The following is a 67229-nucleotide window of genomic DNA, read 5'->3' as shown; positions in this document are numbered from 1 at the left end:
AAAAAAAAAAAAAAAAAAAAAAAAAAAAAAAAAAGAGGATGCTGGAAGACATTCAATAACAAGATCGGAGAATTAAAGAGTGAAAAAAAAAAAAAAAAAAAGAAGAGACGAGAGATGGTTAACAGAATAACAAGTCAACGGTTAAAAGGAAGAATTGACGCACAAACAAGCTAGATCAATAGGTGCGGTGGCTGAAGGCGTAGACGACGAATATGACGACGAGCACGGATCGGAAGGGATAGACTGAGTTACGGTGTGGATATGACGCCGACGCCGTTCCGGGGTAGAAATGATGAGCACTACGTTTAATTTGTTATGGAACTTTGAGCATATATAAGAGAGTATGAAAGAGAAACTTCATATGAAGAGTCCTTGAAATTCAAGGGAAATTGTCCTTGAAATTCAAGGGAAATTGCGTGAAGTTTTCCCAACTTAAAAAATAAAAAAGGGAAAATTTGTTAAATAGGCTCTAAACTTTATATTATATATATATATATATATATATATATATATATATATATGTTTGTGAATATGTTCGCGAATATTATTTAAACGAACACTTAACGAGTTTGTTCGTGAATATTACTAAACGAGTTTGTTCGCGAATATTACTAAACAAACACAAACGAGTCTGTTCACGATCTCTTAGCAAACGAGCTTCCCGTTCAAGTTCTGTTTGTTCATTAACCGAACTCAAAATTTTGTTTGTTAATGTTCAATTCGCTTACATTAATAAACGAGATTTTGTTTGTTAATGTTCGTTTACTTTAATAAACAAACGCTTACCGAACACAAACGCGAGTAATAATTTGTCGAAAAGTTCTGTTCGCTATCACCCTTTGTATATATCCATACGCCCAAAGCATGGAAATAAAAGTATGGGAATGTGTGATATCCACTATAGTTAAAGCAAAGTGTGGTAGTGGCCACTATATTTAGTATGCTTTTTTTTTTTTTTTTAAACATTTAGTATGTTCTTCATACTAAGACAAACAGGAATGTTTGCAGTAATAATAGTAATAACCTGATGTATCATTTCCAATATTGAAGAAGCAACCAGCTCCAGTCTTGAGGAAAGAGGGCAGCAGAGAAAATGGTATGCCCTTCAAGTTTTGACAAGTATGGCAGAAATAATAGAACAATGTCTGTGCTATTAGGAAATTACCTGGAATCCAGATCCAAATGAATTGACAACAAAAATATCAAGCATCGTTCCCTGTATTGATTGCATGATTTTTGAGAAACTCACATTAAGATTAGTATAGCAAAAATCATGAAAGTAGAAACAGGCCTTTCCATAAATATCAACTTCACAAGGTGGTTTTTTTGTAGAGCATCCTTATGAGTTGGAGTTTGTTCTTCGGTTTTGTGTGGGCTTCAGCATCCATATCATCGGGCTTCAGCATCCATATCATCATTTACTATCTCATTCAATTACAATTTTAGAATATTAATTTTCAAAAAAAAAAAATTAAAAATATTATATTTACAATTTTAGAACTTTATATTAACAATTTTATATCTCAATATATATACAAAATTATATTACTCAATATTCACAAATTTTTAACTCTATATTCACACTTATGTTATATAAATTCAAAAATTTTATTATACTATTGAATATAGAGTTATGAAATTGTGAACATATAACTCTGAAATTATGAACATAGACTTTTAAAATTGTGAACATAGAGTTCAAAAATAACGAATATGAGGTTCAAAAATTGTGAACATAGAATTTTACAATTATGTACATAGAGTTCTAAAATTGTGAACATGGACTGAGATCAACCTTGCAAGGTGGACCCGTGTCTATGGCATAACAACCGTTTGATTTTTGGGTTGGCCAAAAAATTGTCTAGAATTGTACTGTTGGTGGACAGTGTAGCACGATTTAAAATATCAGCTGCTGCAATTTACTTGGAGTGTGACAGGCTGGACGAGAGACTTGGGCCTTCCTCGAATTTGGTCTTGCATGTGACTGATCCATGTGTAGCAAGAACATCATTGTAGATTTGATGATGGGCCGAATTGGACTCTTCTTGGGCTTGCGCAGTTAGACTTGAATTATTGGATCATTTTTGTGCTTAGCTGAAAATTCAAGACTTCTTTATATATACACACGCGCGTAGAGTATTACATATTATGTTAAAAATAATTAAAATTTTAAGGTAAAAACTTGTGTGAGACCGTCTCACCATGAGACATGTCGGGTCGGATCGGATCGGGTCAAGATACAAATGTAACACTTATATACACAAATGTCATACTTATATACTCAAATGTAATACTAATCAGAAATAAAATTTTTGTTACTTATAAGGGTAAATGTAATACTTTTAAGGGAAAATACAATACTTTTACATTTTGATTTAAAAGTATTACTTTTTTCCTCAAAAGTATTATATTTGCCCTTATTATGAAAAATGTATTACTTTTTCTCTTATAAGTAACAAAAATTGTATTCTCAATTAGTGTTATATTTGAGCATATAAGTATGACATTTGCATGGTGCTTTGACCCGACCCGACCCGTCTCACAAATAAGGATCCGTAAGACGGTCTCACACAAGTGTGACCCAAATTTTAAATATAAGTATAAATGTAAATTTGTAATCTACATTAAATAAATTTACTGTGAGATAAATACTGTTATTTTTTTAAGTGCTATGAAAATATTAAATACAATCTTAATTATTTCACACAATTGAACTATAAATTTAACAATATTTATCCCGTGCATTGCACAGGTACTATACTAGTTCAAAGGAAATCAAACGCATGCAAGGCCCAATTAATATGAGTGATAAGTACTTCTTCTTCTTCTTCTTCTTCTTCTTCTTCTTCTTCTTCTTCTTCTTCTTCTTGGAGAACCCAATTATTTTTCCAAATTCAAAGGAAATCAAACGCATGCAACTATGCAAGGCCCAATTAAGATGAGTGATAAACTTCAGGCATCGGCAATTTATTGTGAATTATTTTTTTACTGAATGTACATTATTTATACATTTTTAATATATTAAAAGTGTATTATTTTTGTGAACCATGAATGCAATATACATTTTTAATATATTAAAAGTGTTTTATTTTTGTACTGAATGTACATTATTTGGTGATATATTAAAAAAAATATGTATACACATAATGGACATTTAGTATATTAAAAATGTATTTTATATAACGATTGTCACACATCCAATCGCGGCAAATAATTGTGTGTGGACCATGGTCCACATAGTGCTGTGTATACCATAACAAAACGTGCATTTTTAATATACTAAATGTACATTATTTGTGTATTGAATGTACATTATACAATATAATGTACATTCAGTACACAAATAATATACATCATTTGAGTACAATGTACATTTTTAATATATTAAAGTGTATTATTTTTATACTAAATATATATTATTTGATAGATCACTAGACAACTGTGTGTACCATGATCCACACAATAATGATTCACCCAAAACAATTTAAGCCTTATTGCTCGAAACCACATTTTGAACCCAATGATAAATATTCGTCAAATTATTGTATGGACTATAATAAAATGTACATTTTTAATGTACTAAATTTACATTATTTTTGTACTGAATGTACATTATTTTTATAGTATAAAAATAATGTACATTCAGTACAAAAATAATGTATATTCCCTGAATACAATGTACATTATTTTTATATTGAATCTACATTATTTAATAGTATGGTCCACACAGTTGTGTGGACCATGGTCGACACAATAATGATTGTAAATATTCCAAAAGAACTTCCGCTAAGCCTCCTAGAATAAACCAAAGAAATGGCCCACACTACTAAGCCCAAATATCGAATGGCCAAAAAATTATGCCATGAACCCAAGTTCATGTTCACAATGTTAGTACTATTCACAATTTATACAATTTTCTTTTTCGTTTTAAAGGATATGTCGGAAGTAGAGATGAAAACAAACCCATTAGAGACCGATCACGAAGATAGAATTGATCATGATTAGGGAACTAATGTTATTGTTCGCAATTTGTAAATTTTGTAGAATAATATTGTTGTTTACGATTTGTAGAGAAGTATATATACTAACTACACGTATATTATTGATCAGTATAAATTGTATTATAATATTAAAATGCAGGGCGTATATATACTCTATTATTAGGATTAATAATTTTATTACGAATAAGAAAGTAAAAAAAGAATATATTACTTTAGCAATTGTATTATTATATTTGAATGTATAAATTAGTTTATATATATCGGTGACATTGCTCAGGGTGTGTTTGGAAAGTAGTAAAATGATTTCTGGAAAATGTTTTCTGGAAAATGAGTCATTTTTCAGAAATTATTTTCATTTCTTGTGTTTGGCCGCAGAGCAGAAAACTATATTTGTGTGTTTGGTTCATTTTCCAGAAAATAGGTTGGACACCAGATGTACTTAATTTATTTAAATACAACATTTATATTACAAATCATTCATTTATAACAAAAAAATCATAATATCTCAAAAAAAAATAATAAAAAATACATTAAAAAAAAAAAAAAAAAAAACAAATTTGGGGAAACCAGGTTTGCGAAACCAGTCTGTGGACTGGTTTCAAACCAGTCCGTGACTGGTTTCGTAAACCAGTCCGCCGGAGAGACTGGTTTTAAAAACCAGTCCGGTGGACTGGTTTCGCAAACCAGTCCGTAGGATTGGTTTTCGAAACCACGGAAATCTGTTTTTTCAATCATTGCAAATCAGTCTATTTTGTTCAAGAAGAAGAGGAAGAAACATAACTTAGGTTGATGATGACAATGGCCAGAGAAAGAAGAAAATGAGTGTTGGAAGCCAAAGGCAAGAGAAGAGGCGGAGAGGAGAGAAATGGGCAGCAACTGAGAGGAGAGCAACAGAGGACTTGGAAAATGACTTCCAAAAAGAAAGGAAGTAATGACCCTCATTTTTCATTAACTATTGGTTGTTTTCTTTGACCATATTTTCCTTGGCCTTCCCAAACACCTAAAACTTCTTCCGCTACAGTCCTACAGATAACTCATCCGACCTAAAACTTCTTCTGCTACAGTCCTACAGATAACTCATCCGAACCACTGCGTTGCAAGCGCCAATCCATATCTAAAGCATCTCCAATGTCAAATCAAAAATCTATATCTCTCTCGTTCTTCTTCTAAAGCCAAGTGTTGTGGATCATTTAATCAACTATTACAAATAAAAAGAAATAAAGTTGTGTATAATACTACTGATTATAACTTTTGATGTAGTAGCATGTTGTGCAGTTGAGGCGTTGATCATGACTATTATATATGCAAGTATAATAAAATAAAGTTCTGCGTATTTACTCGCGTACTGGTAATAAGCTTTTGATCTGACATGCACAAAAGAATCTATATATACTAATTATACTTCAGCTGGAGAGGATTCTGATCTGTATGCATCTCCACTAAGATTATCTGGTGTTGAATATTTAAAATCCATTAGCAATAGCATGCAACAAAATTTCAACAATAGATCGCAACATGCACAAAGTGACAAACAAATTATCACTTTATCACTATATATATATGTTATAACGGTGATGAGGTTTAACCGGAGAATTGAAGCTAAGATTCAAATCAATTCATTGCCACCTCTTCAGTTTATTATTCCTAAGAAGAATTTCGAAGTGTAGTCACAATGGGATGGGATGATTCAATGCACTCCATTTTCATGCGTGCCGCTAATGATCGAGGGGGCATTACGAGTTAGATTTTTTTTTCTTTTCTTTTATTATTATTGTCTACTAATTTTATTAAAAGAATTACATATTAATACATTTTTTTTTAAATATATATATACACACGCTTCAAATGAAATTTGGATGCTCATGGTCCGGTATGAACCGGGATTAATATCAACATTAACGCGGGCACAAGTTGCTAGCCATTTGCAGGTAATTAATTCGATCTCTTTTAGGATCTATTTGGAAATTCAAATAATGACTTGAGAAAGTCAATTTTAAAATTTTTCAGTGTTTAATTTGGGTATTAACCTAAAAATATTCATTATTGTCAAAAAAAAAATATCTTCAAAATTTTTTAGTCCTAAGACATTTAAATTCTATATTTTTCATCTTTCTCTTCATTCTCTGCTTTTTAAGTTAATTTTCAGATGATTATTATTATTACCATCACCACTGAACTGCCACAATCATATCGCCACACCACAACAAAATTAAACCACCACACCACCACTAAACCTAATTAGAACTCTTACCTGCATTTTCATTAGTTGGATATGATTAGCAAACTTGTAAGTAAAATATTTATTTAAATTTTGATTTGAAAATGTACAGAAAATTCGAAATTACATGACAGAAAAACCTACGACAAACAGGAAACGCAGGATGAACAAAAAGGCCATACTTCATCTACGGTACCTACTGGAACCCAGTTTAAGGCATACCAGCGACAAAATCGTTGATGACTGGAGCATTTTCTTAGGGGAATTTAATAACTCGTACCTGTCCCCGCGTCAGGCAATGGCATGGCCCTGCATCTCTTAACCTTTAATTTCATTTTTTTAAAGATGAAATTTAGGTTAATGCACTAGCTCTAATTATTATTACTATTACTATCAGTAAATTAACCGGGCTTTTGTTGCCTTTTACTTTTACTATATATGCCGAATTCTAACAAAATTTCAACTCAACTCTCTTTAACCCTTCCAATCTTTTGCTAAGAATTTAATGAAAATTTACAGGTTGATGATCACCATAATCATCTTCTTCCCAGGGAGAATCCTAATAGTTCATCATTCAGTCCATATTCTTCAACACAATTTGAACCAATTGTGGAATTACAGACATTATCGGACAACAACAATATTGAGAGGACCACTCAGGTAATATTAACCTTATCAATTTTTATTAGTAGTAGTAATTAGTATGGAGTAATAAATTTGCCGACTTTTTAATTAAGATGAAGCACATGCATGTTTCAATGCTATCACATTCCATCTCAATCCATTACGTACTTGAATCATCATTATCAGGAACCCATAATTTTATTATTATTATTATTATTATTATTATTATTATTATTTAACGTGCAGCTTATGGGCAACCAATACGAACAGAATTATAACTCTGTGCTGTGGTACGGGTATCCGCCGGAGATATCTCAAGCAAATAACAACCATCAATACTTATACCAACCGCAGGCATGCCCCGGTCTTTAAACTTTTCATTTTTAGACCAAACTTAGGTTAAACATCGTACTCAAATTTCATAATAACAACACTATATTATCTTGGTTTTGATTTTGTTGTAGGGTGATGCCTCTGCGAATTCTTTTTATGGAGCACAGCCTTATGGAGGACCTACTGGAAATGGTGAAGGCAAGTGAAATATTGTCCTCCATTATATATAGCAATAGTTCATAATTACCAGATGCCGAACATGAATTAAGGAAAGGGTGTTGCTATTTGTACCACCTTGAAATTCTATAAAGGTTACAATTTTCAATAATTTCATAGTGGTGTAAATAGCAATTAGCTAGCTGTTGTAGCTGTTGTAAGTGCAGTGCCAACAATATATTCCGCACAGGCACAGCCGGCGTTTGACTGTACGTAGTATAGTGAGACGTTTTAATTTTCGTTACATTAGCTAGCTGGATGGATTAAATCCTTACATTAACGTTGTGGCATGCAACAGACCAAAAAATGGCTTGTTTTAGTGAGAGTTATGTGGGACCAGCGACGCCAACAATAAGTGCACCACAGGCCGCGACGTTTGATGTTATGAATCCATGTTACTTTGATCAGGTACAGAGTTGCGTGTGTGTGTATATATATATATATTAATATTAATACGTACTTTAATTAAAGCCTTCGTATTATATATATATATATATATATATATATATATATATATATATATATATATATATATTTATATATATATATAGCAACAAGGACATGGAGAAAGATTCGAAGCGGGACAACCCGAAACATTTCAGTATTCATCTATCCTTTATGATGCCAGCACAGACCCCCAAGCAATTTTCAATGACGGTGAGATCTCACATTCTCACAGCCTCTTCAGATTGTTTTCCGTCGTTTTTGTTTTGTTTTTTTTTTTTTTTAATAATATTGATTCTATTAGTAGTATCTGTTCATGCATACTTTTGCTCCTACTGGAGATCGAATCTGTGACCTCTCACTTGGGAAGGCCACAGCTATGGCGCTTGACCACAAGATCTTTAGCTCTTACAATAATTTATTCCTTCTCTGTTTGGTGCTGATTTGATTAAATCTTTTATATACGGAGTATATATTTGTAGACAGAAATTTTGAAACGTTAACGTTGCTTCAGGGAACGAAGACGCGCAAGTTCCGGGTGAAGGGAGTTCCCCAATGAATGACCCCAAGGATTATGAAGCTCTCTTGAGGAACTTCCATGGGGTAACCGTGGACGACAATTCAGGCACCAACCAAATCGAAAATCTCTCAAACGATTCCCGCAATCAAGTGAACACTAATCAGACATCCATTCCCAATCAGGTATTATTTGTTGAGCATATATAATATATAAAAATAAGTATACAATCCAACTATTAACTCTTTAATTAAGATGAAGCACGTGAATGTTTCAATGCTATCACATTCCATTTCAATCCATTATTTGAATCATCATTATTAGGAACCCATAATTTTATTATTATTATTATTATTATTATTATTATTTAACGTGCAGCTTATGGGCAACCAATACGAACAGAATTATGACTACCGGCAGTACGGCTATAATCCAGAGCATCAGCCGGAGATATCTCAAGCAAATTGCAACTATCAATACTCATACCAACCGCAGGCATGCCCCGGTCTTTAAACTTTTCATTTTTAGACCAAACTTAGGTTAAACATCGTACTCAAATTTCATAATAACAAGACTATATTATCTTGGTTTTGATTTTGTTGTAGGGTGATGCCCTTGCGAATTCTTTTTATGGACCAAAGCCTTATGGTGGACCTACTGGAAATGGTGAAGGCATGTGAAATATCCTCCATTATATACAGCAATAGTTCATAATTACCTGATGGGGAACATGAATTAAGCAAAGGGTGTTGCTATTTATATCACCTCGAGTTTAAATAACCTTAGAATTTTAAAAAGGTTACAATTTCAATAATTTCATAGGTGGTGTAAATAGCAATTAGGGTGTAAATATGACTATTTACACCACCATAGTAAAATATTATTTAATTACAAAAAAAGTAGGTATTAGAATTAGAGTTTTCTAAAAAATAAAAAGGTATTTGAATTATAAATATTATTTTAATAAAATTAAATTAAATAATTATTTAAAATTTTAAAAAGAAAAAGAAAAAGAAAAACAACCCCTCGCCCTTCCGTTTTTGGGATTTTTTTCAATATTTAAATTTTTAAATAGTTATTTAATTTAACTCTAATTATTTAACAGGTGATAGACATTTTTTACATCCATATATTCACCAACTTCCGGTTATATTCCACCCTTTCATCACGCAAGTGCAAGATGTGGAACATGACGGAAATTGTGGATTTCGAGCGGTAGCTACTTGTCTTGGTTTTCCGAAGAACCAATGGTTGACAATTCGATATAATTTAATGGAAGAACTAAAGTCTCACGAGATGGAATATACCAAGATGTTTGGATCTCAAGAATGGTATAATAAGGTCTATAACTCGTTGAATTTTTTTAAATCAGATAGTGCACCAGTTGAGCACTGGATGACTATGCCGGAGATGGGTTTTCTAATTGCTTCTAGATACAATGTGATACTACATGTTTTGAGTATGACCGGCAGTACGACATATTTACCGCTCCGATCAAGCCCACCACCTTGGCACGAGCATGTAGCAATTGCGCTTGGTTACGTTAATAATAATCATTATGTTAAGGTAACATTGACAAGAGGGTACCCAATACCTACTGTTGCTCCACAATGGAATTATTTTAGATATGATTGTGCATATGCATGGATTACTCCATATGAGCATAGGATCAATAGTTACAATGAGTATGTAGACTCTAATTGTACTCGTGAGCATGTTATATTGGAGTGAAATGGAATGAAATTTTCTTTTTTATATTTTATTGAGATGTTAATGTGTTTTTACCGTTTTGTAGCATTTGAAAATTAATTTATTATATTATTATAATAATGTAAAATAATGCATACAAAAATTTTGAGTTATAAAGAATATTAGAATAACAAAAAAAAATTAATTTTATCATTAAAATATATTAAAAATTTAAATACTACAGAAAATAATTAAAAATTATTATAGACAAAATTATTATACTATCACAATTTAAGATAATAATAAATAATACATATTTTAAATAAATAATTAAAAATATTATAGACAAAATTATTATACTATCACAATTTGAAATAAAAATAAATAATGAAGGTGTTTGAAATAAAAATACATAATAAATAATAAAAAAAAACATAATGTTTGACTAACTTTAATGAAGGTGGTGCAAATAGCAAGTTCTATTTACACCACCTACAAAGCTATCAAACCTATTAAAGAGTGGTGTAAATAGAATTTAGGGTGGTAAAAATAGAATTATCCTTAATAGAACAATGGCCACATGCATGCATGAAGTCTAAGAGACATGGACTTTTTTTTTTTTTTTTTGTTGAGTACTACTGACTCTGTTACAATGTAATATCTGTTCATACCTACTTTGGCGAGCTGTCGTAGGCTCCCAAATTAGAACCTTAAACACGTAGTAGTGAGAGTAAGGGTCGATCCCACGAGGAGTAACTAGTTTAACTTATGTGTTAAGCAACGAGGGGGTTTGGAATGAAATTGACGTTCAAAATAAATAAATAAATAAATAAGAATAAAAAAACAAGAATCAAGTAGAAGTTTACTAATGAAATCAAATGAAGTTTCAACACTTGGTCTAAGAAAATATTCACCACCGGATCTTATTACTGTTCATCGACTCAAGACAAATTCACCTGCATTCGAGCATTCATTGTGAAATTTATTCCTGTTTTTTCCTTAGTCATAGGTAATCAAACACAAGCGGTATTAACTACCCCTAACTATCAAATAACACAAGACAAGCGCTTATATTTAACTTGACAGCAGCATTAGAACTAGAAAAAACCAACGAAACTAAACAACATAAACACAAGCGGTTATGTTTAATTTAGATTAATATTCTTCCTATGATTAAATTAACACTAAGCCGTGATAGAATTAATCATAGTTGCTACTTAGAAAAGAAAAATTAATTATAAGAATCACTTTCTAATCTAGCGATGAATTGAATCAGATAATTAACTAGCAGGCCTCCTAATCATTAAATGAGACAACCAATTAAGAAAATAATGCAGAAGAATATTAAATACTCATTGCAGATAAATTAACTCAATAAAACAGAACTTTGTCTCTCAGTACAGAGAACCGGGGTTCACATAATCTTGACCAAGTTTAAGAATTAGCCTCGCAGGGCCATGAACCAAAAACTTAACAAGAAAAGAAAAAAAAAATTGTATGAAAATATAAAATAAAACAGATAGTCTGATTCCCTCAACTACAGAAAATCACTACTATTTATACACTCCTAATCCCAACAAAAACTCTTAAATTAAGGAAAATAATTAATCTAAAAATTAATATGGACCTCTCAAAAATAGACCAAAATGGTAGAAATTATCTTTGCCGTTCAATTCCCTACCGTTGCTGCTGTTGGCCGAGTCTTCTACGGAGCTCCTTCAAATTTGGCCGTCGAAATCTTTGATGCGGTTTCTGGAGTCAACAAAGTCCTCTCGTACGTACGTGCTGCGCAGGGAACAAAGAAAACTAACATTTGAATTTTCTTATTTCTTTTGTTTTGTTTATTTAGTAATTAGGTTATATAGTTTGGGTCAATTTTATTAAATAAATAAAGAAATGGGCTATGATGTTATGGGCTTATCAACCCACACTAATAAAAATATAACACTTAATTGGGCCTAAAACTAAAACTAAAATCTAAACTTTAATCATATCCAATAATTATTATAAAATATTTATTCTAACTAATTAACTCTAGAATTCTAAAAATATTAAAATAAAGTAAAATAAAAATTAATAAATATAAATATACTATAAAAACATACTTAAATTAAAGTGCAAAAATATTCTTGTCAGTGGTATAAATAGAATTATCCTTAATAGAACAATGGCCACATGCATGCATGAAGTCCAAGAGACATGGATTTTTTTTTTTTGAGTACTACTGACTCTGTTACAATGTAATATCTGTTCATACCTACTTTCTCAACCTACTGAAGCACAAAGAGTCCATAGTTGCCTCCACTAACCCACTCGTATCATCCATGTGAGAGTGTAAACCGGACACCGGATGTTACTAGACCACATGGTCTTTGGCCTAAGAGACATGGACTTTGGTGGCTACTTTTCATGGAAAATTTGAATTAGCTTTAAATGATGTTAGTATTTTCAATTATCAGTATGTTTATTTTATAGTTCCCATGCATGTTTTTAATATTTGCAAGTCTTCAATTTTTCTTACTTGTCTATTAAGACAAACTTTTGTATTGAGAAGTTCAAGTTTGAATATTATTGAAAGTCTTTGAGTTTGAGTTATATTGTTTGTGTTCTTCTTATTCCCCTTGTAGTCCTACATAAGTTGGTATCAGAACCTCAAGTTCCTAGGCGAGAACTGAGATAGCAGCATAGCCTCTCTACTTGTCACGATGTAAGATCAAATTATGCTATAGATCTGGATCCACCTTGCAAGGTGAATCCATGCCTATGTTCACAAATTTAAAACTCTATGTTCACAATTTTAGAAGTGTATGTTCTTAATTTTGGAACTCTATATCACAATTTTAGATCTCAACACAAAATTACATTACTTAATAATCACAAATTTTGAATTCTATATTCATAATTTTGTTATATAGATTCAAAAATTGTGTTATACTATTGAATATATAATTATGAAATTGTGAATATAGAGTTATGAAATTGTGAACATAGAGCTTTGAAATTGTAAACATAGAGTTCAAAAATTATAGACACTGACCTGGGTCTCGAGTCTATGACAAAACAACCGATTAAAATCTCCAAAGACCAACCGTATGTAGCCCAAAAAGGAGATTGAAATACATTCTTCAATTATTCTCAATAAAAAAAATACATTCTTCAATTATTCTTCAAAAACAAATACATTCTTCAATGTGCAATTCAATAATTCCCTCTAATTCAAATCTACAGCCCATCAAGTTCACTAATCAGTTACTCCTTATATCGTGGACCGCGGTACACGATGCATTGTGGACCGTGGTACCAAAACAATGTCGTTTTAATAAGTGGGAGTCGGAGCTCGTAGTTGACACTACTACAGTTCATCTCAAAAGATACTGCCTTACATTTGTTTTGAAATTATCGAATGAAACTGTAGTTATATCGAAATGTAACTGTAGTTGTGTTGAAATGTAATTGCAGTGTATATGAACTGATACTGAATAACAGTTTCACATTTGTGTTTTATATTATCAAATGAAACTGTAGTTATATCAAAATGTAACTGTAGTTGTGTTGAAATGTAACTGCAGTGTATATGAACTGATATTGAATAACAGTTTCACTTTTGTGTTTTTATATTATCGAATGAAGCTGTAGATATATCAAAATGTTATTGTAGTTGTGTTAAAATGTAACTGCAGTTGTGTTGAAATGTAACTGCAGTGTATATGAACTGAAAGTGAGTGGCGCGAATTCATCTGTCTGTTTTCATTAATCAAAATGACGTCGTTTTGATGCGCGGTCCACGATATAATTTGCGCTAATCAGTAGCCTGATAAGCCCATGCTCAAAATTTAACAACCAAAAATTCTTTTAAATCGAAAGGGTCCAAATTCCCAACTCCCCCAACAATGCAGCCCAAATCCACGTTGAATGCCCTCAATTATTGACCACTACTATGCATCTAATACATACACGTTGTATATTCAACTATTCTTGGGGATGCATGCTACTTTTGTGAGTTTTTGTCATATATAAATATGACTAGCTAGTTTTTTTTTTTTATGCGCGATACGCAAAAATTATTATTATTTTATATTAATATTTTAAATTTATTTAAATTATTTTTCTTTTTGGAAAACAAATTTATTTAAATTCTAGATATTTAAATTATTGTAAATAATAATAATAATGTAAAATATTTTTATAAATTTTATATTTATATTTTAGAAAATAACTAACCTATAACTCCAATATATAATGTGTATATTATTTTTTGAAAACCAAACTCGTAACGGGCATATATATTAAAATAGCTCAGAAATAGAAACTGGAGGGACAACGTCCCAATACAAAGTATGAGCCTGAGATAATGTACATTATGTACTAGAAATAATGAAACTTTTGAGTTAAAATAATGTTTATTATATATTAAAATAATGTATTTTATTGGTTAAAATAATGTACATTATAATATAATAAGATAATCTACATTATGAGTTATAAAAATATATATTGCACCGGACAGCATAAATAAAATTATGCGAATCGATGTTAGACTCTTATCCACACAATAACTATGGGCTATAGCCTGGGTTAGCATGCCTGAATATCCAGTAGCTTTTGCAGAAGGTACTGTATAAGCATTTACTTTTTTTTTTTGTCTGAGCAGTCGTACACGCACTATTCTTGACTTTAGCTCCCATTCCACCCAATATGAATGCCAAAATTGCAATGAAAACTAAAATGTAGAAATTAAATTAAATAACACAACTTACCATCTCAACCCGTTATATTTTATGTGTCTAATTTAATTAATAAAACTAAACAAGAATTATTTTTAATTCAATTTTCTCAAAATATTAAATTTAGTATATTAATAAATTTATATATTTAGAAAATATACTAAAATTACTATTAAACACAAAAAATTAAATTTAAAATAAGTAAAAAAAAAAAAAAGCAAAGAAGAAATGGTTATTTTAACCAATAAATAGTAAGTAGAACTGTAAGACAAATAAAATAGTGGCACCCGATTGCACCTCCACATGGAGGGTGTGGGTTTGAACCTTAGTGGAAACGATATTGGTTTTTTGTGCTTCATTTTGTTGACAAAGTAGCTATGAACAGATACTACATTGTAACAGCGTCAATAGTATTTAAAAAATGTAGATTATATAATAAACAAAAATTTATAAACTATTAAAAAAACTAAATTGACAATATTTAAAACAATTGATGGACTGAATAAAATCGATAATAAGGAACAAAATTATAAAATTGCCACACAATCGAAAGGCCAAAAAGTGTGATATGAGCATACATAGTAGAAGTTATTTGTGAGTTATTGGCAAAGAAAAAATTACTCCAAACTGAAAAGTACTGATGTAGCCTACAGCTTCTTTAAAAATATTACTTTTGCAAAAGACTAGTTTTTGTTAGAATCACTGTTTAGCTTTTAATTTTTGTTAATCTTTGGCCGTTGCTTCTACAGCAACGGCCAGTAAATTTTTAATTTAAAATTTTTTTTTTAAATTTTGTTGTTAAGTTGTTTTAGATTATAATTTTTTAATTATTTTTTATGATTTTGTTGTTAAATTTTTTTAAAATTTGAACAAAAATTTATGCAATATAAATGTAGTATATAATTTTTATTTTTATTTTGACATGTTTAATTTAAATATAATAAAAATATTAATTGTAATTATAATTTTTATAATGATATTTGATAGAAATTAAATAATTAAAATATTATAGGTAAAATGGTAGGTCCACAAAAAACTAAGAAAAAAAACTTAAAACTGATGGGGGAAAGTTTTTGTGATTGAGTGAGATAGTGGATGATGATGTGGATGATAGGTCCACAAAAAATTCAAGAAAAAACTCAAACTGATAAGGATGCTCTAAAGATATGCAAACAGTGGACTAAGAAGGAAGAAGCTAGAGCGAGCTTACCTTAAATATATGCTATTATTGTTCTTTATCCTGCTAACAGCACTTCAATTTTTGCCTGTTTCCCTGCTTCAAAACAAAATCTATCAATCAACACAAAAATCATGCAGGATGACATTCAACGGCATAATCGGAAAACTAAATTAAAAAAGAAAGAAAGAAAAAAAAAAGATGAGAGATGGTTAAAAGAGTAAAAAGTTAAACGTTTAAAATGAAATGAAGAAGTTCCGCAGAGGCTAGAAGGCGTAGACGACGATATGATATGATGGAGGAGATAGAAGAGGTGAGCGCGGTGGTGTATATGGCGCGCGCCGACGTCGACGCCATTCAAGTGGGTAGAAATAGTTTTTTTTTTTTTTTTTTTTTTTGGGACATGGCTTATATATAAACTACATATAACTGAAAGTCTGAAACGACAGTATGAAAAGAGAAAGTTCACGTGACGTGAAGAGTACGCGGGTGAAATTCAAAGCAAATTTCATTATCAACTTTCCAAGGAAAAATAAAACCTTTTTTTCAAATTAACCTTGTGATTTTCTGCTGTAAAAATCATGTCATTGTAAATTATTATTTATATTGCAGGTAGATCACTAATAAATATTTATTTTTAATATATTGAAAGTTAATTTTTAATGTACTAAATATATAGAGTTAATTTCATTTTTGGTCCTATTTATATGTGAAAATTCACTTTTAGTCCTTTTTATTAGAACATCCTCATTTGGTCCTAATATTATTGTGGCATGACCAATTTTAGTCCAACAACAAAATCATTGAAGTATCGTTAAATATAAAGACATTTCAGTCTTTTTTTAAATACAAAGTATGTTGAACCGCTATATTTTATGTTTTTTTTTTTTTTGAAAACATTCATAATTGAAGACCGAAATGTCCTTGTATTTTTAACGATATTTAAACTGATTTGTTGATAAAGGACAAAAAATAGTCATGCCATAATAATACTAGTACCAAAAGTGAATGTTCTAATAGAAAAGGACTAAAGGTGGATTGTCACCTATAAATCTAGGATAAAAAATGAAATTAACTCAAATATTTATTTAAAAATGAACATTTAATGTACTAAAAATAAATTTTATATTAGTGGTCAATGGTATAATGATTGATGCTCCACTATTTAGTCATAAGGACATCCTAATCGAGTTGGTTGGACTGATAATTCAATAATCACAAAGTTATAATTTAAAGTTGGACTCCATGTGACTAAAAAAGAAAGAAGGTAGAGCTTACCTTGAATATTTGCTAGATCCAGGTAACAGCAGTTGAATTATTGCCTGCTTTCCTGCTTCATCACATCTTCATTCACCATTCATACAAATCAATAAAACAACATCTATGAATCGATGGCGAGCGAGCAGTGAGGAGAGAGAAGTGGAGGCCAGAATGCGAGCTGAGGTACGGTGGTGGATAGGACGCCGACGCCGGCGCCGTTCCGGTGGGTAGAAATGATAGAGTTCTAACTGGATTTACGATTAGTTTGTTTTGGAACTCTGCGCATATATATATATACACAACTGCAACAAGAGTATGGAAAGATCAGAGGAACTTCAACTCACATGAATACAAACTTTTTCCAACTGGATTTTTAACCTTTTCCAACTTTCCAGGCAAGTGGCCACTCCCAACAACCGACAATAAAAAAGCAAACCCATATAATGATAGAGTTCTAGTATATGCATTTTCATTTTCTACTCTATCACTTTTATTTCGTGACATGAAAAAATATGATAGGTTATTTTCATCGAGTGAGTCTCGAAAAAAGTGTCAACATCAATCTTTTTGTGTGAAGGAATAAGAGTAGGGAGTATAACATGCATGAGAGTCAAGTAGTATTTTCCATAATGAAATACAAATAGGCTCACAACGTACGCAACAATATATTAACACATTACAATTCAAACAATATATCTATATGAGCCTAAAATGAAGACTAAAGCAAATTCACAGGTACTAATAAGGATTTAGACCAAAATGTCAACAACATTAATGTCAATTTGTGACAAATTAAAGTTTTGATAATCATAGTAAGGCTGGCAAACAATACTCCAAAAAACACTTTTAACCTAAGTTATTTTTGACATATAACGCTGATTATTTGGCGACGTAGTTGTAGGTGTCGTTGTAAATACAACTTCGACATCAATTTTATTAAATAATCGTCGTTATTTTTTTTTTAAATTGAGAAACAATGTCATTTTTTTAAAAAAATTGACGTTGTCGTCATTTTCTCTATAATGTCATTTAAGGATGAAGTATATTAGATTATAAATAAATAATATATAGGCCCTGCTTGATAAAATAGTTAGCTTATCAGTCAATTTTGACTTATTAATTGATTGTTTAACTTGGTTAAAAAATTAATATAAATATTGGGTTAATCAAAGTATGCTCAAAGCAATTTTTTCAATTAACTTTTTGAGGAAAAAAAAAAAAAAAAAGAAGACCAAATAGCTATCAACTAATTTACCAAATATTTTTCTACAATTCGTTAATGTTATCAACTAGTTATACCCTCTAATCTAATCAATAACAGTCATTTATCAAATAGGGTCATAATCTATTCTAAGAATATGATGTTCTTTTGGTAGTAATACTTCTGCTTTGTATGTATTATTACATCTTCATTGATTATGATTATATATGTTTTTTTTTTATTTTACTTTATAGCATATGGAAAAACTATTATCTTCAACACATTATTTTGGAGTGAAAACTTAAAAGTATTGATAGAATAAATAATTCAAAACAAAAACTAATAGGTAAAACATCTGATCTATTCAATATTTGCTATGAAAATTTACAGAAATGTCGAGAAAACAAGGAAAATGGATGGCAACGACGGAGAAACAAACTTGTCAGACATAATGAGCAGTATGAGAAACTTATCCAACAAAGTTATCAACTAGATGCTTCATCATCCTATAGTATCAACGATGGTGTATTCTCGAATAAACTTGAATAAACTTTCTCTTTTTACTTTGTTTCTATCTTATCATCTTTCTAATTTCTAACAACTATTTAAAATATATACTTTTCCAATTCACTTAGAGTGTGTTTGAAAAATGATTTATGGAAATCATATACCGAGTTTTCAGTATTTGGATGTGCTTGGAAAATGTAGTCAATGAAAAATGTGTTTCCCATTCCAGTATTATAACATGCGCACATTTAGTCTCAATTGTTACCAACCTGAAAATTTTGTGTTAAAAACTTTAAACAAAAATACATAAAATTTTAAATTGATACACATTTTTTTTTTTTTGCGGGAACAAATAGGGTTTAATTTTCAGTTTATGGGTTATGAATTTAGTTCATTGCTATGGTTGACCACTGCACCTAATGTTGTTCTAACATTCTTATCATTATACCCGACCTTCTTTTTAAAGGATGCATGCATTAGAATGGTCAAATTAAGTTTGGTCCATCAGTATGATCCAACCCACTTAGGGCATTCTCATTATACAAGTTTTTAGGTTGCAGAACAGGAGATATGAGAGGAAAAAGTAAGTAATTAAAAAGAAAAAGATAAAAAAGGTCTGAAACAAAAAAAAAAAAATTGTATTTACGTGCCCACGCACTTGGGTAGGCACTAATTGTGCGCCTCATGCGAAAACTCTAGCTAATGAAAAGAAATGGTATACGTCTGCGTAGTCCGCGCCGTTAAGAGTAAAGTAGCTCTACATTAGTGTAACATGTTTAATTTTATTTTATATACACTGCAGTTTTCTTTCAACACAATTATAATTTCTTTTCGATATAACTACAGTTTCATTCAACATTATACACTCAAATATGTGAAATCATTATTCAGTTTCATTTTATATACACTATAGTTTTATTACAACCCAACTACAGAATCATTTCGATATAACTACTCGACATTATATACTCAAATATGTGAATCTGTTATTCAGTTTCATTTTATATACACTACAGTTTCCTTTCAATATACCAACAGTTTCATTTCGATATAATTACAATTTCATTCAAAATTATACACTCAAATATGTGAAACTGTTACTTAGTTTCATTTTATATATAGTATATCACAAAACAATGCCCATGGGCTCTAATTATTTCTAGACCTAACTAATTACCTCTGGGTTTCCCTCCAATTGCCCAATTGATATTGGGCCTAAGTCCACTGCGGACAATCAAAACTCCATTTCTCTCTCCTTCTTCTGAACCCCAATATTCAAGGAATCTATATTACAGATTCCACAGCTCCAAAAGCAGCTAGCACTGTGTACTGTTGAAGTTTTGTCCCATTTCTGCATCCCTAACTAATATAATAATATAATAAGATGATCGATCTGCAGTTGAATGTTGTTAATCCATTGGCACCAAAAGTCAATTCAAGAATATATCCACAACATAATATATATGCATGCACAAAACAGCACTATATATAGATGCTTAGCTTGCAATATAATGCCTGAGCTTTAACCCACCGGATCGAAGAATTGAAGTAGCTAATTAAGCTTACCATCAATTCATCATCGTCAATCACCTCTCTAAGCTAAGCGCATTTAGTTTGTAACTGTATGTGATTATTATTCCATGTCTTCTTCCGTTAATCAGAAGCAGAAGGCTAATGCTGATAAGACCAAATTGAAATGGACATATATACTTCACTACACATTCATGGATGCCGTTAAGGATCTAGGCGGCGACATTATGAGTACGTTTCAGTTAAATTCTTTTTTTTTTTTTCTTTTTTTTCTTTTTTTCTTTTTATCGTTATTGTCTACTAATTTTATTAAAAGAGATACAAAGTTTTTTTTTTTTTTTAAATATATATTTCAAAATTTCTTACGCAGGTGTTACGGCATCTGAAATTCGGAGCCGCATGAATATGCCGGGATTAACAGAGGAAAATGTTCGTAGCCATTTGCAGGTACGTAATTGGCTTCTAATGGTGAGGTTTATTATTATAGCTAACAATTTAAAACTCTTTTTGGTTTTGTTAATAGCTATAGAGTTTTTAAAGTAGTTGGAAAATCATCATTTTTATCCCTCAATTGTTTGTAGTTCATATTTTTCAATTTCAACTAATTATCAAATTGTTTAAAATTTCATTAATTAAACCCTTTCGAGGGACCAAAATAGTTATTTTCTTATTTTTAAAATTTCTTCAATTTGATCCTCGAATGGTTTAATTGACGAAATTTTAAACAATTCAAAAATCAAATTAGTTAAAATTGAAACTATAAACTACACTGACAGTTGAAAAATTATTGATTGACCAAAATTTTAAATAGTTATTAATTATATTAGTAAAACATATGTATCACTTTCTTATTACTTATTAGATAATTGATATTACTATTAATTAAAAGTTAGAACTAGTTAACAACAATTTTTTGTAATTAATAATGAAAATAATATTTTTATCGTTTCCCATTATTGATTTAATGATGTAAATATCATTCTCTATTGTTTATCTATTCCAAAGCTGTTATCGGTTAATTAATAATGAAAATAATAATACTCCAATTCTACTTTGTATTATTACATTTTCATTAATATTGTGATTACCATAAAATATCCATTTAACAGTTTAATTTGAAAATTTACAGAAAATTCGAAATTTCTATAATAAAAAAGTACCAGGCAGGATGAACACAAAAGCCAAAATTCATCTAATATACCTGCTAGCCACCCCAGGAGGGGCCAGTGCCAGAACAAACTGGAGTTGTTTCTTGAGTGCCTGTAAGAAGTGGTTGATGAGCCCAGAAGACATTAAAATTCTTGTTCTTGATGTAACCGAAGACTTTCTCATGTCTGATAATGACAACATTATTGGACAAGTTAATCTGGATGAAGAGAAACTGAACATGATAATAGCTGAATTCGCATCTCTAATTTAATTTTATATATTATATAATATAGTATGGTCCTATACTTGAGCATTAGAGTTTTTTTGCATCAATTCTTTGGATTGTTTTGGCTATTTTATATCTGGGTGTATCTTAAAGACTTTAACAACTTTTGTATTAAACGATCAAGCTTTGTTGTTTCTTTAATTTCTTGAATATGGCTTTATTGTTTGTTACTATATATTTAAAGCTTTTTAATTTCAGATCCACCTCGATCATATTTCTTATGTATTGTTGCTAATTTCATGAAACAAAATCCATCTTTTCTGATGAGGTTTTGTATGTAGTATATATATACAACAATAATACCTAAAATATACAAGACTATTAAAATGGCACAACTACAATACGTACTGCATGCATGTGTGCATTGCGATTATACCGAAAATTAAATACATATATACATAAATTAATAATAGGTCTTGAGTTCGAGCAGCTACTTTAAAATTCATTAGGGAGTGTTTTGACACCCTTTAAAGTCATACTCAATATGAATAGAAATAGTCTTATTGTGCGAAATTTTAGTGGACCCTAATGAGAAAATTAAACTTGTGGTTAGAAAATAAATAAATAAAATTATAAAGTTACAAATCTCTAAAGCACCTTTAGTTTCCAATCAAAATCCATTTCGTGATATATAGCATGTATCCTTTCTCTCTCGCTCTCCCCTCATTCTGAAGACAACAATCTATAATGACCAGAAACAGATACACAACATCTGCAGCATTATAGAAAATTTTGTTCCATTTTTTTTAACTAAAGAAAAAGATCGATTTGACTTAAATTAATACATACCTTAGAGCAAGCTCATTAGTTTAATTTTTGGATAATTTTTGCAGGGACATATATGAGAGAGAAGGGAAATAGAAGAAGAAAATAAAGGGAAAAATCTTAAAACAAAATTATGTAAAAAAAAAAAAACAACAACAACAAAACAAAAGAATTGTTAGTCCTTCCACGCACACTATACGCCCCAATTCACAATCTCAGTGGAGCCCTACAAAAAATTGGTCATTGCAGAAAAAAATTCATTTAAAAAATTCCTCATTTCTTTAAAAATCATGTTATCAGTTTTTTAACCTGCAAAAATCCAAAAAAAAAAACAACAAATGGAGTTGCTCTTATATGCATACTACACACATGTATTTTAATTCTTCAAGTTGACAGCAACATTGAAATATGACTTTAAGGGCATATATTAAAGCTACTCTAATATAACTTAATGCAATTGAACCAATGTGGTTGGTGTGGTGGTTCAACACCTCGTCCCTTAAACATGAGGTTGGGATTCAATCCCCACCCATGCGAATGGAGCAACCCATTTGCTAGAGGGATAACTTTGAGCAACAAAAAAAAAAACTTAATGCAACACGCACATTTTGTAATTAACTTAATTTTTAATGAATGTAGTAATGTAATAATTTTCATCATGTAAACAAATCAAGTTGTTTATGAATTTTAATGAATTAGTATAAAATCCAAATTGAACTTACTCCAAACTACCAACTTTATAAGCTTTTTTTTTTTTTGAGAAAAAAATTGAGTAATTTTTATTACAGGTGGAAAATTAATAGATTGGCCTAAATATGAGGTCAAAAGCTCTTCTAGGTTGTCTTTTATATATATATATATATATATATATATATATATATATATATATATATATATATATATATATATATATATATATAAAAGGTTTGCAAAAAAAAAAAAAAAAAAGGATTGAGGGACCAAATATGGGCAATTGGGCAGCCCATATTATGGTCTCAACCCTATAAATGTTGGGTCCAATTACTCCCAAAAACTGTGTGTTTTGGGTGGGTATTGACATTGAGTATTATAATAATTATTGTGACTATACTATTAAATAATATATATTCAGTATAAATAATGTACTTTAATATATTAAAAATTTATATATATATATATATATATATATATATATATATATATATATATATATATATATATATATATATATATATATATATATATATATATATATATATATATATATATATAAAAGGTTTGCAAAAAAAAAAAAAAAAAGGATTGAGGGACCAAATATGGGCAATTGGGCAGCCCATATTATGGTCTCAACCCTATAAATGTTGGGTCCAATTACTCCCAAAAACTGTGTGTTTTGGGTGGGTATTGACATTGAGTATTTATAATAATTATTGTGGACTATACTATTAAATAATATATATTCAGTATAAAATAATGTACTTTTAATATATTAAAAATTTACATTGTATTGACACATTTTTATTACTCATATATTTTTATTATATGTATTGACACATTTTTATTATATTTCATTGACTATATAAATAAAATCAACACATTAAAAAAGTTCAAGCAATATTTAAAAAAAAAAAAAGATTAAAAGTAATAATTTTTTTTTTTTTGGTAATTTCACGGGCTACTCAGCCAAAGTGGGCCGACCCAATCCATGAGCCTAAAGTGATGACATGTACAATGTACTGATTTATAGTATAGATCAAACTAGTCCTAATCTAAATTCTTATAGAACAATTAGTCCGAGCTGGACAGAGTTTGAAAAAATATTCGAATTAGTCCACCTATTTGACACCTCAGCAGCTGAGGTGTTATTTTGAAATACAATTAATGGTGAAGAATGAAAAGGAGCATTATATTAGTTGGGAGGGAGTAGTGGAATGGCGGCCCGGCCAGCTATTCGTGAATACGATGGATGCCGTACGAGTAGTCTCGTCTGGGCGTTATAAATGTCCAAAATTGAATTGAAGGCTTTGGAGGCATTAGCTGTGTTAGGTTTGTCTTCAATGCTTGAAGTCGATGTATAGTTGACATATATACCACCAAGCCACCAATGTGCTGTATGTGTAGCACCCATTATACCACATATTAGCCACTCTCATTTTACATTAATTATATATTCATATCATGATATTATTACAATAATGGTCAGTGCTAAATATAATGTGTCGGTAGAGATCGCAATTTCAAGTCGTTGTCAATCCTCTTGTAGATGTCTTACTTGAATCCACTTCACACAGATCAGATTTATTTTGATGATAGTGGGTGATGGATTGTCAAGGACGGTCTTTTAAAAAAATGCATCAAACTGAATGCGAAGTTTATAGTAAGGCATTCAAATTTCAATAGGAGACTACAAGGTGTACTGAGTAGGTCTAACAATAGGAGACATCTATAAGTCCGTACGATATTCAATTAATTATCGTTCACATCGGGGACTGGGAGGCCCAATTAAGGGGCAAACTGGTCATATTAATTTTTTCATTTTGAACTTCCGACCTCTCTTAAAGGATGAGAGTACACGGTCACTCACGCTAACTAAACTGATTTCAATTGCATATATTATTACTAAACAGAGTAATATTAATATTTTAACCTTGAAAACTGATATAAGGTAATTAATTAGCAAATTTAACAGTGAATTTTGAAAGGATGGGGAGGACGTGCGGTAGAATGGAGCATGTGATAACATGCATGGATTTCCTATGATCATGTGCTTGTCAACTTTCTCTAATTATATCTTAATCATCTCCGTAATTTCTAATTATATACTGTAACATAAAGCAAGAAAGGAGATCGTAATTTTAATTTTTCTTTTAGGGATTCCCCATGCATAATCATGGCCTAATTATATCATTTTTCTTTAGTGGACTCTTTGATCTGATCTTCAGTTTTTTACTGGAAGGTAATTAGATGCACGTGGCAAATGGGACTTTATTAATTATAGTAAACTTTTTGTAGGGTATTTTGGTTTTTAACAACCCTAAACCCACCTAGTCTACGCTCCCATTATTGCAGAATTATATGTTTGTTAGTTACTTTGTTCCTACATATTTAGAAATATAATAACAAACTTTTCCGTAACTCCAACTTAGGTTACGTTGTCCAGGATTGATTGGTCCAAATCAATCATTTAAATTTTTATTATGTCATTATCAAGTCAATAATCTAATCAATTTGGTTAGATAGGAAAAAAAAAGAAAAGAAAGAAATACGTACACTTTGAACCTTGGAGTATTAATTAATTTACTAAGAGTGAGTTTGAAATAATGGTGTTATATATGGAAGTAGGCTATTCGTTCCAATCACATATTACTTACTAGACCTTTTACCTAACACTTTGATCAAATGAAATTATATAATTAAAGCAACCCAATTACTATAATATATTGATTGGACCTATTGATTATAGTGAGATTAGCTTGATTTGTGACACTTATTCTTATATATCTAACAAATATTTCTCGATGATTTAATATCAGCAAGGTAATGAAAGTATATATATTATAAAATAAAAATACAAAAGAGAAAAATTATTCTGATCCTCGTCACCTCGTTAGAGTTAAAGAAGCTTCAACTAACCTGCCTAAATTGTAGAAGCAGATCGAAATTCTTAGCTTGCAATTTGTTTGGCCATCTGATCCATCCATCATTTTCAATATATATTCTGGGAGGTGGCAATTCTTTTTCACTACACTTGTTAATTTTGAAGAGAATTCCCTTTTTATATTTTTATAATAAAGCACTATACTCTTGGTTGCTTTCACTTGTCTTTAAGTTCAAGCCAATTAAGGCCCAGCATCACGTTGAGTATTGGCTACAATGTCCCATTAAGTTTTCTTTATGGTAACCATTGGTGCAAACGAGGGATAATTGTAACAAAACTTTATAGTAACATACTAACCTCGTGTACTTCACATTTGAATTAAAGCTACAAAAGTATCAAATCATCAACATATAATTTGACGATATTTCAATTATTTTCATAATAAAAACAAAATGTGTTCACCAATAATTGAGATTTATACATATAATAAACTAGAAATATGAATTTGAGCTTTAAATATATTATTTTAGTGGATTAGCTAAGAAAATTATGATCAAACCAAAAAAACATTATAAAATTTATTACAATATTTTGTTTATTTGTTTCATAATAAAAACAAAATGTGTTCACAATAATTGAGATTTATACAATATAATAACCTATAAAATGTGATAATTAGCAAAAATAATTGGTCAAACCGTGGACAAGATAATAAAACAGAGCACCTAACGGCCGGCGATTTGTTTATTACATTAAACGCACCAGAATCAGAATTAGGTTGCACAGTCGCCGTCAGTCTATGCATGCACAGAAACCAACCCGACAGCCACGTGGGATTCTGATCGACGGCTCAGGACCTCCGGTTGCCAGAGCTGTGATTCATCGTGCGCTCCAAAGTTGTCGGTGGGAATTGCATGGCTTTCGGCGAGGGAAAAGTCAAAGAGAGGCGTGATGTAAGCACCTCTGTTTTGTATGGTTGGTACGGTGAGAATTCTCAAAACTGACGTCTAAATACTTTTTTTTTTTTTCTCTCTCTAGCAAAGTGTGTGTTTTCACGAATTTTGTATACGCAAATGGAATTAAACAATTTCATTTTCAAATAGAGACCAAGATGTATTAGGCATACCTTACTTATTTTATTTACTTCGATTAATATGTTTTTTTTATAATAACACATGGCCCCATGAATCGATTCAAAGCCCATACAAATGTAATTGAGCTAATCTAACTCCGAAATTCAACACCAAACTCTATACTTGTGCATGCATACTTAATGGCAGAAATCAAATTTTCATCTAGCTAAAAGAATTGTTACAATGTAGCTTTTATTGAGACTTGAACCCATGACATCTCAATATTGGCAGGGATGAGGGCAGCCTAATATGTTGTTAGTAAAGCGACAAAAAGTACAACATCAATGATAGTTTAGATCAACCTGTTTAGTAGGAGATTTTTTCTCTTTTTTGTTAGTACAGCTAAGAAAGAGAAAATAGAGGAGAGAGGCAAAAAAGAAAGAGAGAGAAAAAAAAAGCAAAAACAATTTAAAAAACGAAAAAGAAAACACACATATTAATTTTCCAGGCCGGGCGTGTGCACTACGCGCCTAGCTAGCCACAAGATGTGCGCCAAACGCGAGAGAACTGTTGTAGCTTTTCCTTTCTTTCTCTCTTCTCTGGGGCCCACAAAAAACTATACTTTGTTTTGTTTTTTTTTTTAATAATAAAAAACTATACTTTGTAAGAGATAAAACCTCTTAAAAGCCACTTCCCTTAAAAAAAATAAAAAATAAAAATAAAAACACACACCCTGCTGGGTACGAGATGGGCGCTAAACGCGAGAACACTATCCTAGCTTTGCCTTCCTTTCTTTCGTAAAATGCTATATTTACACTCATTTTAACTCTCAATTTTACTTCACACACAAAATCCTGATATACACACATTAAGGAGTAAAATTTAGGGACTAAAATTTGAGGAGTCTATGTAGTAGAACTCCTTTCTTTCTCCTTTAGGGCTCACAAAAAATTATACGAATTACTTTGTAGGAGAAAAAATCTCTTAAAAACCCCTTCCCATTTTTTTTTTTTAAAAAAAAAGAAGAAGAAAAGCAATCCCAAGTTTTTATCTCTACAAAAAATCATCCAAAACCCTAATGAGATTGCTAAAAGTGAACGTGACAAATAATTAATGACGAATCTTATAATTATTATATAATTCAGAGACAAAAGTGTAAATTTTTCGAAATTAATATTGATTTTACCTGTTGCCACCTTCTGCAAGTTGCAAAAGCAGTGATATGACCGGAAGAGAGAAAGGTGCCCCTCACCAGCTTTTTCTTTTTCCTTTTTCTTTTCTTTAATAATGGACTAATACACCACAAATGCATCTATCTTTCTATTTACTAAGATGTCATTTTGATTAGCTCCATAATCACCATCACAACAATGATTACCAACCCAATTACAAGTACCACAAAGCCCTCATCTTCTTCAAATCCAATACTTTACTTTCCCTCCCTTCTCTCTCACTTTAATGTAATTTCACCTTTAGGACATTAATATTCAATTTTTTGCCACATATATTATTAACTTTTAACTGTGAATATAATAACACAAGTTTCTTTTAATTTATTTCAATTTAACAAGTGTTGGGTCTTTACCATAGAATGCAACTACTTTGTTGATTTGTGGTCACTTAAAACTATTATGAAATACTTAGAAATATACACAAACTCTATATAGCTGTTGAGTGATGAGGGAAATATACTGTAACTATCCGATAATGTGTAATTGTGTATTGAGTAAACCTCGCATTGTGACTGATAGGGAATATACCATGGGCCTACCGACCCGAGCACATGATCAGATCTGACTTCATGCATAAAGAGGGCCATTTTCCAATTGCGTCCAACTTTCCAAGATTATGCACCTGACCCAACCTGAAGGCAAAACTTATTGTTAGCTTAATAAGTCGTTGCTCCAAGACCTTTAGGCTCGGCCTTGACGCGCCTACACGTGTAGTACATGCTGACTTTTCTGCGTGTGTCCCCTCCAAACTCCTATAAATATCACATTAAATGCTTGTAGGTGGAATTTTTTGACCATTATATCTCTATAGATACTTATACGCTTGAGAACTTCCGACACTCGGTCCTATATCTACCTGGGCTACTATATTATAATTTCTACTTGTATCCGTATACCCCAGTGTATTTACACTATCAATGACCCTAGCAGAAAGAATATCACAAAGAAATAAATCAGCCTAGGTTGTTTCAATTCAAACCAAGAAAGCCAATAGACCACTCCCACATGAAGTCAACTTGAAACCTTGTGGTTATCAAATCAATAGTCCAACCAACTTATTATATTTAGTTTTTTTTTTCTCATAAATATATTATATGATGTTAATATGACATGGTTATTAGTAAATACTACGTAGTAATCATGAATGGACTGATTTTACCTTGAGTTAAATTTAAAAGAAATTTATTTAGTAATCAAATATGAATAAAAAGCCAATTAAATAGTGCCATTGGAGGCTAAGCCGAGTTCTAAGCTTTATAAAACACAAGCCATTGGAGGCTTTCTTCACTCCATTTTTCATATATAAATATCTTGCCGGTTACCACATCAATAATTAAATTTCTTATTTTTTGTTAACGAAAAAATAAATACATTTTTAGTTCTTAATAATTCTTTGTCGTGTATTTTCTCTCTCTTTATTCTTCTCTTTCTCCCCTTCTACGCCTTTGCAACCAAACACGATACAGATTTTTTAAAATAAAGATTTCCTTTCTCAGCATTCCTTCCATAATTGTTTCATCATTAGCGTTGAATTCGCCGGAAAATTTTGCTCCGGCGACAGTATCAGTAGTTTCGCGGCAACTACTATAGGATCTGAAATTTTGTTCACAGTATTCTTTGCCGGAGTTTTTGGGCACCGACACTTCCCCGCCGGCGATTCAAGATTCGGTTACTTTTACCATTTCGGGGTTTACGTTGACGTACCGCTACTGTTAGAGTCGTGCCAAGAAACAGGAAAAAGATAGAATCTTTCTCTGTTTGGACTGGTGTATTGGTCAAGTTCAAGCATTAAAGCAACTGGGTCGCGAGATATGGATGTTTTCTTCAGCTCTGTAGATCGCGTCGGCGAGAAGTCAATGCTCTGATCTGAGCTTCTCCACTCTCAAAAACTCACACCTCCGCTTATTGCATTTTCCGGCGCCGAGCAAAATCAAGATGATGCGAATGAAGACAGGAACCGTGGCTCAACCGGCGAACCACAGTTCTCCTGCCGGCGACGGCGCCGGCAGAGAAAAGGAGTGGGAGATGCGGCCGGGTGGAATGCTGGTTCAGAAACGGAGCCCAGATTCCGATAACCTCCCGCCGCCACCGACCATCCGGGTCCGGGTCAAATACGGGTCGGTCTACCATGAAATCAATATCAGCTCCCAAGCCACTTTTGGTAACAACCCATTTACTGTTTTACCATTTTTCATTCTTATCAAGACTGTAAAATTGTAAATGTAATTGCAAGTAAGTAAAGTAATGATTTTTTCTTATCAGGGGAGTTGAAAAAGATGTTGACAGGGCCGACAGGATTGCACCACCAAGATCAGAAGTTGTTGTTTAAGGATAAGGAGAGAAACTCCAATGCGTTTCTTGATGTCTCCGGCGTGAAGGACAAGTCTAAGATGGTGTTAGTTGAGGACCCAATTAGCCAGGAGAAGAGATATGTTGAGATGAGAAAGAATGCTAAGATGGAGAGGGCTGCAAAGACTATATCTGAGATCAGCTTGGAGGTTGATAGGCTAGCTGGACAGGTAATTATACTCAATTTGGTTTGGAAATTATCAAAGATTGTACCTTTCTAAATAAAAAGATTGAATTTTTGGATTTGGGGATTCCCAGTTTGGAGATTTTAATGTTAGTGAAGCATGACTATTGACTAATTGGTTTGTTGGGAATGAATAGGTATCTGCACTTGAATCTGTTATTTCGAAAGGTGGGAAAGTTGCAGAAAAGACTGTTGTGAACTTGATTGAGTTGTTGATGAACCAACTGCTTAAATTGGATGGTATTAATGGTGAAGGTGATGTTAAATTGCAGAGAAAAATGCAGGTATATATAGTTAGAAGAAATTCGTAGTTAGTACGGGGTAAATCTGCCTTGTGACCCTAGTCGGCAAGGGTCACTGGACCACAAGGAGGTGAACTCACCTTGTGACCCTAGCCGGTAAAGGGTCCTGTGGCCATAAGAAGCTAAACCAGCCTAAGTTGTCTATAGCTGACCGGTTCAAACCAAAAAGGCCAATAGGCCGCTCCCAGTAGGAGAAAGTTTGTAATTTTATAGTTACCAAGTCTAATAGCCCGGCCAACTTAGCTGGGGTTGCCCCAGTAAGTCAGAGTTTTGTATGGATACAATCTTGTTATAGAAGCAGACTATAATTTGGTTATGGTGGCATCTGTTGTAGGTAAAAAGAGTGCAAAAGTGTGTTGAGACACTAGATATGTTAAAGATCAAGAACTCATTGCCAGATAGCAGCAGTGATAAGGTTAATAGTCCATTGCCTGCAAGCAATGGGAATCACATTCAGAAACACCAATCACCCTCTCCAGCTAAACAGCATCATCATCATAAACACCGGTATTCACACGATTTGATTTCGTTGCCAGTGCTCCATGAGGAGGAGCAGACAGGGCATTCATTTACAAATTCACCAGGAAAAACTCCACAACAGCAGCAGCCATCGAGGCGCTCGGCCTCAGGATCTGTGGTGATTACCACACAATGGGAGACGTTCGATTCTGCTCCAGTGCCCTTGCTGGATCACTTTTCGACGCCCACAACCACCACCCCGAGTTCGATCAATCATAGGCCTAATTGGGACTTGCTTTGAGGATGCAAAGCTGCAGAGTGAAGAAGCTGTGTGGATGTGTGTGTTGCATGTTAGTTGTGCTGGTTTGCTGCTATCCATTCCCCATTCTTTCTCTTGTATTTATAGGGTTTTTGGTCCGACTTATATATGTCACACTAAAGAAATAATTGGGGGCTACTTCAGTATATGTTGAAACAATATTATTTTTTTGTCTCATCTTTCCTCACTTTCCCCTCCATTTGCTTGTAATGTTTCTGGTCTTGAAAGAAAAGGTATATTGATACATTTTGTTTAGTGATTGGTACATTAATAAATAGGGTTAATTCCCAATTTAGGTGGCCTTTTTCATTTTTTTTACCACTAATGTTATCTTATTTTGTCTTTAACATTAGTGACGGTAATTGATTTCTTTTATTATCAACTCCTTAATCTTTCAGCACAGTTGTAATGATGAGCGTTGTGCTTGAATATGATTCTTACATAGAAAATTAGTGATTAACAAATATTAACTTTGACAATTTTATCATTTCCAAGCTAATAATTTATATTTTAGTAATCAAATTTAAGGAAATGAAATTAGGCTGTGTTTGGAAAAAAAAAAACTTAGATTACATAAATCATGGTCATACCACTCCCAAACAATTAGCAGCTAAAAGTGATTGTATTCCTTTTGGTGGCTCCTCAAATACTTGCAAACTTATAATAACATTATCCCTGAAATTTTATCACTTTCAAGATGACATCGAAATTTGTGTGTTTTTTTTATAATTATTTTTCTTTTGTTTTATTAGCCATGTGACTTGCAAGCTTGCAACCGCAATTTCAAAGTACAGAGGATGCCCCATGTGGCAGCTGCGACAATCTTTTTGTACTTTATTTGTTTTGTTTGTTAGATAATTGTTTTCGTAGAATGTGATTTTAAAAAGTGTAAGAGTATTACAGTAATATAAAAAAAAATAGTGAAATAATCACAAATTTAATGATATAGAAATATGACTCACTTTTAAAAGTAAAAGAATATTACACGGATAAAAATACCCTTAGCTATAGAAATTCAATTGTTGTATCTATCTAATTCACATGGAAATTAGCTTCCTTGTGGGCATGTTACAACATCGTGCAATACTAAATCCATTTCACTTAACTCCTATATTACACGTATGATATGAAAATAGGGCAATTGTTATAACATGAAACATGGTCCATCTTGCATTGTGGATTCTGATTCAAAAATTATATGCTTGCAGTTGATATATTACGTTCCTACTGCTAACTGTTTATGCATCTATAGTTACTATTTTATATGTCTGTGGTTAACACGTCATGTACCTTCAATTTATTTACAGACACATAAACAGTTAACTGTAAGTATATATAATATGTCAACTGCAGACACATAATAGAAATTGTTATTTTAGATCATAGTCCATAATGCAAGATAGACCCTAATCCATGATATAATTTGTCAAAATCGAATCTCTCTTGAATTTATTTATTTTTTTAGGCTGTGTGGCTGTAAATCGCATAGGTATAGTTTTTTAGGCCGGACCAAAATGGGTTGAAAGATAAGTTAAACATTTTCTTTATAGGTTAGAAGTTGAAACCAAACTTTCATCTTTTCTAAAAAGCTGAGAATGGATCATTTCCAAAGCTCCATACTTCCATTACAAATTCTTCATTTCGGCTTTGTATAGCTTTTATGGGCCTGCAATGGGCTATATTTCAAGATGGGCCATTAATTCTCCCGTCAACCAAAACTTTTACACAGAGCCCATTATACATAAAAGGGCCGTCAAGCCTTCCCGCTTGGGCCCAAGTCACATCTTGAATATAATGCAGGTTCTATATATATACAACAATAAATACACATATAGTTGGACCTACAAATAATTCATGCAATATAACATGATATGGAAAATCTATAGGGATGGCGGTTCGGAACTTTGAACTGAACACGCGTTTTTTTAAATAGTAAATATCAATAAGATATATATATATTATTTGATCACAAATTTCACACTAGACTTTAAAGGTTCCGAGTTCAACTTTCAATAGGAAATATTTATTGATCATTTTAATTTAAGTGAGTTATCTATGAATAACCTAAACTGGTTTATTTCATTTTAATCTTTTATCAGCTAGGACTTCAATGCGAGATTAGAAAGTCTTTTGTCCGTTAGAGTTACAAGCTAAGGAAGCATTTACTCATGCAAATATTCATATAATAGCTGCGAGTTTCTCTTGTTACTCAAAAAAAGACTTCAAGGGGTGGCAAAGCACACTCATATATGCTCCATTGTGGGTTTTAATATAATTGCATTACTTTGATATCTTAAATGAGAGAAAGACTCGTGTCATCACATCTACATTGTATAGGTAAATAGCGATAAATTACATTGTAATCAACTTTAACGAATTCCCAAGAAGATTTCGGTGGAATACTTGAATCGAAAGAATGGACAAAGCGGTTGTTGTCACGATGATCATGTCCGTAATTCAGCAAGCAATTAAGGAAGAAAAAAAGCAGTCGGTAACATAAACTATACCACAACTTGGAACGACTAATTAAATTATAAATGTAATCTATCTAGTATAGTTTAAAAACAAGATAAACTTAATTATCCAGTCCTAGGCCAGTAGGACCAGATTTAATTTGAGTTTACTAATAATGCAAGCTAGCCAAGACAAAGAGAATTCCGGACCCAAAAAAAAAAAAGTAACAAGAAAAGCTTCACAGATCACACACAACTGGCTTCGCTGGCGGTGTGTGATTGTCATTATCATATAATTAAAGATAGAGAAGATTATTTGAAGAAGTAGGCCTAGGTCGACGTCGTAGGTTGCCCGTTTCACAAGTTTTAGGAGATCGATGTTTCTCATAGTCTTTCACTACATCATTATTTGCACTATTCTTAAACATATGTAAAGGATTCTTGCACTTTCGACTTCTTCATCATCATATATTGTTGTGGTTTAATCAATTTTTGTCACATTAAACCTCTCGTGTAAATGTTGGTGCGTGACAGAAAAGGATTATGCAATGAGAGCTGTGAGTGAAAGTTAACTTTTTTAAGGTAAGTGTGATATAATCACACATCGATTCAGAATTTTATATTTGACGGTGTAAGATATTATAAAATATGTGAATTTTGTTTTTATTGTAGTTGTTAATGTTGTTGCTATTACGTTAGGCGGAGGACGCGGTTTCAAAGAAGCTAGCGGTGCAGATAGAGCCAAGAATTAGGCATAATTTTCCGGTCATTCTCCTATACATATACTTATTAGGCCCTAGTTCCTGAACTTGAGAAGCTACCTCTTCAAACTTGCATGTGCATAATAATATTGTGCTTGTTTCTAAGCCACTAGAGAAGAATTGATTTGTATCGAGACTAATTCTGATGTGTATTTTAGTTTTTCTGTACCAAGAATTTTTAATTTTAATTTGTTTAGTGTCGTGCTTTCGGTGATTATTAATTGTTATTCACTAATGTGTTAATATACTCTAATACATTGTATGCGCGCTTATCATATTTACAAATCGAGTTTTACTCTTACTCAAAGGAAGACATGATTCAGAATTGAACTCTTTTACATGACATATGCACACAAGACTACAAAGTTAATCATCAAACCTTATAGTTGCATTATCAATTCACTTTCCAATTGTCACGAACTGTTTTTAATAGAAAACATTTTAATTGTAATGCTCATCTATCAAACTTTGTGTGCAATAAGCTTTTATGTTCATTAATCATTCAAAAATTGATTGGCTTCAAAAAAAAAAAAAAAAAAATTGAAACAACACTATCCAAAAACAACTATAATTGGGGAAACTAGCAACTCCAGCCAAATTAGTTAAATTGTTGACTTGATTAATTACAAGGTTACAAGTTCAATAATTCACAACAAGAACAACCTATTGACCTTCTTGGTTTGAGCTGGTAAGCTACATATGAGCAACTTAGGCTTATCCGGTGTACATTATCAAGAAGTGGCAGTAGACAAACAGCTATCATAGTGACTCTCTTATGAGACATTCACACAGATCCTTATTCGTAAGACAAGTCGACTCAAGATAGGAGTGTAATACTAAACATGAATATGTTTGTTACTTATAAGGAAAATTGTAACATTTTTCAAATTATTTTCTTCAAAATATTATACTTTTCCAATTTCCAATAACAACTAACAAACACTTTATTCCTAGTTAGTAGTGCATTTTTTTTCAATATAAGTATTACACTTTCGTCTTGACTTGACTCGTATTACAAATAAAAATTCGTGAAACAGTCCAACACATATGTTTGCCATAATTAACCAATTAATCTAATGACGTATAGTAGGAAGTATATATGTGAGACTTTAACGAACCATCCACAAGTTGGATATGATATAAGTTGAAAGCAGTCAGCATCCAATAGCCCAGAGCCATCAGTTGGGTATGGTGGTGGATAGCAAGCCAAAGATGAAAAGGTTGCCATTTGCGCCGTCATGTCTACATAGGAGGAAGCTACCACCTTCTTTGTTCCTAATCTTCCCGTAGCATATACCTCAATCGCCACCTATCAATCAATCCAAAATTCTATTATTCTAAACCCCATTATATATATATATTCTACCCAATATAGAATATAATAAAGATAAATACAAAAGAAATTGCACTAATCTCCATTTTTGACCATTCTTTTTTGGCAAGAATCTTTGTCTACGACTCTACAACACCGGCAAGTGGCTTGCCAATCGCTACGTCCTCAAATTCATTATATTATACAATTTGATAGGTAGTGATTATCCTCACCAAAAGAGAGGTGAAAGTGATGAAGAAAACGACTGCATGCTTCAATACCTTTCTTTTCTTTTCTTTTTTTTCAAGTTAATTAAATATCTATCTCCCAATCACTGAATTATGTGGTGCTTATTCCCCTAAGCATTACTTTCTTTACAAATAAATTATAATATATATTACAGATGTCGCCAGACACGTTTGATAGTTGTTCTGAATTGAAAGACAACTCTAATATTAATTTTTTATTATTTGTGAATTGACATGATGTGATCAAACTAGGTGATAGGATTGATGCTGCAAATCTTAGGGTTTTTTTTTTTTAATTTGTAAAAAAAAAAAAATTGGGTACGAAAATATGTAGACGATACAAAGTGAGAATTGGAACAAATCAATCACAAAATTAATTTTGAGCCAAAAAATAAAAGGAAGAAAAAAGACCTCTGACACTACCTTTAATGGAATCCTTTTCCTTCTACTGTATGTATGTTAATCATATCAACAGCAATAGACCAATAATAGAATGCTACATCACATGTGGTGATCTGCAGTGACACGCACAACGTTGTTACTTCTTGGTTGGAAAAAGAGTTCAATGATGCTTGCCACGCCATAATGTATTTATTATACGCATGATATTTTATTAATATTTTGCATTTATTAAAACTATATAGTATTTTTTATATATTAAGAGTAAATAAAAATAAAAATTTTGACACTATTACATCAATAATGCGATCTGTCAACATATAAGATTAAATGTCTATATATATCATATGTTGCCAACCGTACTGCATAGAAATTAGCATATGATCGATGAATATGACTAATTCAGCAAACTAGTCCCTACCAATGAGCACACGAATCACAAAGATTAAATGATCAATGTAACCCCACACGTAGCCTACTATTTCTACCAATTTTAACAATCAATAGTCACATTCGAGTCGCTCTCGCTTATCACTTTCCTGTAGCCCCTAGCCTAACTCAATGATAGTGCCTGAAAAATTGCCCACAATTCTGTTATCAAAACAGCATATATATTTTCATTTTTGCTTCTTAAATTGTAAAATTAGCTAAATAATATAAAATGGATTGAAGATAAAGTGACATTCTAGAAATGAAAAAACCTAATTTAAGTCTGACGTGGTGCAAATGTTTGTCTTTAATTTATGAGTAGGCATCGATCCATGCATATATGGACACGCTTGCAAGTTATAAAAGCAATATTATTGGATAAACTATCTATTTCTATAACACAAAAGAGAAAAGAAATTCGATCTGCATGTATATCTACATTGGATTTTGAGCTTAGGCAGCTGGAATCGTCGCCAACTTCTACTGTGCAGACCAATAATAGTCAATATAATGATCTAAAAGCATATGCAATGAAGTCCATATATATCCAGAATAATCTTTCTGACATCCAATATATAACATGCCTTTATCGGCGGCTCCTCTATCCCCAACATTCATTGTGAGGTAAATTTTTTATTATTTTAAATTTTGCAACGGTTCATCTTTTAACTAAATACGTCTTTTGTTAGATTTAAGAAGATCTAAAGTTGATTTCTTTTTCTTTTTTGAGATTGTAAAAACTTTTTATTTGATTACTAATTATCTTTAGATTGTACCTAAACCCACCACGATTATGTAATTTTGAAAAAAAAAAACTTTATTGTCATACGTGCATGAAAAATATTAGACATATGGGTAGGTGTGATCTTTAATTCAAAAGATGATTACGACTTGATAAGTGGTAATCTTCAAAATCCTTCTAATGATAACGATCTCGCTTTGTTCAGTAAAAAAAAAAAAGGTAATAATATTTCAACTTGAGAGGTTTTACTGTTTATTAGAATGGTTCTTCTTGTGGACTTGGGTATTTGTAATTGGTGTTTTAGTTGAAAAGAATGTGTAATAAGAAAAGACTACAATTTATCGTTCACAAGTGTTTGGTGCCGCTGTAATACACGACAACCTAAAAAAAGGTTAATTCGTGCTTGATAGTTGATAAAGTCGAGAGAGACATGAATAGACTAGAATGTGAGTCACCTAGTGAACATATCTTAAAAGGATAGTGGGTTGTGATACGATTCAACATTGTCTCTGCTCAATATTATAATGTGTTACTACTTAAACTTGAAAAGGTTACATATTCCACAACTTATTAGACCGAACTTTTAAAGTGAACTCACTCTTTAAATTTAACTAACTATAATAAATAAATTAATAATAATAATAATAATAAATAAATAAATAAATAAATTTTCAAAAATAAATAAATAAATAAACTAATCAATTATTGTAATCTCAATTGAGGTTTATCATTATCCTTCCATACAAATTATATTACTCGATAAATTATTAATGTTGTACATTTATTACCTCATTTTGTGCATGGGTAGTTGCTTTCGTGGGCGCTTATGCATGGAGAGAGTATGCGATTTGCGTCAACAATATGTTAATCATGGGCGGTCCACCTACGTTGAATATAAATATATGTCGACTATATATATATATATATATGGTTCAAGTGCAGTTAAAGATTCCTGTACGGTTGTGTGGTTATCAATGCCATTTAAAAAAAATTCTAAATTGATTGCATTTTAAATTTCTAATCTACACACTTAAGTTGGATTAATATAAATATAACTTTGTAGAGAAAATCTTATTAAGAATATTGGTTGTGTTTTGGAACTGCAAACAAAAAAAAGTCTTTCCTAAAGCTTTAGACTCACGCACCTTAAGAAGGGAAACAACGTACCTTAAGAAGGTAAACAATGCACTTGAAGCCTTAGACCAGTGCACCTTAAGCACACAAACCACGAATATTAAGAAGAAAAACACATGCACCTTAAAGTTTTATGTTGACCCACCTTAAGTTTCAATAACTACTCACCTTTAGCAAAACAATCGCACCTTTAAGTTTCAAGAACTACTCACCTTATGCACACAATCCACGCATCTTAAGCACAAAAACCCACCCACCTTAAGTAAACAAACCACACACCTTAGTCACAAAAATACGCACCTTAAGAATGAAAAAAAAAACACCTTAAGTTTTGATCTAAGTGCAGAAATTATCAAATTATCACTGCGTTTTTTTTATATATAAATTTTAATAGTCCTGGACGTTGATTTAAGCAAGATCAATGGATTATATTTCACCGCACAACCGCACGAAACTAAATTATATATATATATATATATATATATATATATATATATATATATATATGCATGCAATTATATGAATATTGGTGGGGCTGATGACTTCAAAATTTCCAGTCGTTAATTTGCACCCGTGTATAAAGTTGACATTAATGATGAATATTATATTATCTTAGCCTCTTGGGTTTCAGAATAAATTACTTGAAATAGTCAGGTTTCATACATTATATTCCCCCCTATGCCTGCTTGACACATGTCGCTTTTATATGGATCGAGTAATTATTAGTATTATTATACTAATTAATACAACGTTGAACGGCTGCCATGATCGATCAAATTCATGTTTTCTTTCTATTAATTGCTACATTTGAATTCAGCAGCCACAACCGCAGCCAAAATCATGCATGTTCATATTTCTTTCAATTTATTTAATTTATTTATTAATTACTATTCAAATTTCGGATGCTCATATAGTACGTGTGCAGCAGCAGCCCGCTGCAGTATGTCTTGGGAGTTGAATTTTGTGTTTGTTTTATTTTACGTTGTGGCACGTACAAATGTTGTTGCCCAAATACATCTCATTTTGACTGTGGAATTGAAATTAAGGTTTGTATCCATTCGTGGGATTTCAGAGATTTGCAGCTGCTTTCAAACCACGACGTTATATCACTTTGAATTCTCAAGTATATAATTTTTTTAAAAATTTTTAATTTGACCCACTTGGTCTTCTGTTTTTGTAACTTGATCATATTTTATTCAGAATAAAATTTGAAATGTTCCAAGTTTCACCAAAGTTCACAATTTCGATCTTTTTTTATGTGCAAGTAAGCTAGTTGAATGTGCGTTCTAGATGAAGCATGTCTTGTGGCCATAGCAGACAACAATCACAATGAAGGAAATCAGTCTAAGTTGTTCATAGCTGACCAACCCAAATCAAAAAGCCCAATAAATAACTCCAACGATGAGTACAGTTGAACTTAAAATCTTATGGTTACTAAATAAACTGTCCAACCAACATGATTGGGGGTTGCTCCCATATATATATATATATATATATATATATATATATATATATATATATATATATATATATGAAGTCATGAAGGTATGGTGTTTCGATCGAATTTAGTTAATTTGAAAAAGTTGATAAATGAAAAGTGACTAAATTCCTATACAGTCAAGAAAGTACTAAAAGTATAAGTGCCCTAATTCTATGTACTTTGAGTGACAAAAGTGGTATTAACTCTTCAAACCCCTAAAAATATATAGGTTCGCACTTGCGTAAGATCCTCTCACAAATCTTTATTTGTGAAAGGTTCAAGTCAATATAAAAATATAATACTTATACTGAAAAATGTAATACTAATTAGGAATAAAGTATTTGTTATTTATAAATAAAATTGTAATATTTTTTAAGACAAATGTAATATTTTTACATTTTAATGTAAAAGTATTACATTTTTTCTTATAAGTAATATTGACAATTGTTTGTTACTTATAAGAGAAAATATAATACTTTTAAAAGAAATATAATACTTTTGGATATAAAAGTATTACATTTTGTAAATAATAAAATATACTAGAATATAAACGATTTAAATTGTGGACTTTTTTTTTGAAAGGAAATTGTGGACTTTATTAAAGCATACATACGTGTGCGAATGTGACAAAATAAGGTTTTTATATATTATAATACTGCTTTTTCGCCGTTGCTGAAAGAAAGAAAAAACATAATTATAAAATTTAAAGGAAAAAAAAAAAGAGAAAAAGAAAAGGATTGTTAGATGATCTGCCACGTTAACATTTTGGTAAATAATGTTATGTGTCACGTCATGTTATGGATACAAAGAATCTATGCGGTAGTTATATGGAAAATGAAGTCAGAAAGCAAGAAGAGAATGAGATTCTTATATATATTTATATTCAATTATTAACAAATATAATCAAAATCGAAACGCATGGTCGATATGATGAAAAGTGCTTTTATACTACTACTTTCTGGCCGACACCTAGCTAGGAGTTCAATCCTAGCTAGTTTTTGCAATTATGGGTTTTTTTTTTTTTTTTGAAGTAGAAGATAAAGGTTGAGGTGTCCAAGTTTAGCATCTTATCACTGAGTGTGAATGTGAAATGTAGTGATCTAAAGAAATATTGGACAACGGTTTGGAGGGTCAAGTTCAACATCTTATCATCGAAACATATATAATGTTAATTGTTATGAAGTATAAAGAAATAAAGTTGTGTCTTCGTTATTAGATATAAATTTTGATCTATGTGCTAAGCAATTCATTATGACAAATGGTATTATGAGTTCAAACTTATTGAAAGCATGTTGTGCTGGCCTGGAAGTTCCTTGATCCTGGCAAGAAATCACTATTATGATTACTACAATGTTAGGTCGAGCCTAGCACGAGCCAGTCCAAAATTAAAGGGTGCCAAATCAGCCCTTGAAGCCTTGAACCATTAAACTATTCATGTCAGTGTGATAGACTAAGTCATTGTATTAAAATTTAAATTATGGTATACGTGCTAAATTTTTTTATAGTAAAATATGTACCATTTGGTATGGATTTTTCCTACTTATTCCATATAGGTTGGCCAATTTACGAATGGATAATGAGTACAATAGTATAACATGTAACACAAAAAATTAGTTGAAATCACATTTTCATTAACATTATACTAAGCCATATATTATGGATGGTGCAACAGAAAAGAATATATAGTAGATGTATGGCATGCTAATTAAGCTAGTCCATGCCTTTTCATGTTATCCAAAAGCCCATACTTTTTGACATTTAATTTGCGGCCGTTGCAACTCATCCAACCGAAAGATCGATTCTCTTTCAGAAAAATTTATGGTCTGTGCATGTTTATCCAAATTCATACATACATATATATATATATATATATATATATATATATATACACACACACACACACTGTAATTGTGTTTATCAGAATATATTTTGGATTTACATTGCCGCCCACAACACAGCTGCACTGTAATTTATTTGCATATCAGATACGACAAGATAGACAAGTGTCACCCAATATTAAAATTTGAAAAAAAAAAAAAAAACAATGAGAAATAAGGTGGGCAATCCGTCAAATTAGTCAGGTTGTTGAATTAATAACTATAGGCCTACAATTTTCTAGTTCTTCGACTTTCAGCAGAATTTCTTAGTTTGAGCTGGTCTGAACAATCTAGACTGATTTACTTTATTGTGATTCGATCCTTTACTGATTAAGGTCACAACTAATCGTGCGGATCGAAATTTACTCTGTGGACACCCTCGGAGAATTACGGATTAATGATAAAGTTTAATGATGTTGTAATTGTGCAATTTAGGTTGTCTCCTGGAAAGGGTTTTTGTTCCCCAGCTGGGTTCATCCTAAAAGTGGGGCCAAGCAAGTTGACATTTGCGATCCAGACTGCGTCGATCTGATCAGCTTTCATGTCAAATTTTGCTTTTAGTAAAGTGGTGGGGAGGAGATATATATGATGAGATGTCATGGAAAAAGTTAAAGCTATGCTTAAAAAAACACAGTAGGTAGAAGAGTAGTACAGTCAACAATTTTAACGTTAATCGTCTGCGTGAATTTTGGCATCTTATTCTCTGAATCTGTTGCTTGGAGCCGTAGGGGTGGCATCATACTTGCTATCGCCCACCCCATTTTCATGCTTTTTCCTTGCCCAAATAGTCATATGCCATGCTTTTTATTCTTTCCCCTGGTTTTGGTATCTATCCTTTTACTATTTAATGTAAGTTGCATGTAGCATGTATATCGCTGCTGCTGTCTTGTCGTTAATTTTGGCTTGGGTTGTAGGGACCATTATATAATTTCGCGTTTTTTTCTTCAAAAAGTTGTGAAATAATACTCATGACTAAAAATTTAAACGGATAGTTGAATTGGGCATTTATGTTTATATATTATATGTTCAATATTAATCCACTTCAATTTATCCGGGCTGGTGTTTGTTGGGCTAGACAAGTCCTGATTTTCTACAGCTAGCTTTCTAGATAGTGTGGTTCGTATTCCTTTTCATATTTGTTTGCGTCCCAAAAAAACTCATCATTGGTGCTCTCTTCTAAGACAATACGTGGCAAGAAAAGACGTCCCGTACAAGCATAGCGTTCATAGTGAATGTTATCTAGAGTAAAAGTCGTATGCTCGCCTAGTGCCATCACATTGGAAGGTTGACCCAAGAAAGGACTATTTAAAGGTGATGGATAAGGTCTAGAACACGAGTAATTATAAATTGAACAGGTTATACACTTTTTTTCACAATAAATTATAGAGTGATAAATTTTTTTTTTTTTTGAAAATAAATATAGAGTGATATTTAAACGGACTAGTTTTTGAACTTTTTCATTGGATTTGACTAATCAATTATAGTAACCGAATTTTAAATTTATTCACTGTATAAAATTTGGAAGAGTTCAATGGTCGGACGCACGGACCTATAAGGACAAAGGAACCAATTAAAAATTCAAATTTCAAAAATAATAATTAAAATTAAAATTCAAGGAAAATTTTGAATTTGTTACATATTTTGATTATTCAAATTAACAAATTGGTATTTCGTACAAATTTTTTAATTGGGGTTGAATATACGCGGCGTGTATCCACCTGTACCGAGAGTGAACTCAAATCAAATTGGTAAACCATTAGCATTGTCGCTAATCAAGTGCGTAACCTTTACGTAATCATGTTCAATTATTCTATTAATCATTAATCTCTCCAATAATCTAATTTAAAACCCACACAGTCACACAAGATTTTCGAAACAAAACATCATTAAATTAAACTAAATACAAAGTCGAAGAAATAAACGATTGACTTATGGCTTTCCGGGCATAGAAGGGTCAAAGACCTATACTATGTATTATGTAACCCCTACGAATTTTTATAATTTTTCTTTTTATAAAAATGGCCTTGACCGTACCCATCCAGATCCAGCTACACACACTGGATACAGCCTAGTTCATCTGTATGATTAATTAATTTTGGGAATATAATTTTAATCATCACTACCCTCTTGTTAATGTAGTTAATTAAGGTGGATAATCCTATATTAATTAAAATAATATTCACATGCATGCCTTTTCAAGATAACTAACAATTGTTTAGTAGATTGAATAGCTTAATATTAGTATCAACTTGTTTTGTTACGTTAATCTTAATTAATCTACTACTTGTCTACTTGTAGCATTGTCCTTCCTAGGAAGCCAATCTATCATGGTTAGTAACATGCTTAAATCTAATTGTCCAATTACTTGAATTGGATTCAATTAATCCTTAATTAAGCGTGTGTATATATATAGTCACACTTTGTTCTTGTTGAATCTTGCTCAACAAAACAACCTAGGATTAGAGTCTCTGAGTGTATGTCTCAACGGTGAAATAGAGAAGCTCATAGTATGTACAAACATTAGTGTTACAACGCGAACTTCTCAAATTTGATATCAAAGTCGTATGCTTGATCTATGTAGAAAAATTACATACACGTACTTTTCTATTTCATTTTCAGCAGGTCCACTGCGAGAAATCATCGTTTTTCTGACCTCATTTCAGAGACTATATCTCATCCTTCTAGTCTTTCACCGGCCACTTTGTTTTCAGCATGCCGCAGGTGGTTTTATTATATAAATTTTTTTTGTCTGATCTTGAATACATTAATTTGGGTTTAGAGATGTGTATACTATGCTTTGCATTGATTAAATTAAATTCTGTTCATTTTATTTTTTATATGGTCTTGACAGGAGGAGCCGATCGATGATGCATGGCAGATATGTCGTGATACATGGCTGAGTTTAAGAATCTTGTCTACATCATTTAATGGGATGCTGCTGATCGAGCTGAGGTGCACAATAATTTTAAGGATTATTATTATTATTTTTTTTGTATGCATTTGGTTTCAGCTTACATTAGACAAATCATATGTCGGCAGAACTTGTGTCCAAAATTGCTAAAGGAGGTAAATCACAAGTCCCCATCAGTCCCTAGCTAGATTCTCATATAACTTTGAGTTTTTCTTCTTCTTTTATTCAAAATTAAATGCAATTATTTAAAGTTGACTAATATAAAAGTAATAAGGAAAATTATTTTTGATGGAAGGCGAAACCTACATTTATAGATAAATTTTAAAAAAATAGTAACAACAAATTTGACTAAAATTTTATTGCTCGAGGCGATTAGGTTCCGTTGTTCATCTAAATGCTGCGTCATTCACATGTAGTCCGCAAGCTAATGATAATAATTTGGAGATTTTGATAATTATATATTGTTGGCTTTCAGAATTCAACTCTTTAGGTTGTGATTATTTGTTAATTAAATAAATATAATTAAGGCCACTGATCTCTAGCAAAGGCTGGTGTACGAAGAATCCTATCAAGGGACATAATTATTAAAAGATAACGTTGTTATTTAAGAAAATAATTGAATCTATTCAAGCACGATATATCATGAATGTGTGATTTAATTTGCTTTTAATTAATTAATTAACAACCGTTTCAAATATATAAATACAACTACTTTATTTTTTAGAACAATTTTCATACGGAGTATGTAATAAGCTAGCAAAATACGATGTAGTAATTTATTAATTATATACGTTGACTTATCCTGTCGGCTTCTCAACGCCGCATATATATATTTAGAATTGGCCGGCAATATATCTTCATTTGACTCTAAACTCTCTCTCTCTCTCTCTCTCTCTATAGATTAATTCCTATACAATTAACACAACTTGCTTGTTTAGTTTAATTAATTAGTGAATTAATAAAATCATGTTGGCTTAGTTGGTTATAAGTATTAGCTATTATACTTATATATATGTGGATATTAGATGAGAAACGCCCTATCATAGTAATTTTGTGAGTTAGAAAATGTTTTTACTGTTTTGATTCTCGTAAAAGTAAATACTGTCAGTTTTTTATTATTTTCTCGATGGACAATATATTTTTTATAACCTAAGGTGTAGTAATCATGCATGCAGCAGGTACAATAATGCATGCGCAGGCCTAGGGATGTAAATGATTTTATTTTATTTTTAATTTTTATTTATTTATTTATTTATTTATTTTTAATACTTAGGTGATTCTAGTTTTGCCGGGCTAGCTAATTCTAAGTCTACATAACACCACATTTACAGCTACTACAGAGATAAATCACAAGTCACACAATCAGTCCATCGGTCAGACCCTAGTCTTCATGCGCGCGCAAGGTTGCCACCTTGAATCATGACATCAAGTCTGGCGACGAACCACTATGGTAAACCCCTATATATGTGCAAGTGATTGCATTGATATATGGTTTATTGATGATCAACATTTGCATGTCAGCATGCATGTCCAAATTGACAATAATGCTAATTGTTAAACACATCAGAATCTTTAATTACACGTTAAGCCACTCATTTTCATGAGATTACTTTAAAAATGGAGAACTAATAACGTAAGACTGACTAGATTCAGATTCCTATTGGGTGCCAAGGTGATACATGAATTATTTTTCCAGTTCATCATCGTAGCTGGAATGCTGATTCTTGATTCTTTGGAACGTTTAAAGGGATCTCAGCTTTTGGGAAAACCTAGGGCTAAATATTCCTCGGAGAAATATATTGTCAGTGCACATTTTACGTGTGTGTATATACGTATACACATTGGTACGATATATATATATCAGCGTATATATGAATATGTTAATGGAGGTTCTATGGGATTGGCTTTGAATCTCTTTGTACGTTGAAAAGAAGATACCAATCTCTTAATAATGGTTATTAATGGGATTTTGATCATCGTATGTTGTAACGCAAACCTTTTAATATTCATGCATGAAGTCTGCAGGCAGACATTGACCCACCAAAACGATTTTTTGGCCTACTTAATAGTTGTCTAGCTGCATTAAAATAAATACGGAGTAATTAATTAGCACATTTATTATCATCTATATATTAACATTATTGTCCTGTTTTAATTGTATCTTATACAGGTTACAAAGGCCAAACTTTACTTAAGTAAGGCCAAACTTTACTTAAGTTGGTAAGCCAACTGACATGGCAACTATAAGGTTTCAAATTCGACGAAATATATATATATATATACTTTCTTGTATAGCATACTTATGCTTTGAACAAATAGTAATATTTTTTTAAAAATAATACAATAATTATATCGTCTCTACTGAGACTCAAACCCACCCCTTCTATATGGGAGTGCAACGGTGCCACTAGACCACAAAGTCTTGGCAACTATTTGTTGTTGTTATTGGTGCTAAGGGCCCTTTGTATGACGTACGCAACAAAACCAAACATCTTGTTTTAGGAAAATACATAAATTCCCTGATAATGAATTGAAGTCAAATGATAAGAATATGAATTAATTACACCTTAAATCGGTAGAAGCTAGGAAGTCATCTCTGGCGTATTTTATTATTCTTTTGGGTTTGTGACTTTGTGTCGGTATTTTTTAATTTACAGAATCTTTGGCTTTCAGTGTAAATATGCCAACGAAGTTACTGTAGCAATTTTTGCTTTTCTTTCTGAGGACTTTATGTACTAACATATGTATTGTTTTGTTTTGGTGAGAACATATGTATTGTATACACAATTGATATTGACAATTGACAACTACCTTTACCAATGTATAATTTTTAATGAGATTCGAACATTTGATTAAGAGTTTTGACACTAAGATGTTGCCATTTGGACAAGGAAACGGTGATGTTTGCATTGTGTGGAGTAATTTGAACTTGACACATAAATAAATTGCTTGGTTACATAACTAAATAGAAAGTACTTTTAATAATATAATATGTAACCACATCAAATTAGAGTACAAAAACATACAAATAAATAGTAGAACAAACCCCGCGCTTCAAAAGGGTGATCAAGTTGGTAGAACATGATTCTCTTACCAGAAGGTCAGGTTACATATTCTACTTTTGTCAACACCTTATATGTTGAACCTGTCGTACAAAGTCTTTCTAGTATAACTTACCTCTCTTGTATGCCTTGTAGGCTATTACACAAGAGCAAGATTTACTTAATACACACCCTCAGGTATTATGGTTGTGGTTTGCTAGTTGTTATGTTGTTAACATAGTTAACATAAGATCTATATATTGATTAGGCACTCAGGTCAGTCATGACACGTGTAGGCTATTGATGTGATGGCTGGTAAAGTGATAGCAAAGTTGACATTCTCTAGTCGTGATAGTTGGGAAATTCACTAATATCTAGGTCAGAAAGTCAATTGATATCGAAGACACAAGGAACCACAAATATACGATATATCCAGTTATCGAGCAAGTAGGGTTGCCCTATAACCCTATCACTAGCTAGTCACTCACTTCCTATGGTGCAAGAATTGTCAAGCATAAGAAAGTACACAATGAAAATCATCTTAAACCTGAAAATACTGAGACTAGGAAGAAACCACAAATTTGACCAGTATCCAAATTATAGATACATATAGTAGGGTTGGCTTATAACTCCGATTGCAATGTTACTAATTAATCTAAATTAAAACTCTACTTGTACGACACCAAATACTCCATTTTAAAAACTATATTACACATTTATAATTTATACTCGGTACAATATAAGAATAAAATTGACAACTTTAAGTAAAAGTAAGTTCACTTGAATTCCTTAGTCTAAAAGTTATTCATCACTGTATAGCAGCAAATTGTTTTAGAACATTGGATTGTAATGTTTTGGATCATTAATGGTTTTAGACATTCCGAGCCATGTGGGCTATGATGCGATGGTACAATTTACACCACCCAATAGAGGATGGCAGTCATATTTTATGGTTGACTGCTACACCAATCATGCTTAATCATAAAATACATCCAATCACACGTCAACACGTGCCTTAATTATCTTACTAATTATAAATCAAGCAATTAGCTATTTCTTTTTGCATGTGATCCTCAACTGGCAAATTATGCCAAGGACCAGAGTCTATCTTGTATTGTAAACTCTAGTACAAAAATAACCTTAAGATTCTGTATCTATAATTGACACATTCTGTACATACATTTGACAATTTTTATACATATAGTTATTAGTGTCTAGCAATTATTAAATTATTTGTTTACATGTACATAAATGATTAATGGTAGGTACATAATGTGTTAACTGAAAGTACAGAATTTTTGTATTTGAATTTACAATGCAATATGAATTCTGTGACATGTATAACAATTGTCCTCAACTTCATCCTCTTAAAAGTAACACAAGTTCTTGGGCTTCCAGATTTAACAAAAATGAATCTTTTAAAAACAGAACATTTTAAGGTTGCATGCATTTTCTGGGAATTTTTAATGCGTTGACTTTCAGTAGAATATATAAAGGAATAGATTGGAGATAGCCCTTATTTTTTAGTGGGCACTGACCTAAAGATGTCCCCTCAGGTACGGTGGACTTTCAATTAGTGGGAATCTCTTTTAAGTTTTAGCTTTCCAAATTAAATAATTAATATTTATATAATTATGTTTTATTTTTGGAGTAAATATATAATTATGTATTAGGAGAATGATTTGATTAAGGTATTTAAGAATATATCTTTTGAGGTTAAATTAAATTAAAATGGAAGAAGAATCATATTCGAAAACTGTGCCACCAGTGTTAACTCCACTAGATTCTATCCATATGATTCTGATTTTTTTATAATTAAAAAAAAAAAATAGTAATTGGGGGCACCGCAGCCGGCCCTCTGCATTTGGGGGCTCGTCGTGTTGGAAGGGACATAACAACCTTGTACCCTGCATCTTTGCTCTCCGTTTTTGATTGATCCGATGACAAATCTCGCCGTCGTGCCATTAAACCTGGGGCTACATAGCTTATATTATCAACGTTTTTCAAAGCGGTTTACTTTTATGGCATTATTTATTAGTATTTGAATTTTGAAAAAGTAATTACCTTAAAACTCATAAGATAATTAAAGTACTTATGGACGACTTACAAATATAAAAATATTATACTAGAATAAGACTCTGGCTCTGTTTGGCAGAGCTTATTTAGGAGCTTATAGCTTATTTTAAGCTACTAATAAGCTATAAGCGCTGTTTGGTAATGTTCCTAAAATAAGCTAGTAGTTTAAAATAGGAGCTTATTTTTGAACGCTACCTAAGGTAGCGTTTCAAAATAAGCTAGTAGCTTCCTAACTTTTTTTCCATCTTTAACCTTATTATTTTAAAGAAATGACATCATTTACCCTTCCCAATTAAAACTCTTTTCTATTCTTGTTTATTCGCAATTTTCAAGCTAATCACTTCATCTTCATTCACTCTCCACAGAAGCATCGCCCATCAGCCACCTCGCTCCGCAGTCTGCAACCGGCCAATCGCAATATCACCGGTCTGTAGGTATGTATATATTTATTTTGTTGTATTACTTGTATATATTTTTTTCTATTGCATCTCGTATATCCGTAAGCTTGTATATGATATATATTTCATTGTATTACTTGTATTACTTGAATGGTTGGACTGCGTGTATATGATATATATTTCATGTATTCCTTCATTTTATTTATATATATATATATATATATATTAATGAAATCTGCAGTGTTTTTTATATAATGTAATTTGAAGAATTAAAGTAAGTTTCTGCAGTATATATATATTAATGAAATCTGCAGTGTTTTTGATATAATGTAATTTGAAGAATTAAAGAAAGTTTCTGCAGTGTTTGTAATCTGTAGGATTCTACCCAAGTTTTATCATCTCATTTTTATTTTGTAGTAAATAATTTGTTTGCTNAAAATCTGCAGTGTTTTTTATATAATGTAATTTGAAGAATTAAAGTATGTTTCTGCAGTATATATATATTAATGAAATCTGCAGTGTTTTTGATATAATGTAATTTGAAGAATTAAAGAAAGTTTCTGCAGTGTTTGTAATCTGTAGGATTCTACCCAAGTTTTATCATCTCATTTTTATTTTGTAGTAAATAATTTGTTTGCTGGCAGTAAAGTATGTGAGGCATGCACAACAGGGTAAATATGGATGGAGATATGAAATAGTTTGTTTGCACGCAATTTTGTATTACCCAACCACTGTGTCCTTCATATATATATATATATATATATATATAACAGATATGATGAAATGGTTTTCAAGTATTCAACACCATTGTTTCCTTTTGTTTTTGTTTTTTTTTTTATTTTTGATATGTATATTAAAGATATGAAATAATTTTCAAGTATTCAATCACGGTTTCCTGTTGTTTTTTTTTTTTTTAATATTTCTATTCAAGTATTCAACTACTAATGCTTGTTTAAATTGGATTATTATTATATTATTGTTGTTGTTATTTCTAAATTAGCAATATGGCTTCAACAAATGATAATATGGATGGAGAGAATTTTAAGTGGACCAATGAGTACGTGGTGGTGTTTTGTGAGATTTGTATCAAATATATTCGAAAGCATGGGCGTGGATTAATGAAATGGAAAGAAATTAAAGAAGAGTTTGAAGCTACCGTCAAACGGAAAATTTCACATAAAAGGAATTCCTACTTTCAATGTCATAGCAGCGTGTGCACATTCTTCTCTTCGAAGTTGTATTGAGAGGTCGTTTGGAGTATTGAAGAAGAGATGGAAGATACTTGCTAAAATGCCACAGTTTAGTGTGGAGACCCAAATTGATGTTATTATGGCCACATTTGCCTTACATAATTATATTCGGAAGAATTCACAAGATGACATGATGTTTAATGTGCTTGAGCAGCATCCAGATTACATACCGCCCGATGAACTTCAAGATTCAAGTAGTAATACCTCCACCAACGAAAGTTTAAGTCAGACCTCTACTGAGATGAAGGAGATTCGCAACAATGTTGCTACTTCATTATGGGATGCTAGATCATGATTTGCTAATAGTTTTATTTTCAAACGTTAAATTTGAATATGTAAACAAACAAATTTAAATTTTATGAAGATGCCATTTTTAGTCTTTTTACATTTATCAGCTTATCAAAAAGTTAATTTTACCAAACACTTTTAAGCATAACAGCTAGCTTAACAGCTCACCAGTTTCAGCTCCTAACAGTTGCAGTGTGAGTTTACACCTAATGTGCTGGACACCTGATTTTTCCATTTAATGAGCTATTAAATTACTGTGATTTACACTGTCATTATCCTGCCATATTGCTTTTTATGAGCATATTAAGATTATATTGGTTTTGGGACAGCAATAAAGATAATGGGAATCTGCCGTATGTAGCAATGGACGCGTTTCTATCAGATCAGAGTGGAAGATGGCAGGGAATTGAAGGAAGTTGATGTTGCCGTCAAACTTTTATTTCTGAACTGGAAATATAATCCTGGGTTCACTAATGACCTTAGTGATCAAAACAAAGAAACTTTATTTCCTTCAACTAAGATGTTGCGTTTGAATATAAGTTTTGTGGATCCTACACTACTATTTCACACATTAAATTGAAGCTAATTATATTTATGTCCAATAAAATTCAAAACTTAAAAACATGCGTCATCTCTTACATACATATATACCTCCACAGATTAAGTGGTGTCTTTTTTTAAGAAAATGACTAAAATAGAATGGGCCAATATATATAATTGGTGCTTCATAAGGTCCCATTACAGCTTATATATAAGTGTCTAGAGTGGGAGTGGTATAGAGCAAGTTACTATATGAGCTTCTATTTTTGAAGATGTGACGAATGATATGATTAAATTATTAAAATATTATTTTTTAATTAAACTTTAAAATTAATCTGTATATAAAGTATAAACACATACGGTAACTCGATCAATCCTTTTTCTTTCAAGTTCACACATACTCAAAAGATGTTATTTGGTTTTATGTTTATAATTATTTCTTTCCTATTGGCTTGCTCTTGATGAAGGCCACCTTGTGATACTCCCCACAAAGGATAACAAGGAAATAATTCAGTCTAAGTTGTTCATAACGGACCACTTTAAATCGAGAAAGTCAATAAGTACCTCCCACAAAGAGTAAAATTTAAAACCTTATACTTACTAAATCAACTACCTTACTAACTCAATTAGGATTGCTCCCGTACAAGAGTAACACTATTGTCCCTACAAGTGTATGTATAACACAAGACTTTATTTTTAACATGATAAGTATCTACCTAGATTCTACTAATTAAGCCAACTCACCTTGCTGATGGTAGCATTAATGGCATATGCCCACTCAAATTCAACCCTAAAATAACAACAACAACAACAACAATAATAGCTTCGGTAGGTTGAGAAAGTATGTATGAACAGACACTACATTGCAACAACAACAACAACAACAACAACAATAATAATAATAATAATAATAATAATAATAAATATTTGAACTAATTCATACTAATTGATAAAATAATAAATGTTTCAATTAAGGTAAAAACACACATTTCATACACATTCAATTAATATATGTTTGGTCTTTGTTTGAGGCATTTGGTTTTGGAATTCAAGAATATTATAGGTCTGAAAGTTAGAATTTTGCATGACAATTGGTTCAACAAAGCAGCCATGTATACATTGAATTCCCTCTTTTTGTACATGGTAGATCCCATTGAAGAGTATAACACAAAACAGACAAATAGATTTATGCAATAATGTTACTTCCTTTCTCCTTCCATGTTACAGTAGTGGCAAATTTGAATTTCCCAACATGCATTTCTTACATGCACTACAAATCCAAGTCAAGTTACCCCTCCACCTATACACCTTTTTGACTGACCCACGCAGTCACTATTTGAGAGTGTACACGCGGTAAATTTATAATTTCACCTATAAAGAAAAAAATTATTTTAATTTCTTAGCTAATATTTAACATAGACCATTATGTCTATGATGGATGGACTAGTCCCTATGAAAAATTTTAAAAATAGATATAAATATATAGTTTTTTTTTTTTTGTGTCAACACAAAGAATCTTGATTATTTTTGGGTTTGATGAGAGTTTCGGAATGGTCATCAGCTCCGGTGAGCTCTTCGGCTCTCTGGGCTTCAAGTTCCCAATCCGTTCGGAGGAGAACGATGAGCATGGTGATCATACAGGACGCCTGCGCCGCCAAAAGTCCGAGCCAGAGCCCCTCGAAGTCGAAGCCGGCGAAGAAGCTGAGCGCGACGGCGACCGGCATTCCGACGAGGTAAAAGCAGCCGAGGTTGATGTTGGCGCCGGTTTTCGGCCTCGCCGTCCCCCGGAGCACGCCGCAGCCGGTGGTTTGCGGGCAGTTTCCGATCTCGCAGAGGCCAATAATGGGGAGAACCAGAGAGGTCAATGCGATAATTTCCTTGTCGAGGGTGAACATTTTAGCCCAAATATTCCTGACGGAGATAGCGAAGAACAGAGCAGAGAACCCCAGAATAAAACTTCCGGCGAGGCCGACAATGGCGGCGCGTTTAGCGTTTCTCGGCTCCCCCGCGCCCAGCTCGTTCCCCACTCGCGTGGAAACGCTGAAGCTGAGAGAAGAGGGGAAAATGTAGATCAAAGAAGTGGTTTGAATCAAAATCCCCATTGAAGCCACGGTGGCTCTGGGATTAATCAAAAGCCCACAAAGCAAGATCATAATCTCGTACCACCACCACTCCAAACACACAGAAACGCAGCTCGGAATCGCCAAATTCAGCAAAGATTTCCACCCTTTAAGACACTCTGACGACAATGCCTCCCATGTCTTCTTGTAAGCACCGGAAATGAGTATATAAACAATCAAAGAAGCAACAAGATTGAAATTTGTCCAAACCCCACTAAGCGCCACCCCTTTTGTCCCCAAACCCATCTTCGTCACAAGAAAATAGTTGATTGGAACGTGAAGAATAATGGAAAAAGCGGCACAGAAGGTGAGGGGCAAAGTAATGGACTGTGTTCTTAGGTAAATTCTCAGGGGATGGAGCAAAGACTGCGCGAAAAGGTCAGGGATTGAATATAAAAGATAGGATTGAGCCTCTGTTGCAATAGCTTCATCTTGGCCGCAGAATAGAAGAATGGTTTTCATGTTAACCCAAAGAATAGCTATCGGGACCGAAATTAAGATTAGTAAAAGAATGGTTCTCTGTAAGGTTAGGCCAAGAAGATTATATTTCTTGGCCCCGAAAGCCTGCCCGCAAATCGGCTCCATTCCCATGGCTAAACCGGAGAGGATGGAATATCCGGTGATGTTAGCGAAGCCGACGGCGAGAGAACCGCCGGCCAACGCTAGCCCGCCGAGACGGCCGAGGAAAAGCATGGAAATCATGGAGCGGGAATATAGGAGAAGGCCGGTGAGAATCATGGGCAGAGCAATTTTGGCTATGGACTCTGCTTCTTTGATTACAAGGGAGAGGCTCGGCGCCGGCGCCGGAGATTTCAACGTGATCAGAGGGAAAGCAAGAACGTCGGGCTTCTCTGCCGCCGGGATTTTGATCGATGACTGGAATTCATCATCATATGGCATCTCTGTTTTTGGTGTCTTGTAGCCCAGAGCTGAGTTTGTTGTAGGGTTACACATTTTGATCAAGTTTGAAACTTGTGGTTTTTTTTTTCTGGTCAAGGTGAGAACAGTACAACCTGGGAACAATGAAATCCTATGATCCAAGAAAATCTAGACAGAGAAAGAGAATGAGCTAGAGAGAGAAGAGATTTTGTGGGAGAGGGTGTTTAAGAATGGAGAGGCAAATGTGTGCATTTATAGTGCGAGGAGGGACGGCGACACTATTCAAATTTTGTCCCACTTCTGGCCGACTATAAACCGGCTGAACGCCCATTACTAGTCCATTCTAATCTCAGGATAATTCTAGCCAAATTAATCAGACTCTTAAATTAATAATTACAGGGTTATAAATTCAATTCTTTATAGGTGTTGACCTTCTTAATTTGAGACAGTTAAAGAATAATTATTTAGTGCACACTCTCAAATAGCAATAGTTGTCTGCGGATTTTCTTTGTAAATCCAAATAAAAGGGGAAAATATACCTCTTCTATTATCAACAACTAAGATCTGCAGTTGAATCCTAGTAGCTTTGTAGCTTTGTTTTTTGTCGTTGAATGACACATGGTCAAATGTAATTACTACCCAATAATTATTTAATAATCCTCCAATCTTTTATATTTTCCTGCCGGTTTTTCACTTCCCCATCATAATTACAGCAATTTTTATTTTTATTTTTTATTATATAAATAGTAACATCGAAATACTTCACTCCAAAATATTACTCCTCCCGTCTCATTTTATGTGTCTAATTCAGTTAACAAGATTTTACTGAAGTTATTTTTAATTCAATTTTTTATAATATTAAGTTTAGTATTAACATATAAAAATTATATATTTAGAAACTACACTAAAATATCATTAAACACAAAAAAAAAAAGTAAAAATAATAAAGAAATAAAAAAATTGGTTTAATCAATGAATAACAAGTATAACAGATATAATGAGACAAAGGTATAAAACATTGCTAGATAGATAAAGGCAGGGTAGAAATTGTTTTGTTGCACGTGCAGTTTGGTTTGAAGGGAGGGCGGGTGTGAGTGTAGTGTGTATGGACCAGTGAGAGTCTGTCGACATGTAAGAAGATTTTGGAATATTGATAGCGGCAAGAGAGAACGAATCACTTAATTTGGAAGGTTGTAAAATGGATGACAAAAAAGGCCTGGTTAAAATGGCCCAAGAAGAGTTAAATTTGGCAGCTCAATTTTAGCCCACTTTTGTTTGTTCCGGCACGGCTCCCACCTGAAACCGTCAACGCATTCATTAGTCTGTCTTTTTTTTACTATACTTTATTTTCTTACATTTTTTTTAATAATTTGTGGATTCTAAAATTACGATTATTTTTTTTACTAATCAGATGATTTTTTACTAATTAAACGTATTTATGGAGTTCACACTAACCAACGGTCGACACAAATAGTCATTGTTCCAATATTGTTCATTTATTCCGTACACATTTAAGGATGGATATCCTTCCCTTTCTCGAATGGACGTGTTCACTAGCCTCAAAAGGACGCCACCAAGACAACCCCAATTAAGTTATTCAGATTGTTGATATTGTTGATTTAGTAATTATAGAGTCATAAGTTTAACATCCAACAAGAATGATATGTTAATCTTCTTGGTTTGAACCGATCAGTTTTGAACAACCTAATTAAATTGATTTATTTCTATATAGTCTTTTGACATCTAAGGTCATAAGGCGGGTGTACACCCTCGGATAGGAGTGATTGAATAAGTGTAACATGATTTACATACCATAAGGTTACAAATTTGATTTTTGTCAACACCATCTTAGTCGATCTCTATTATACAAGAGTAGGATTTAACTATGATAGTGATTGCATGTTCCCTGGCCTTGTTACCAGAAAATAAAAAATAAAAAACTCCTTTCCACAACGAATATGTATTGTGTGAGAACCATTCATATAAAATGTATAATAATATTTTTAAAATTAAAATGTAATATTATTCTATGGGTCTATAAAAATGATATATTTTTTATAAAAATTATTGCAAATCTTACTTGAGACAATGTTATGCAAAACTTATTTTTTTCCCAACGAGGCGTTGACATCGTGCAACTATGATCAAGAATTGCATTGTTTAAGTGCAAAATTTTACCCTCAAATTGGTATTTTCTCTATTGTGTATTTGTGTTCAAATATTAGTTTAGTTTCAGACATGCTACACTGTATATTATAGCATGTTACTTTTTATAGTAATATGTGACGATGAGCTAGTATGCAATGTGTGCATACCAAAAAACATAATTAATTTTTTAAAATAGATATCAATTCTTATTTGTTAATGATAGAGTTATGTAAATGAGTTCTGTTTTGTCTTAGTTCTATTTTCTATTGTTGTGAAATAAAAAGGGCTTGCTTCAAATTGATAATAATTGCAATTCATTGTAGCAATGATCAAGTATAAGAACAATTAGTAAATTCACACAACTAAAATTCCCACTTTAAATATGTTGTGGATTAAAAAAACGAGAGTACTTTTGCTACGAGAATCCCTATTAATCCTACCACCAATGTCATTTCATAATACTGTACTACTTGTAATTATCAACTCCTTCCATGCATATTTACATATACTTCATAATTTTGAATTTCATTCACATTTTGAACTCTCGACGATGAATCAATAGCATGTGAAGAACTGAATAATATAATAAATTGAATATTACCGTTTTCATGATAATGAATGTATCTTTTGATTATGCTGACTCAGTGATATGTATGAACACGTACCACCTAAAATTTTTCCAATTTATGTTAGTTACTCAATGCTTACACCTAAAAACATGAGACAAATTGCAACAAATATAAACAATTACAACTTTAACACATTTAAATTTATATAAATCTTTGCTTTTTGATACAATTCAATTCGGTGCTTCAAGAAAGGTATCTTTTCCTTTCTACCATTTCAATATTTATATTTTTATTAAACAATAAACGAAAAAGTTTAAGCTTTTTGACTGTCATGTTTTTCACAACGAGAAACATAATTGTAACCGCAGGTCAATCACTGTGTAAATGAAGGTCTTATTATGGAATGTTAAGTCAACGACAGTTTCCATTTTAAGTCATGTTTCCACACGTACAGTTATACCGGTCAAACTTTATACAGTGCCCATACCGTTGCAAACATTTCATTTGGGCAAGAATTAACATCTTTAAAATATTTCAAAAAAAAAAAAAAACATCTTTAAAATAATTATTAGGGAGATTATTATTTTTTAAAATTTTGAGCAAAAACATGTTAATCGTTATAAGCAGTACGTGACAATATTTTTAATTACGTGTCTAAAGGGGAAACAATACAAAAATTAAGTGAAAGATTAGATATGCATGCATTAGCCAAACTTTATGTGTGATTGATGATAACTATTAAGTTTGATTAAAGAACTTTTATTGCTTTTATATTCATCTTACTACAAGTTAAACAAATAAAGTCGACTATTATGTGTCTTCGAAGGCAAAAATTTGTGTAAGATCATCCTACGGATTCTTATCTGTGAGACAAGTCGTTTCAAGATGAAAATATAATACTTATATACTGAAAAATGTAATACTAATAAAAAAATAAATTGTTTATTACTTATATAGGAAAATGTAATACATTTAATTACATTTTGATTTATAAGTATTATATTTTTCCCTCATAAGTATTACACTTTTTTTATAAGTAACAAACACTTACCAACATCACTTATAAGGGGAAGTGTAATACTTTTACATCAGAATGTAAAAGTATTATATTTTTCTCAAAAGTATTATACTTTACCTTAAAAGTAACAAACATTTTATTTCTTATTAGTATTACATTTTTCAGTATAAGTATTACATTTTCATATTGACATGACTAACCCAATCCGTCTCATATATAAGTATCCGTGAGACGGTCTCACATATAAAAATCCGTGAAGCGGTCTGACACAAGTGTGACTTATATTTGCATATATACATCAGCAATATAATAATAAAGCTAAAGAAAATGAAAAGTTATGAATCTATGGGCGATTGCGGTATGGTCGACTAACCTAAATTTATCCGAATATCATCAAGATAAAGTGGAATCCTTAGTCATATATTAATATATAGCGGATCTTGAAAGGAGCATGCATGCATAGGATAAGTGAGACAAAAGATGAAGCAAAAGCAAATTAAAGGCGTAGAAATTTCTTTTTAGGAAGAAATTTAAAGTTATGTTCACAGGACTTTACATTGGCGAAATAATCTGAGTTCCCACATGTGTGACTTTAAAAGGGTTTCTCACTTACTAATTGATGTAATGTATAACTATTATAACTAATTTTTATTGATTTTTTGACAGATAAATATGTTTGGTAATTGCCAATGATCGTGTGGTCTAGTGGTACGAAGTGACTCCCCCAAATGGGAACTCATGATTTGAGTCTCAATGGGGTCAGCGTTGACTTGATATATATATTGTAACAGAGCGAGTAGCAGTACTAAATATAATAATTTGGTATGTATATCCACATGATTAATTCGATATTTCATCACAACTAATTTGATTAGTGCGTGCTTTGGTTGGTACGTATGTATGGCATATAAAATCACTAGTTTTTGTTTTAAAAAACAATCACTCTTTTTTTAAAATCCCTTTTAACGTACATATTAAATATACGGGGTATATGATAAATAAAATGGATAATTTTTTTGGCACTATATTTTATCAGTCAATGAGGGAAGCCCTAACCAAATATTAATTGTTAAATTAATGGTGAATATATATAATTAAATTTTTTATGCAAATATAATGCAAGTCGATCTATAAATTCTAGAAGCCTTTTTTTTTTTTTTGGGGAATAAATTCTAGAAGCCTAAAAGCAGAAAATCCACTGACATTAATTAGGAGAATTTTTATTATATTGATATATACATGTGACGGTCGTGAAACAATGAGTTTTAATTTATTAGGAATAGTCTTCCACTACAATATAAGATTATTATTACTATTATGATATGCACAAGTACCAACCCACTCACACTAATTACGCGGTTAACCCGTTAATGATATTGATTATCGTCGCATAATTCAGACAACGAAAATGCTACCACAATACCCAACAATCCGACACTTACCGTTGTAAGGTAATCACAAATATTATAATTTTTTTTTTTCGGTTGGAAATGGATTGTCGAAGGGAATTTGTCGGTCGTGTACCTAGTGTATTCAAAATTAAATCAATTAATCTAATAATTTCACACAGTTAATAAACGGATTACTAATGCAATTATGAATTTAAAAGTTCAACTAACTCTGCAGTTACAACTCAAGCGGTATGGTGCAAATAAATTATACAGGTATTTTTAACTCTTCTGTAGATCTGAGGTTTAAAGTGTCTACTTATTTTAACCTATACTTTAAAATTGCTTTGAAAAAATTAAGAAAAATGTTATAATTATGAAAATAAAAAAGGGGCAATTAAGAGAGGTTTCCACTTAAACAAAGGAGGGGACAATGCCATGGCAAAAAACAAGACAACTGACAAGAGGAAGGTTGAACGAGATTAAAGAAACAGTTTTACATTCGACTTTAATTTATCCATCCATTCTTAAGCTTATCGTAATCCTTAGGAAAAGCATGCATGCAATATATGTCACATTAATTTAATTAAGTATTATATTTTTTAAAGCATAATTAAGTATTATATAATTAGTCAAACATTTGTGCTCAGTTGACACAATTCTTTAAGCTACAACAGATGAAGAAAGTATAGAACAGATACTATATCTTACAATAGAGTCAATATACTCAAAAAGGTATTATATAATTACGTATAGCACGAGCGAATTAATTAATTAATATGAATAAAACACGTAGGCATTGTATATTGTTAGTTAAAATCAAGTTCTAGGTTCTTGTTTAGTGCGTTAATTAGCTACTAACAGTAATGTCGTAGTGGCATGATTAGACAGGATCAGACAATAAACTGAATGAAAATTTTGAGGATTAATATGTTAATTACCAAACACGCGGCTTCGATCAATCCCTTGTTTGATTCTGAGGATATAATCGAACGACGACAACGTTGCTATTCTTGTACTATTGTTGTTTTTATCATACATGTCGTCCATACATAGTATACAGCATTGTTGGCTTCTGGGAATTAATTACACATTCTTTCGACATCGACAGATGAGATCGAGACAGCTAAATTCTCATTCCTCAATGTCTGCATATCCATTATAACTTGCACACTATTGAAAACAACCCAAATTAAATGCCACCCCAAAAATTAAAAAATAAAATTTCCTACCATGTTATAAAACTAATACTTTGTCTTACTAAAAAGAGATGTTAATTTTCAAACACGGGAGTAAAATGTTTCGTTTTTAAAGACTAGCTATAAGATTGTGCGATATAATAACGTAAAAATTATCTGTCACTGTATAGAGACATTGTAGTTAATTACTAGGATGGGAGATGAGTAACGAGGGATAGAACGAAAAATACCTTTTGGCGGGAGTAAAATAATGACATTGTCTAAGATTTTTGCTTACTCTTATTCTATGGAATAAGCCAACGCCAGTTTGGAAGGAACGTTGAATGATGAATCCTGGGTCTGAAACCAATGACTTTTGTGGATGTCTTTAGGAAAATTAAACAAAATTTTAACAATAATAATAATGTGCCTTTAACTTTACTTTAATTTGCATGGGTGTATAGGGATCTGATCTGGATGCATAGAAATCTAGTCAGTCCATTGCCCATCATATCATCCGTTTCCAATTAATTAATATATATTCACACTCGTAGTTTCCAAAGACACAAAAAATAAGGATTAAATCCATCTGTTAATTTGGTAATCACAAAATTATAAATTCAATTGTTATAGGGAGCTATCTACTGATCTAGTTGACTTAAGTCAGCTGATTTACTGCGGGTACACCTTTTTTGGTTTTGACCTGATCAACTATGAATTATCAAACGTGCATGGTTTGATTTATTTTACGGATACACCCTTATGATTATATATGAGTGAGATTTACTCAATGCATAGCTGTGTTTTTCTAGCGACAACAAAAAAAAAAAAAGAGGGAGCGAAACATTAATTTACGTATAGACTGGGGATTGATTAGTGCATGCTACTTTAAATTGTGACGAGGATTAACGGAGGAAATCACGCTTCTTTGACTATTGTCTTTCCAGTCGTTAATTACAGCTGGTAACACTGATGGGTTCTCCATATCGATCTATCAGTGATTCTGCGGTGTACTTCCATTAACGTGGTCGACGACGACATTCTAGAATAACCTTAATTAACACTACATACCCTTTACAATTCCCACAGATATTTTATAGTTTCTTACCGATAATTAACCCCAAATTTTGATTTAAAAATAAAAAATAAAAATTGTGGGTGGTGGACCATGGGAGGAGAGTGAAGAGTGGTCCAAACGGTGAAACCGACGGGGCGGTGGCTTTAATTGAATTGGCATTGGCAGAGGTTGCCGTGAGTCGAAACGTGGAAAGGACAGTACAGTACGTGTACTAAAGCTGCGACCTCACCTGAGATATTATGCAGTAGTTGCAGAGGAGATAGTTGTCGTTGTAAATGAACTGAAATCATTGGCAGAATTTTCACAGCCATAAGATTTCATTAATCAAAGTAATTTCTGTGGAAACGGAGAAGACACACAAGCTCCTTGAGCAGAAAGCTACACTGGCAGGCCTGTTGCAGGTAGGAGTACGTTCTTGGTTGTGGACCATCATCGATCTGCGTCTTGCCAGTGGTCACAAAAGTAGCAATAATGTTAAAGCCCAAAATGTCGATGCAACTCCGATCCAGAGCAGTGCGTTTCATCACCATATTCCTGTCCTGTCTCGTCTTGTCCTTAATTGTATGTTTTTTGGGTGACGAGAGGCATCTACGGCCACTACTTAAGAATGTACAGGGGATAGACCCTTTCTTATGATTTTAGCCCACAAAGAATTACTTGGAGCATCTGCAACCATTACTTGAGGATATGCACGGGATAAATAATAGGTTAAATCGCGGATCAGGGTCCACAGTGCAATGTGGACCTTTGTTCAATACACAAAATTCATGTTTGCACATAATTCATGTTCATAATACACATATACATAAATATTATATAATGAACATAAATTATGTGCATTATATAATTAAGGACACATAAACACTTAACGTAATACACAGAATTCATGTTCATAATGCACAAAATTCATGTTCATTATATTGTGTTTATGTGTATGTGTATTATAACCATGAATTATATATATTATGAAGTCAAATTCCGTGTATTGGACCAGAATTCATATTGCACTGTGGACCTTGGTCCACGATATAATTTGTCTTTCCTACAATATGGGCTTTGGTTACCCTCTAGCCCAATACTCATCACTTTGCATGAAAATATCAAAATATTAGTATGTTAAGATTTTAATAAAAAAAAATTAAAATAGTCTGATTAACGTAATCCAATAAGCGTGATGGTCCGGATTGACATCCATGGTGATGAAGTTGGATTGAAGGATTTAAATGTGGAGGGGAAAGAATATGTTTCATTATGTAGCATGTTTAGAATTATGAATGGAACTCAATTGAGGCAAAAAATTATAAGCCGATAATCCAATTGATATTTGTACCGATCAGACCATCGCAGCACCTTTGGAATCGGACCTTGTAGTAAGATTTGATCATTAATTGGAGTAATTTGATCATCGCAGCACCTTTGGAATCAGGTTGGTTTATTTATAATTTACATCATTAAGCTAATTAAGCCAAACATGTTCCTATTACATGTACTAAATTAAACAGAGTTCACTTCTTCTCTTCTCTTACTAATCAGGTAATTATGAACTATTGCTATATATATACAATGGAGGACATTATATTTCACATGCCTTAACCATTTCCAGCAGCTCCTCCATAAGGGTTTGGCCCATACAAAGAATTCACAAAGGCGTCATCATCATCGCCGTCGTCACCCTACAACAAAACCGAAACCAATATAATATAGTACTCTTGTTATTATGAAATTTGAGTACGATGTTTAACCTAAATTTGGTCTAAAAATGAATGTTTAAAGATCAGGCATGCCTGCGGTTGGAAGGAGTATTGGTGGTTGTAATTTGGTTGAGATGTCTCCGGCTGATACCATGGATTATAGTCGTACCACTGCCCAGAGTTATAATTTTGTCCATATTGGTTGCACATAAGCTGCACATTAAATACATAATAAATTAATAATAATAATAAAATTATGGGTTCCTAATAAAATTATTGATTGAGATGGAATACAATAAAATTGAAACATGTGTTTCATCTCAACTAAAAAATTGATAGTTGGATTGCTATATTATATGCTTAATAGATAATACCTGATTGGGAGTGTATGTTTGATTAATGTTTACTTGATTGAGGAAATCATTGAGAGATTTCCGATTTGGTTGTAGCCTGAATTATCTTGTCCGGCGGTGATGTTTCCATACATGGATATGTTTTCGTCGCCGCCGTCCTCAGTTTCTCCGATGAAGTTCAAGATAGCGTCATAAATATCAAAATTCCCTTCACCCGGAACTTGCACGTCTTCGTTCCCTGAAACAACGTTAACGTTTCCGAAACCGGAAACGTTAGCGTTGTCGTCGTTGCTGCTAGAATCCAAACGGTTCTGCATTAACGCCGTTAGAGTAGGATAGGGGCTGGACTCTTTTGAACCGCCGGGATTCACCTCATAACTCGCCGGCGAAGACTCATTAGGGCTAGTAATCATCGGGCCCCTTCTCAAACCCCGATAAAACATTGATTCATCGTCCGCCGACAAAAGCACACCTTGCTGACCTCTTTCCGGTGAACCACCACGGCCGCCGCGAATTCTTGCATCTCCACTGCTCCGGCCCAATGCCGCCGACGATGTCGGCGACGATAATGCGGCACCTAGTCCACCTTGGGCAAACGTTTCTTCAAGCTTGGCAAGTCTGCGGAATTTTCTTGATCCAAATCTGGGTTGATTGCCACCACCACCATTGTTTCCGTTCTCAAGATCTTGAATATTCCGACGAAGAAATTGTCGATACTTCTGTAAAGGACATTTTATGATTAATTTACAAAAAAAAAAAAAAAAGATAGATACACAACTACACAAGTATTATAAACGAAATCTTATGATGAATTTATAATAGCCAATAAATAATTAATATGAACAAGATCTGATAATTATTAAAGATATGAGGATATTTAATATGAACAGATTAGATTTGATAATTAATATATAGTCGTTAATAAATAAATAATTTAATATGAGTGTTGAAGTTTATGTAGTTAGCTTATCTTTCATTACTCAAAATCTTTACACAACATTCAAGTTTTTAATCACTATTTTTAGGAATTTTATTTTAAAAAAAAAAAAAATTATGTTCCAATCCTAATTAAAAATATAATTAGTGATTAGCAGTGGACCTGCAAATGACTGCCAACATTTTCTCTTGTTAATCCAGGCACATTCATGGCCTTCAATATATTCTTTGGCGTAGCATCTGCATATAATAAGAAAAATTTTGCAAAATTAATAAAATGGGAAATTACTACTCCACAATTCTTCATTGAAATTAATAGAAAAAAAAAATGAAGGAAACAAAAGAGAGAATAATCTTACTTTCGGGTCCCAAACTTGAGATGGCATCCAAGAATAT

General features: G+C 32.0%; 5 protein-coding genes and 2 long non-coding RNA genes across 7 annotated transcripts in view; 3 read left to right on the top strand and 4 right to left on the bottom strand.

The window, feature by feature from the left end:
* The window catches only part of LOC115998214, a 5219-nt gene extending 4887 nt beyond the window's left edge, over window positions 1-332 (bottom strand). The window contains exon 1 of the long non-coding RNA XR_004093852.1: window positions 164-332. This is a non-coding gene — a long non-coding RNA (uncharacterized LOC115998214). The remainder of the gene's footprint in view (window positions 1-163) is intronic.
* A 6452-nt stretch (window positions 333-6784) lies between these two features.
* On the top strand, window positions 6785-10113 carry LOC116000234. The gene is made up of 9 exons (XM_031240269.1): window positions 6785-6879; window positions 7114-7197; window positions 7308-7374; window positions 7691-7800; window positions 7944-8049; window positions 8351-8538; window positions 8732-8848; window positions 8959-9025; window positions 9459-10113. The coding sequence occupies exons 4-9, from the start codon at window positions 7699-7701 to the stop codon at window positions 10082-10084; spliced, it is 1206 nt and encodes a 401-aa protein (XP_031096129.1). The 5' UTR covers window positions 6785-6879; window positions 7114-7197; window positions 7308-7374; window positions 7691-7698; the 3' UTR covers window positions 10085-10113.
* Window positions 10114-11397: 1284 nt separating this feature from the next.
* Window positions 11398-17439, bottom strand: LOC116000182. The gene is made up of 3 exons (XR_004094076.1): window positions 17222-17439; window positions 15977-16039; window positions 11398-11827 (listed from the first exon to the last, which is right to left on the bottom strand). It is a non-coding gene; the product is annotated as an uncharacterized LOC116000182 (long non-coding RNA).
* A 3068-nt stretch (window positions 17440-20507) lies between these two features.
* Window positions 20508-21861, top strand: LOC115999598 (transcription factor MYBC1-like). The gene is made up of 3 exons (XM_031239439.1): window positions 20508-20672; window positions 20812-20888; window positions 21571-21861. The coding sequence occupies exons 1-3, from the start codon at window positions 20552-20554 to the stop codon at window positions 21859-21861; spliced, it is 489 nt and encodes a 162-aa protein (XP_031095299.1). The 5' UTR covers window positions 20508-20551.
* Window positions 21862-29842: 7981 nt separating this feature from the next.
* On the top strand, window positions 29843-32427 carry LOC115999940 (BAG family molecular chaperone regulator 1-like). Its single transcript, XM_031239911.1, has 4 exons — window positions 29843-30684; window positions 30786-31042; window positions 31194-31340; window positions 31693-32427. The coding sequence occupies exons 1-4, from the start codon at window positions 30459-30461 to the stop codon at window positions 32116-32118; spliced, it is 1056 nt and encodes a 351-aa protein (XP_031095771.1). The 5' UTR covers window positions 29843-30458; the 3' UTR covers window positions 32119-32427.
* Window positions 32428-54570: 22143 nt separating this feature from the next.
* Window positions 54571-56691, bottom strand: LOC115997907 (protein DETOXIFICATION 49-like). Its single transcript, XM_031237325.1, has one exon. The coding sequence runs from the start codon at window positions 56547-56549 to the stop codon at window positions 54978-54980; it is 1572 nt and encodes a 523-aa protein (XP_031093185.1). The 5' UTR covers window positions 56550-56691; the 3' UTR covers window positions 54571-54977.
* A 9256-nt stretch (window positions 56692-65947) lies between these two features.
* LOC115999597 (two-component response regulator ARR14-like) overlaps window positions 65948-67229 on the bottom strand; it is a 2355-nt gene continuing 1073 nt past the window's right edge. The window contains exons 3-5 of the mRNA XM_031239438.1: window positions 67193-67229; window positions 66997-67073; window positions 65948-66616 (exon numbers count right to left, since the gene is read on the bottom strand). The exon at window positions 67193-67229 is cut by the window's right edge and continues 272 nt beyond it. Of these exons, the coding sequence (XP_031095298.1) occupies window positions 65948-66616; window positions 66997-67073; window positions 67193-67229 (783 nt within the window). The remainder of the gene's footprint in view (window positions 66617-66996; window positions 67074-67192) is intronic.

The sequence above is a fragment of the Ipomoea triloba genome, chromosome 12 (assembly GCF_003576645.1).
Source record: "Ipomoea triloba cultivar NCNSP0323 chromosome 12, ASM357664v1".
NCBI classification, from domain to species: Eukaryota; Viridiplantae; Streptophyta; class Magnoliopsida; order Solanales; family Convolvulaceae; genus Ipomoea; species Ipomoea triloba.
Note: the sequence above shows the minus strand (reverse complement) of the source record. Positions and strands in the feature narration are given on the sequence as shown.

Bases quoted from the DNA above. Each gene is read 5' to 3' on its own strand.
- LOC115997907 (XM_031237325.1), bottom strand. From the start codon at position 56,549: ATGTGTAACCCTACAACAAACTCAGCTCTGGGCTACAAGACACCAAAA.
- LOC115999940 (XM_031239911.1), top strand. From the start codon at position 30,459: ATGATGCGAATGAAGACAGGAACCGTGGCTCAACCGGCGAACCACAGT. The intron at 30,685-30,785 runs GTAACAACCCAT...TTTTCTTATCAG, and splicing joins CAGCTCCCAAGCCACTTTTG to GGGAGTTGAAAAAGATGTTG. The intron at 31,043-31,193 runs GTAATTATACTC...GGGAATGAATAG, and splicing joins TTGATAGGCTAGCTGGACAG to GTATCTGCACTTGAATCTGT.
- LOC115999598 (XM_031239439.1), top strand. From the start codon at position 20,552: ATGTCTTCTTCCGTTAATCAGAAGCAGAAGGCTAATGCTGATAAGACC. The intron at 20,673-20,811 runs GTACGTTTCAGT...TTTCTTACGCAG, and splicing joins TCTAGGCGGCGACATTATGA to GTGTTACGGCATCTGAAATT. The intron at 20,889-21,570 runs GTACGTAATTGG...GAAAATTTACAG, and splicing joins ATGTTCGTAGCCATTTGCAG to AAAATTCGAAATTTCTATAA.
- LOC116000234 (XM_031240269.1), top strand. From the start codon at position 7,699: ATGGCTTGTTTTAGTGAGAGTTATGTGGGACCAGCGACGCCAACAATA. The intron at 8,050-8,350 runs GTGAGATCTCAC...ACGTTGCTTCAG, and splicing joins CCAAGCAATTTTCAATGACG to GGAACGAAGACGCGCAAGTT. The intron at 8,849-8,958 runs GCATGCCCCGGT...ATTTTGTTGTAG, and splicing joins AATACTCATACCAACCGCAG to GGTGATGCCCTTGCGAATTC.